This window comes from Stylophora pistillata, chromosome 7 (genome assembly GCF_964205215.1).
Source record: "Stylophora pistillata chromosome 7, jaStyPist1.2, whole genome shotgun sequence".
NCBI lineage: Eukaryota > Metazoa > Cnidaria > Anthozoa > Scleractinia > Pocilloporidae > Stylophora > Stylophora pistillata.
This window is the reverse complement of record NC_142525.1, coordinates 14,819,738-14,875,180: the sequence shown is the minus strand read 5'-3', so window position 1 is coordinate 14,875,180 and position 55,443 is coordinate 14,819,738. Positions and strand designations below refer to the sequence as shown.

At 39.0% G+C, this 55,443-nt stretch overlaps 2 protein-coding genes across 5 annotated transcripts in view; both read left to right on the top strand.

Annotated features, from left to right (window-relative positions):
• The first annotated feature begins 2,428 nt into the window (after window positions 1–2,428).
• LOC111338500 (fibroblast growth factor receptor 1-A) lies at window positions 2,429–31,012 on the top strand. Of its 4 annotated transcripts, none has more exons than XM_088727629.1 (20): window positions 2,439–2,511; window positions 7,608–7,991; window positions 12,776–13,054; window positions 17,312–17,581; window positions 17,829–18,065; window positions 19,305–19,411; window positions 19,983–20,041; window positions 20,160–20,386; window positions 21,616–21,732; window positions 22,138–22,156; window positions 24,974–25,016; window positions 25,142–25,421; window positions 26,033–26,143; window positions 27,018–27,208; window positions 27,387–27,509; window positions 27,717–27,787; window positions 28,455–28,495; window positions 28,954–29,050; window positions 29,419–29,518; window positions 30,100–31,012. In XM_088727629.1, exons 1-20 carry the CDS (start codon window positions 2,454–2,456, stop codon window positions 30,163–30,165), a joined length of 2,880 nt encoding a protein of 959 aa, XP_088583755.1. In that variant the 5' UTR covers window positions 2,439–2,453; the 3' UTR covers window positions 30,166–31,012. The 4 variants fall into 4 exon arrangements, 3 of the variants coding, with proteins under 3 accessions (XP_088583757.1, XP_088583755.1, XP_088583756.1); XM_088727630.1 differs by lacking the exon at window positions 2,439–2,511 and adding an exon at window positions 7,379–7,502; XR_015989573.1 differs by lacking the exons at window positions 27,717–27,787; window positions 30,100–31,012 and having other exon boundaries at window positions 2,429–2,511; window positions 29,419–29,461.
• A 22,564-nt stretch (window positions 31,013–53,576) lies between these two features.
• LOC148726778 (uncharacterized) overlaps window positions 53,577–55,443 on the top strand; it is a 6,918-nt gene continuing 5,051 nt past the window's right edge. The window contains exon 1 of the mRNA XM_088726376.1: window positions 53,577–53,744. Within this exon, the coding sequence (XP_088582502.1) occupies window positions 53,577–53,744 (168 nt within the window). The remainder of the gene's footprint in view (window positions 53,745–55,443) is intronic.

Genomic DNA, 55,443 nt, shown 5'->3' with positions numbered 1-55,443 from the left:
CTCTCCAGTTGCGCTTATATTTACGGCGTTCTCTCTTTATTGCCTTAACTTACTTACTTGCATGCCTTTAGTCACTCACTCATTTACTTACCTACTTACCTATCCTCTTACTTACTAACCCAGCCATTGACATGGAGCTTTACTGGCTATGGCCAGAAAACTCAAAAAATGCAAAGATAACCTGATAATTGTGTTCTTAGAATATTCTTAATTTATTCAAGCAGTCTCTCGTGAACCATTAAGACTTACTGCAATAACATACCAAAATAAGTAATTGCCCAATTTTCCGCCTTTCCAAAAACCCTTCTCAGGTTATAAAACGAAGTATACGGTGGAATTCTTGAACTAATGTGAATTCGCACGTAATCCCCGACCATTTTCCTATCGCCAGAACTCACTTCCACATTGAAACATTTTACAAGGCGAGATAATTGTTGCAGCCGTGGTATTGAACTTCAAATTTCTGAGATATTCACGAGCTTTGTAAAATTCATCAGATAACTTTCCCACGTGCAGGTTGTTCCTTTCTTTGTCCCTTCCGCGACTCGAAACCCTGCAGATCTAAAAATTAAATAATACGCTTCTTTGAACTGATGAAAATAATTATGACGTAATAAGTCTTAGCGTACAGAACAAAGAAATGAAAAGCATAGTTGCGATATGGATGATTTGCAACCAATCTCTAGAGACACAGGTAACAATGGTGAAAGGAACAAATGCTGGTGGACGAACAAAAGAAGGTAAAGAGATATCTGTTGTTTATGGCCACCAACATGGCGGCAATGACGTAACGTGCAAACCACCTATAGAAAGAAGAAAGTTGGCATGAAAATGTATGGGGATGTGAGGTTCCCGATACATTTTAATCCCAAGTTTTTCCTCCCAGCCTGGATAATTCTTTATGTACTTTCAATGACGAAAGGAATTTTATATGACGCCTAATGCAAAAAGTTGAACGAGAACAATTCTGTGTTACGAGGCTCAATATTCCATAAGACTCTAAATCTCGAATTCGCTGTTCTCTCTATAAAACGCTGTCCGTATTCAAGACTACCATCGAGGTTCTGGTCTGTAAAACTGTCAAGTGTCACTATATCCTATATCACTAATCCACACCCGGTGTGGCAAAATCAGATAATCACCAACTTAATCAAATTAAATGAGTCTGTGTGCGGTTTTACGAGTGTTCATTTTTCTAGGCTATTTCCGTTGACTGTTCTATTATTTCCGTTGAGTTTATTTCGGTTCAATGTAGGCTTGATTTCTTCTCACAATAGACCATGTCTTCATATACAGGTTAGTCTTTTTCTTTGTGTCTACTGTCCCGTATAATTTGATATTTAGCGGTTGTAATCTTTAAATCGTATAGCAAATTTTTAGTTCACTGAGGATGGTTGTAAATTGGCCCAATTGGTTTAGAAAACTAAACGAATAAATTGACCCTTCTTATATTATAAGATCGTGGCGCGCTCTCATTGGTCGATTGCTGTATAGATGGGGCCGATGTAGACACTTCCACACCTTCCATGTTTATACTTATATTTGAGAATTATTTTAGAAAAGCAGTAAGGGACTTCTTTTGAGTTGAGAGAGCCTTACCTACACACGCTTCGAGTTGGGAGAATTCTATAAACAATAGGGAATAGGGGAACAGATTCTTCACTGCTTAAAGAGTCAAGAAGCTGATAACTTAGTAATTGAACAATAATTATAAAGAGACCTCCACGTTATTTCCTCACTAAACGCTTGGTTATTTGCGATCTTGACGATGATCAACGCCAAAATAAACAGGAAGTCTGTAAGCAAATTTTGCTCAGACGCATTCAGATCTACATAAGCAAAACAGAGAGTAAATCTGACAGCAGCAGCAACACATGAAGTTTTCGAATACAGACTTAAGCCGGCAACACACTCAGCGATTTTAAATAATTTTTGTATGATTAGCAAAAATCACCAGGTGTACCGACATTAGCCGATGTGTAACACACGATCGCGGTGGTCAAATTTGCCGCGATTGGCGAATAAAATCGCCAAGAGTGTCGCCAGCTTTACTTCCGCTTTTCGCGTATTTTGATCTCTCAGCTGCCAAAGAATACTTGAAACTATAAGGAGAAGTAGGAGAAATCGAAATTAGAGGGAACCGAGAATATTTTATGGGCAACAATTTAGGGCTTGTCATGTCAATCCTAATCCTTCAGAAACGGAAAAATCTCCAGACATAATTTCTCATTTACATAAAGTAATTTTGTACTTTTAAATTGAAAGGCCTCAGTAGGTTCTGATTTTTAAAACAGAGTATCCTTCGAGCGTGTTAGTTCTTTCCATTCCAGATTTTACCCAAATATTGTTTAACCAATCAGAATCTCCATCTAAAACGCCATCATCGTCCCACCCTCGTAATGAAGACCATCGAGTTTAGTTTACTGATCGTTGGGCATCAAGGATATTCTAAAATGATTCGTCATTTGAAATTTATCTTTGTATGGATTTCGCTTATACCTCAACTCACAGGTATCTCAGTTAACCTGCATTTATTCTGATATTTTCAGTGTCTACTTTCTTCTTTCGTATCAGACCTCGGTCCACTATAATGCTTCATTTGGATTAATTTTATACCGACAGTGTTACAATGTGTATTACGTTACGCGTGACGCTTACGTCATGACCTCGCTTTGGTAAAAAAATAAAGTTATCTTCGTTAATCGGCTATCTTAAAAACCGCGTGTGACGTCACTAAAGCTCTCTTCTCATCAACAATATCCCTCCAATATTGTTACATGGTGGCAGCGGTACCGAGTTAACGTTCAACAGTGACTACTGCTGTCGTCGTTTTCTCATCGAATCCTCAAGAACCTCGCTCTCCTACGAACATTGTTTACTGCCTCACTCAAGCATTGTCTCGATTTCTCATCGTGTACTCTCTGGAAACTGCCGATACTATTCCCACCTGTGTGAAACTCCCTGCAGTTCGTACACCTGCGTCTCCTAGTCTAGAACGACATGCTTAACTCCGAAGCCGCTGCTGCTCCCGTCGCTCAAGCTCCAGAAAATCCCGGTTTTCGGCGACCGCAAATCGCCCCGCCAAAATCACTCGAAGTTGACGGCGATCGAGCCGATAACTGGAAGTTGTGGAAACAACGATGGTTAAACTACTGTCTCCTTGCCGGTCTAAATGACCAAAGTGAAGATTACAAGTGTGCCATGCTACTGCACTGCATTGGCATTGAAGCCATGCGACTTTTCAACGGAATGAAATTCGGTGAAGGTGAAGATCGCGACAAGATGGCGGACATTCTTATGAAATATGATCAGCACTTTCTCGGTCAAAAACAAGAATTCTTCGAGCGCTTCCAATTCAATCGTCGAAATCAAGAATCTGGTGAGTCTATTGACGAGTATATCTCTGTGTTACGCAACATGGCCAAAACCTGTGGCTTCTGCGATTGCATGCGTGAACTCTTGCTCATGGATCGTCTTCTCTTAGGTATCTCAGATGACAAGACTCGTGAGGAACTCCTCTCAACACACGATCTTACACTGAGCAAAACCATCGAAATTTGTCGTGCAAAAGAGGCCGCCTCTCTTCACATGAAAGCTCTCAAGAGTGAAGAGATTAATAAGGTGATCAATAAATTTAAGAAGAAAAAGCCTGGTGACGACAAACACAAACCTAAAGAAAAACCTGGAGATCATGGAAAAGGAAAGACAAAAGACAACTTCAGTAAAGGAAAATATAGAGAAACTAGTGACCCGCGCGCTACTAAAAGAAAGTGTCTTTTCTGCACCCAAGTTCACCTCATGAGGAAGGAACTGTGCCCCGCGTGGGGAAAGACCTGCATGGCCTGTGGTGGCAAAAACCACTTTCAAATGTCATCTAAGTGTAAGCACCACAGCGTCCACTCTGTTGGTGAAGACTACTCTACCGACTCCTCTGAAAGTAGCTGTGAAACCATTAGTGGAATTTCGACTGATCAGGATCAATTCGTCAATGCAGTCCAACCTGGCAACCAACTCATTTTCTGTGAAATGGAAGTTAACAAGAAGCTGGTGAAACTACAAATTGACTGTGGTTCTACTGTATGTATTCTGCCTAAGCGCTACGTAGAAAACGCCCAAATTCGCCCTGAAAAGATAAACCTCCAGATGTGGAATAAAACCTCTTTGCAAGCCCTCGGCAAATGCAAACTAAAAGTTGTGAATCCGACCACAAAGCAAAGCTTCAAAGTGGACTTTGTCATCGTTGACAAGGAACTCACCCCTTTACTAAGTGGAAAAGCGGCACAGAAAATGAATCTCATCACAGTGCACTACGACAAGTTCAAGGTCGTAAATGCAGTTTCGTCACCTGAACGTGACTACGTTCAGCTCTTTCCTGACGCCTTCCAGGAAACACCTGGCACACTCCCTGGCAAGAAGGTACACCTCACAATTGCTGAAGGTGCCTCCCCGGTGATTCGAAGTGCGCGCACCCTGCCTGAGTCACGTAAAGATGTAGTCAAAGCCGAACTCCAGCGCCTTGTGGACACCGCTATGATTGTGCCTGTGGACGAACCCACCGACTGGGTGAGTCAAATGTCTGTCGCTGAGAAAAAGTCTGGTGTCAGAATCTGCATAGACCCTCGCCCACTCAACAAAGCCCTCAAACGAGAACACTACAAGCTACCTGTCCTAGAGGACGTCCTTCCAGAACTATCTCAAGCGTGCAAGTTCTCTGTCTGCGACCTAAAAGCAGACTATCTGCACTGCGAACTTGACCACCCTTCGAGTCTGCTGGCGACATTTGCAACTCCATTTGGACGTTATCGCTGGTGCCGTCTCCCCTTTGGCCTCACGGTTAGCAGCGAGATCTTCCAGAAAAGGCTCCACCAGGCACTGGAGGGTCTCCAGGGTGTCCGCTGCATTGCCGATGATGTACTCATCTGGGGCCGCACAGATGATGAACATGATGAGCGGGTACATTTGTTCCTACAACGCTGCTGTGAGATCGGAATTACTCTCAACAAAGACAAGTGCCGTTTTGGTTTACAGGAAATTCCGTTCATGGGCCACGTCGTAAGCAGCAATGGTCTTAAGCCTGACCCCGCCAAAATTGAAGCAATAGTCAAGATGAAGCCGCCTACAGACAAGGCGGGTGTTGAACGACTGAGAGGGACTGTCAACTACCTCGCAAGATTCGTCCCTAAACTCTCTGATGTCATGCGTCCCATCAATGATCTGACCCACCCTGATGTTGAGTGGATCTGGGACTCTGTTCATGACAAAGCTTTTGAAGAAATCAAACGTCTCCTAACACAAGCTCCTGTTCTGGCCTACTTTGACTCAACTAAAGAACTGTCAATTCAGTGTGATGCCAGTGGGCAAGGCCTAGGTGCAGCACTCTTACAAGAAGGAAGACCTTTAGCGTATGCCAGCAGAGCTCTAAGTGATACCGAAACAAGGTACGCAACAATCGAGAAGGAGATGCTCGCCATTGTATTCGCTCTCGAGAAGTGGCACCAATACACCTATGGTCGTCACGTAACTGTCCACTCCGACCACAAACCATTAGAGAGCATCACGAAGAAACCCCTTGACAGAGCTCCCAAGCGCCTTCAAGGCATGTTGGTACGCGCTCTGGCCTACAACATCGATGTGCGGTATCTGAATGGCAAAGAAATGTTCCTGGCCGACACCCTGAGTCGGGCCCACCTTCCCCTGACCTGTGACGACACGCAAGAAGAATTTGAAATTATCAATGCTCTCACCTACCTTGTAATGTCCGATGAGAGAATACAGGCAACGCGTCAACACACCAACTGCGATCCTGCGCTACAACAGCTTAAACAGACCATCCTAAGAGGTTGGCCAAAAGACAAGACCCAACTATCACCCCTTGTTACACCATACTTCAGCATCCGTGACGAACTGGCAGTCACTGATGGCCTCATCTTCCGGGGCGAGAGATTGGTTATACCAGAGTACATGAGGCCTGAGATAAAAAAAGACATCCACGCTGGACACCAAGGCGTCGAGGCATGCCTGCGACGAGCTCGAGAATATGTATTCTGGCCTGGAATGAGTAAAGAGATAAAAGAGTCGATACAAGCGTGTGAGGCGTGTAGAGATTTTGAACAGACACCATGCAAGGAACCTCTTATGAGCCACGACATTCCTGAACGAGCCTGGGAAAAGATTGGCTGCGACCTGTTATCATGTAATGGTAAAGATTACCTCATCACTGCTTGTTACAAGTCAAACTTCTGGGAACTGGACCGCCTTACTGACACCAAGTCCACAACGGTCATCAAGAAGCTAAAAGCCCATCTTGCTCGATACGGGATTCCCAGACAGCTGGTCTCTGACAATGGACCTCAGTTTGTGTCAAGTGAATTTCATGCTTTCACCAAGAGCTGGGGTATTGAACACACCACCACCTCACCTCACAACAGTAAAGCCAACGGCAAAGTTGAATCCGCCGTGAAGGTAGCCAAGCGCATGCTGCGGAAAACCGCCAAATTGGGCGAAGACCAATACCTTGCCTTGCTCAACATCAGGAATTCCCCAACACAAGGCGTAGACAGCAGCCCAGCCCAGCGTCTCATGGGTAGGAGAACCAGGACCCTGCTGCCGACTACAAAAACCCTGCTGGAACCAAGAAATCCCCTGAACCCTCACGAGATGGAACAGCTTCAATTAAACCAGAAAAGACAAGCAAAGTACTATAATCGTACCGCACATGACCTGCCTACCTTGAAGGAAGGGGATACTGTCCGCTTGAAACCTTTTGTCCTTGGACAACACACCTGGAAGAAAGCTGAAGTGACCCGCAGGCTGGATGAAAGATCGTATGAAGTTCAGGCCTCCGGCACAACCTACAGACGCAACCGACAACACCTGGTGAAAATCTCACAGCCCTCCAAGCAACAAGACCTTGCCAAAGAACCTCATTCTATCCAAGTGCTGACTGTAAGGTGACCATCCCAGGACAAGACACACAGCACAACGCCAGCCCACAGAATCAGGCAGAGGAAACAAGTGACACAACCACCATGCCCAACCCTTGTGAATCTGGAGCAGTGAAGCGTTCCCGATCAGGCCGTGCCATTAAGCCACCAGATAGGCTAAGAGACTATGTGCTAGCTTGAACGCTGTTGCGAGAGACAAACCAATACGGAACAAAGAGACTGTGACATTTTGTTTTCATATACTTTCCTTTATTACCTACATTTGGTAATGTTTCTTTTTTCTTTCGCCACGTTGTTGCTCAATTTGCTAGTTCATATTGTTACCCTAATCCCACACACACAAAAAAAAAAAAAAAAAAAAAGGAAGGATGTTACAATGTGTATTACGTTACGCGTGACGCTTACGTCATGACCTCGCTTTGGTAAAAAAATAAAGTTATCTTCGTTAATCGGCCATCTTAAAAACCGCGTGTGAAGTCACTAAAGCTCTCTTCTCATCAACAATATCCCTCCAATATTGTTACAGACAGCAGCAGATCGTTGAACCTTTTAGAATGTGTACGGTGTTTTAATTTAATATCAGAGGAAAGCCATTCTTGTTTTAATGAAATCGAAAGCATGAATTGTTGTGATATAACAGCGATCTAATGTGTTCTCCTTCAGATGGCGGAAGTGTCACGTGGTATGAACCTATTCCGATTAAGACAACATCAAATCCAGCTGAAGTGCTCCCCCCTGTCATTGTATCAGCTAACGAAGGGGAACCAACCACACTGAACTGGAATTACAGTTTGACGTTAGGTCTAGTTTTTGGTAACATAAAATTCAACAATGATGGCATAGTCAACATACAATCAGATGGTTCAGTTGGTCCTATGAGTGTTAAGTTTCAGAGACGGTTCAGCGTAAGCTCAACTCCAGGAAGAATTTCTCTTTCCATCTCTCCAGTGACTGCCGCTGACGATAAAGCTAATGGAGAATTTAGCTGCAGTTTAATCGATGGTTATTCTCATACTTGGAAAAGAGCAATTCAAGTGCAAGTCCTAGGTAAGATTAAAAGTGTTGCTTAATTTTGACTTCTAGAGAGGCACAGTCCTCGACTGTGGAATCCACATTGTCATTTATGGCTTAAGTTAAAGTGTTAGAGTTTGACTCAGCGCATAGAAATTCAACAATAATAATAATTATTGTTATTATTAATCCTTTCAACGAACTCATTTAATTAATTGCATCATGGACTCTATGTTACTAATGCTGTGCATGACAAATCTAATCCTAAGGTAGTTTTCAATGGCACAATTTATATAGTGTTGTAGTAGTTGCCATGTGTCCGATACTGTTTGGGGTCTTCAAAAGAGCAAAACAACCTATGTGGAAGAAACAAAGAAAAGTCAGTAATGAAGATGGCTCAAAAATTAGGATAATGAAAATAAATAGATAACTCATTGGAGGGTTAATTAAAGGGATAAAAAATTCTCTCATTGCAAACGCATGCCGTATTCGTGACAACATTAGGGACTTGAAGCAGTCCCGAAGGCAACGCCACGGAAGGCGTCGATTAAGAAATGAGTTTCTACTTTTAGTTAGAATTTCGAAAATGGCTGCATGTGTTTACCGTCTCATAAGGCGCCAGACCTCAAACTCAACGTAATGCATAAAAGTAGCGTTGAGTTCCAAATGTACATTAAAATAATTTGCCGCCGCGGTTTCGTTTCGCAGACGACGCAAATTTTGGTGATTTCACATTGTTGTTTTGCAAAGGACGGCTACGAAATGTACAAAATTTCAAAACGGACGTGCTGTGCTATTGTTCTGGCAATTAGATCTTTTGTTTTTGCCCGTTCTCGTTGCTGTCATGAGCCGTTGTGGTTTGCTTAAAGTCCCTATTGTGATAAAACAAATTATCATATAAATAATTTGGATCTATCAACAAAGTTGAAATGGTAAATTGGCCACCGTAACGATTACAAAAGCTGACGTTTTGAGCGTTAGCCCTTCGTTGGAGCTCAGGGATGAACGAAGGGCTAACGCTCGAAACGTCAGCTTTTAAAATCGTTACAGGGGCCAATTTACCATTTCAACTTAAATTTGTTGATATATCCAAATTATTTCGTAACCCCCACGAACGCAGCCCCAAACAGTTTCTTTAGAAACTATCGGACTTTTTTATCATATTAATATACTGTGGTGTTATATATTAAGGATTTTTAGCCCTGAGAAAATGTGCAACAACATGCAAAAGTATTTTTTCCTTATTCATATGTGTTTGATGTTGCCAACAGCTGCTAACAGGTCACCTGCGTTTTGTGCCACTCTGTCATGTTGATGAACGAATACATTTGATCAAGCAGAAACCAAAGAACTTGTTTAATGCCAAGATCATCAACCTATATACAGAGTTATAATTATTCTATCACATAGGTGATAGGGGTATTTGATAATGCATGAGAATATGCAGGATCATTTGTCACAGGCAAAGCCTTCACCATTCTCAATTCAAGATTGTTTGACAAAATGTTTCATATTATAATGGCAGATAAAACACTGAAAGATTTGTAGTGATTCCAGACAATGACATTAAAAATCTCCTTGAGGGAAAGTAAACAAAAGTTGAAAATTACATACTCATTTGCTTTGGTTGGGGCATTTCTCGCAGTTGAGAACAAAAATTGACATTACCGGAAATTTGCCATATGCTGATTTTGGCAGTTTTCCTGAAAAGGTTTCTATTAGATCTGTTGTTAAGGAACAAGTCAATAACAGAGAATTTTGTGAATTGCGCATTGTCTTTAATTGTAATTATTCAATGCAGTTTTTCATCTTGATAACTGGCTACTCACACTTTGATATGATAGTTGATAGTTTCGAAAGGAACTGTTTGGGGCTGCGTGGTTGGGAGTAATGAAATAATTTGGATATATCAACAAAGTTGAAATGAAACAACAAGAAACATATGAAACATATGTATGAACTGCGGTTATGAAACGTATATGTGCACGATCCTTTGCAGTAAAGCACTATTTGAGCAATAGTGAAAATCAGACCCGAAAAAAATTTCAGGCCTGTACGGGATTCGAACCACTGACCTCTGCAATACTAGTGCAGCGCTCTACCAATTGAGCTAACAAGCCAACTGGGAGCAGGCCATCAAATTAATTCGACATAAACCCGTAGATGATAAATCAAACAACAACAAACATATGAAACATATGTATGAACTGCGGTTATGAAACGTATATGTGCACGATCCTTCGCAGTAAAGCACTATTTGAGCAATAGTGAAAATCAGACCTGAAAAAAATTTCAGGCCTGTACGGGATTCGAACCACTGACCTCTGCGATACTAGTGCAGCGCTCTACCAATTGAGCTAACAAGCCAACTGGGAGCAGGCCATCAAATTAATTCGACATAAACCCGCAGATGATAAATCAAACAACAACAAACATATGAAACATATGTATGAACTGCGGTTATGAATTAATTTGATGGCCTGCTCCCAGTTGGCTTGTTAGCTCAATTGGTAGAGCGCTGCACTAGTATCGCAGAGGTCAGTGGTTCGAATCCCGTACAGGCCTGAAATTTTTTTCAGGTCTGATTTTCACTATTGCTCAAATAGTGCTTTACTGCGAAGGATCGTGCACATATACGTAAAGTTGAAATGGTAAATTGGCCACCGTAATGATTACAAAAGCTGACGTTTCGAGCGTTAGCCCTTCGTCGGACGCTCCGACGAAGGGCTAACGCTTGAAATGTCAGCTTTTGTAATCGTTACGGTGGCCAATTTACCATTTCAACTTTGTTGATATATCAAAATTATTCACAATTTAGCAGACTAAGGAAGTCACTTTGAAATACGTTTTTGGGAATCTAATTCCCAAAAACGTTGAAATTTGTGTGCATTTCAACATTAAGCCAAAATGTTTCTCATAAAGTGTAGTTAACATGATAATGCTTAGTTTGACTTGAAAAATAGAAAACAAAAAAAATTGGCCTTCGAAGGTCTATCATATCCTCAAGAAGACACTTGCATAAAAACTGCAGTCTGTGATCAAGTGGCAAAAGTCTTGGCATGCTTTACTCCTTTTGGAATTTTATCCATAAGCTTTCACTTATTTCTCCCTCTCTCCCACTTTAATCTTGCTTGGTGTTACAAAATGTTCACTTGTTCATTCAACATTGTTTAGGGAGATGATGTTTCAGGGTGATTGTTTTGTCTGTCCTCGTGGAATTTGTTTTATTTGTTGCTTCATTTTATCTTTCCCCAATCACATTCTACTTTTTTATGGAGATGTTTGGCATTATTAAGATCAACATTATATGCAACTGAAAGTAGGAGATGTTTTTTGCAATGAATCAAGAACCAGGATAATATTTCACTGCAAAAAATATTTCAGGAGTCCCCTAATAAAATAATTTAATTGGCTATTCACACAGTCCCCACATTAGTATGGGATATCTCCTAAACTAGAAGGTTCATTGACATGTTAATAAAGTTTCTATCTATAATCTACTTTAGTGGGCTATACAAGGTTCCTAAAAAAATTGTTTCAAAAAATGTTTTTGTACTGAGATGTCAAAGTTGGCTTACAAACTTTTCCTTTCAAATTGATAAATGAAATCTGTTTCCCTCCTATTTTTTAGTGCTACACGTAAATTTGAAGTCTGAAGTAGTCATCAGAGACGACAATGTTTTCATTTGCCTTAAGATACTACTCAAGAGATGAAGGGTTAAAGGTCAATGCTTTAAATAACATGCCAAAATATAACTATGCTTGCAACTTACACAAAATTGGGTAGAGGATAGATATTTGCATATGTAGTTCATGGCCATGTGACAAACCCTCACTATATTTTTGTTCTATTTTCTTTTGTTTGCAACCTTCAGTTCCTCTCATATGTAACTTGTTGGAAATATGAAGTTCTGTTACAATGAAAATCACTAATACAGCAGGCATATCCCTATGAAAGGTCAAAATGTTTGTTCGACATGAATGTTCGAGTCACAAATATCCGTGCAGAAAAATTTGGAGCCTGACAGAGCCTGAATATGGCCTGGTTCCAGCCTGGTTACCAATCATGGTCAAATTTGCCGCGATTGGCGAATAAAATCGCTAAGAGTGTCGCCAGCTTTACTTCCGCTTTTCACATATTTTGATCTCTCAGGTTCTGCCTAAGAATGATTAAAACTATAAGGAGAAGTAGGAGAAATCGAAATTAGAGGGAACCGAGAATATTTTATGGGCAACAATTTAGGGCTTGTCATGTCGATCCCAATCCTTCAGAATGGAAAAATCTCCAGACATAATTTCTCATTTACATAAAGTAATTTTGTACTTTTAAATTGAAAGGCCTCAGTAGGTTCTGACTTTTAAAACAGAGTATCCTTCGAGCGTGTTAGTTCTTTCCATTCCAGATTTTACCCAAATATTCTTTAACCAATCAGAATCTCCATCAAAAACGCCATCATCGTTACACCCTTGTAATGAAGACCATCGAGTTTAGTTTACTTATCGTTGGGCATCAATGACACTCTAAAATGATTCGTCATTTGAAATTTATCTTTGTATGAATTTCGCTTATACCTCAACTCACAGGTATTTCAGTTAACCTGAATTTGTTCTGATATTTTCAGTGTCTCCTTTCTTCTTTCGTATCAGACCTCAGTCCAATACAATGCTTTATTTGGATTAATTTTATACTGATAGCAGCAGATTGTTGAACCTTTTAGAATGTGTACGGTGTTTTATCAGAGGAAAGCCATTCTTGTTTTAATGAAATCGAAAGCATGAATTGTTGTGATATAACAGCGATCTGATGCGTTCTCCTTCAGATGGCGGAAGTGTCAGGTGGTATGAACCTATTCCGGTTAAAACATTATCGGATTCAGCTGAAGTGCTCCCCCCTGTCATTGTATCGGCTAATGAAGGGGAACCAACCACACTGAACTGGAATTACAGTTTGACGTTAGGTCTAGCTTTTGGTAACCTAAAATTCAACAATGATGGCATTGTGACTGCTGCTGACGATAAAGCTAATGGAGAATTTAGCTGCAGTTTAATCGATGGTTATTCTCATACTTGGAAAAGAGCAATTCAAGTGCAAGTCCTAGGTAAGATTAAAAGTGTTGCTTAATTTTGACTTCTAGAGAGGCACAGTCCTCGACTGTGGAATCCACATTGTCATTTATGGCTTAAGTTAAAGTGTTAGAGTTTGACTCAGCGCATAGAAATTCAACAATAATAATAATTATTGTTATTATTAATCCTTTCAACGAACTCATTTAATTAATTGCATCATGGACTCTATGTTACTTAAATGCTGTGCATGACAAATCTAATCCTAAGGTAGTTTTCAATGGCACAATTTACTGTTGTAGTAGTTGCCATGTGTCCGATACTGTTTGGGGTCTGCAAAAGAGCAAAAGATCCTATGTGGAAGAAACAAAGAAAAGTCAGTAATGAAGATGGCTCAAAAATTAGGATAATGAAAATAAATAGATAACTCATTGGAGGGTTAATTAAAGGGATAAAAAATTCTCTCATTGCAAACGCATGCCGTATTCGTGACAACATTAGGGACTTTAAGCAGTCACGAAGGCAACACCACGGAAGGCGTCGATTAAGAAATGAGTTTCTACTTTTAGTTAGAATTTCGAAAATGGCTGCATGTGTTTACCGTCTCATTGGGCGCCAGACCTCAAACTCAACGTAATGCATAAAAGTAGCGTTGAGTTCCAAATGTAAATTAAAACAATTTGCCGCCGCGGTTTCACTTCGCAGACGATGCAAATTTTGGTGATTTCACATTGTTGTTTTGCAAAGGATGGCTACGAAATGTACAAAATTTCAAAACGGACGTGCTGTGCTATTGTTCTGGCAATTAGATCTTTTGTTTTTGCACGTTCTCGTTGCTGTCATGAACCATTGTGGTTTGCTTAAAGTCCCTATTGTGATAAAACAAATTATCATATAAATAATTTGGATATATCAACAAAGTTGAAATGGTAAATTGGCCACCCTAACGATTACAAAAGCTGATGTTTTGAGCGTTAGCCCTTCGTTGGAGCTAACGAAGAGCTATTTAAATAACATGCCAAAATATAACAATGCTTGCAACTTGCACAAAATTAGGTAGAGGATAGATATTTGCATATGTAGTTCATGGCCATGTGACAAACCCTCACTATATTTTTGTTCTATTTTCTTTTGTTTGCAACCTTCAGTTCCTCTCATATGTAACTTGTTGGAAATATCAAGTTCTGTTACAATGAAAATCACTAATACAGCAAGCATATCCCTATGAAAGGTCAAAATGTTTGTTTGACATGAATGTTCGAGTCACAAATATCCGTGCAGAAAAATTTGGAGCCTGACAGAGCCTGAATATGGCCTGGTTCCAGCCTGGTTACCAATCATGAGCAAGACATTGACATGACAATTAAGAGCCAGACAAAAAAATTCTCTGTCTCTCAACTGATGAGCTGGACAAATGTTACACTCTTTTACGGCCTATAACCAGCCAAACAAGGCTGACAAGAGCAGGACAAGAGCCTGACAATGACCTTTACACATTTTTGTGTGGAAATGCACTACTTACCAATTGATGTACCTGATTTCAGAGCCCGATGAGAAACTGCCATAAGTCAGACAAGCAATGTTTCTAAAAGACAGTTATTATCTTGTCGATACTGCTCGAAACTTCGCCGTCACATGCAATCTTTAGTCTACCTCTGTCGGTTTTCTTGACACAGACAAGTTATTATGTGTTTATATGTATTGGACATCTAATAGTTGGTCCTAATCTAGGAGGCCTGTAGCTATCAAATGACTTAAAAAAGAACATTAATTTTAACTCAGTGTTTAGGGTAGAGCTTTGAGTGTTTACAATTCGCAGGAAGGGGGTCAGGGAGAACAACGCCACATGATCCTTTTAAAAAATGCAGTAGCCTAGAAAACAAGTCCTGTCCTAATTAAGGAGCACATAAAAAAAGCCGTGGCAAAGTGTTAGACTGATCCAACCAGTCAACATTAAATAAATGAATAAACACTAGCTACCACTATTGCTTAGCTGTACCTGCAAGTCTGAACAAATAGTAAGTTGAGTATTAACTATCAACAGGTCAAATTTCAAATGACCTTTTAGCAAACTTTAGTTTTATTAGTTAGGTTTATAATCCACAGTAAGTCCAATGGCAGTATGTAAAAATTGAAACATTGGCGCGCAAATGGAAATACAAAGCTGTCAATTTGCACGCTTCTTCGTCATGCAGTGTTTACCATGAAAAGTCCCTTTTGGGGATTCAAAGTCTTAAAAGAGTGTTAACATGCCTAATTACTTTGAATGGATAAAGTTGAAGTCAAAAGAAGGTTTACATTATTGTGCCAAGTGGTGCTGATGTAGAGAAGAAGCCCAATGTTAGCAACCATCCTAAAGGTCAAAGGAAAGGTAACTAAAGGTAATTTTTCTCACATTTGTTCCTATGTAGTTATGAGGAGTTCAACTGAAATGGTTGAGAGTAATGATCAGCTTTTCCATGAATGGAATAAATCAATTGAATGGATAGAGTTTGGACCAGGTTGCAGTCTCACGGAGCGGTAGTAAATCAGCTCGCCAAAATGTAACCTTTAGCTCTTTCTATCTGCAGGCTGCATGACTGCTTTGTTTCAAAATAGAAGATTGAGCAAATTCCAAAAGCAGCAGATGAAGCCATATCGACACAAGATAAGTCTCGTATAATTTTGATTGGTGGAGGAAACTTCTCTGGTGTGAAGATGACCTTGATGCAGCTAAGTGGAATCTCTCCACACCTACATGTTATTTTCAGATGAAATGTGCATTTGTTGAATTTTTGTGTACAAGTGTATTAGGATTTGCTTACCAATAAACTATTTTGTGATTATTTATGTGTATTATAAGTTGTACAGCCAAAGTAAGGTGGGATTTTTAGAAAGTACAACATCATTATAAATTATTTTTGTGCTGTCAGGCTAATGCCCAGCTAATTTCAGGCTCGTTTTCCTGTTCTGAACGATTGTTCTTGACTGGCTCTTGTCAGGCTCAATTACTGCTCCTGTCTGGCTGAGTGTCAGGCTAATGTCTGGCTCTTGTCAGGCTCCTTTCATGTTGTATATGCTGCCAAGTAACATCAAGAGAATATGCATGTAGTTAGTACTTGTGGGAATGAAGTGCTAACAATAAGCATGTTTGCAAACTTGGTGGAAATTTTTTAGTAGTTTTCCACATTTTGAAGACTTAATTACAGATTTTTAAGTCCAGTTTCAGTCAATTGAATTAAATCTTGTCAAATAATACTTTTATAGTTAGGATAAGATATAAGGTTGAATCCTAATTATTAAGTTATAATTTCCAGAGATGTTTGAATTTGATAGAAGCTCTTGGTCCTGGGTGGAATAATAGACCACAGCCTTACAAATTGTGCCTGAAATCTGTGCGAGAGTAAGTTACAAAAATCACCTTATTTGATTGCCTAAATTTCTACATAATTCTGAGTTCAGAATTATGCTTGATCGCAATCAGGATATGTAAATCTTGCCAAATATATATGCCGGGCAGGATACATGAATCCTGCCAACAACTAAGATTCCAAGTGAGATGCAAATCCTTGCTCGGATCTTAGGTGGGGATGAATGAGCACATCCCAGGTGGGTTAATATTCAGCGTAAGATCCTGGGTGGGATGTAGACATTCTGCCAAGGATTTCAGTTGGGCGTGAAATTGCAATCGAAATCCGGGTTGGGACGTGTAAATCCTACCTGGGATCCTGAGTGGGATGTGCATTAATCCTGTCAAGAATCTTGGGTGGTATGTGTAAATCCTGCATTTAAGCTAGGATCCTAGGAGGATTATCTTTGATTGGCAGGTGTAAATGGTGGGATCACACCAATCCCGCCAGGGATCCTAGGTGGGATGTGAAAATTCTGCATTTTAGGCGAGATCCCAGGGGGGGTTATCTTTGATTCTCATGTGGGAAATGCAGTTGGGAGTCCACACTGTGTGGTGGGATCTCACCATTCCCACCTGGATCCTAGTTCAACTTTTTACCTAGGTGTCAGCTTTATTTCAAAAGTGAGATCATTGCCATCTCAGCCTAGGATGAAATAGAGGCAGGTACAATCGAAATAAAAGTTAATCAGGCCTGATTGTTACAAACTTCCAGCACAGCAACTAAAAGGTGAATATTTCTGTTTCTAATTACTGTAATTGGGCTTGTTAATTTTCTTATTTGAAGGCCCAGGTTCTAGTACTAACAGTGTTATTGCTTTAATTTCACACTATGCTTATTTAACATGATCTTCAATTATTAGGTGTTGAAGCTATTTGTGCATGTTTGTTTGATCACTGTTAGTTTCAGCAAAAATCACAGGAATTAAAGGTGTACAGACTGTTCATGAAGGCAGCAACTTGCAGTTAACTTGTGAAGCCTCGGGGAGACCAGAACCAAACATCAGCTGGGTGAAACAGATGGCAGGGAACCAAGGAAATACTGGTGTGCAGCAAGAAGGAAAGGTGCTGACCATAACAAAAATCAGCAGGACTGATTCAGGAACATTCAACTGTACAGCTTACAATGGTTTTGGTGAACCAGACAGCCAAGCAGTTCATGTGAATGTTACTTGTGAGTATATAGTGTGCTTTGAAATAATTTTTAACCTTAACCCTTCTACTCCCAGAAGTGATTAACATGTAAGCTAGATCTCCTTATAATATTCACACATTTTCCAGCAGCTGGTAAGTCAGTGTAACTGCAGATTTCGAACAACAGACTATAGATGATGACTGGTGACAATTTTTTCAATCAGATTTTTATAGAATGATCTATGCTGTTCTTTTAATGTGATTATTATTTCTATTTTGATATGCAGATCCAGCCACAATTGCTAATAAATTTCAAACTGAGTATCTCGTTGGTGTACAGCAAAGTGTAACTCTTACCTGTGAAGCAGAAGGAAACCCTAAACCTGTACACTCCTGGATTCCATGTAATACAGAACAAGTTTGTGACAAGAATACTCTTGCTATTTCACAAGTGCTTAACGATGCCAGCTATACTTGCAGGGCAGTCAATGTACATGGACCTGATATGAAAACAGCCATTGTTTGTGAGTTACTTTGCAGTTCTGCATATAATTATTAAAGCTAGTAAAAGGTTAGAAAAGACAAAATGGTTATTAATACGCATTTGCCTAAAAGCTGTCTTATGCCTTATGATGAATAAGTCATGCACAAAAGAATTTTTGCATAAGGCTTAGGGTGAGCTGAAAGAGGAACTCAGACCAGCACTGCAGAAGGGAACAAGTGTGGGAAAATTTGGAGATGTCTTTGAGTCAGTCAACTAATGAGGAGAGAGATTTTGCATGCAGCATATATTAATGGTCTTGAGAATTTTCCTTGGGGCTTCTATAGCCAATTGAATGGCTGCCATGGGAGTTTGCCCATCGACTGATTTCTAAGATTTGCGGCAGCTTTTATGCAAATGAGAATAATCTTTGTTTTTAGTCTCACTATCTGCTAATTCCTTTGAATAATGAGATGTACATTATATGAATAATTATGTACATGTAAAAACACAAAGAAAGCAGTGCAGCAATTCAAACTTCAGGTGCCTTGCCAATGTGAGTGAACAAGAGTAGGTAAAACATCAGTGCTATGTAGTGACAGGGCCTCTAACAGAAACTGAGGTAAAAGTGACAAAACTGATTGTGGGGAATTTTAGGTGATAATGTTGTGGTTGTTTTCATTCTTCCATCTTCTATAGTCATTGCAAGCTGAGATTTGGAACCTACATGTATTTTACATCAATTTTAGAATGCTTTCAAATGTAAGAGAAGGAAATTGACTTCTTATTAGCTCTCTGTATCAATCCCTTATTTACCATAAGTTCGAGCCAAAGGTCGACTGTTTGATATACTTCATGAGTGACTGTGGCTCCCTAAATTGTTTTTCGTCATGATTAATTGGAAAAGAGGGTTCACAACTTCAACCAGAATGTTGGTGTTAAAAAAGGACATTATTTTAATTCATTTTGTAGTGCATGCAAGGTCAATGTTGCAGACAGAGTGTTCAATATGCTATTTTCCTTTCCCAAAGAATCACTTCAATCTATTTAGTGCCCGCGAGGATCATATGGGCAATGGCAAAAAGATTTGTTTTAACTAGCCATTTCTGGAGAGCAAGGGACTCCTGGATTGTCTCTGAGGTTGCAATTAACCTACGAGTAATTCTAAAGTTTTCCACAAGTTGAGCTACAGATTTTTGGCAAATGTGAATAATTGGCATGTTAATAGCATTGTACATGAGTAAAGGCAGATTGATTTTAGAGCCATTATCCCACTTCACAGATATTGCAGGAAATGTGATTAACATAACCATTGTCATCACAAGTGAAAACTGCACGGACGAAAAATACAACACTGAATCCTTGCTACTAAGGAAATTGGAAGAAGAGGTATTGTTCGAAATTTTGCGTACTTAATGAAGCATTCAATATCTTTAAATTTATTATTTAGTTCAGGGTCAGAGACTGATGTGCTGACTGTATGATTAAGGATTAAAAAGAAACTCGGCCTCTGGAAAATGTGTAGAGAATATTAATTTTTGTTTAATTCTACAGTGTTCCTTAAATTTATTGATTGCACCCAGTCTCTTAGAGTTGTGTCAAATTTTAAGCTTAAAAAGCTTTTCCTATTCTTCTTATTATTCAGTGTTTACTCGTGCTTTGTATTTAGGGGGATAATTGGTCTGGTGTTTTTTAGCCACAAATAAAATACGAAGCAAGTGACGAGAAGAAGAACGATTTTTTATTGAAGTCGCACTTTTAAAGAAATGAACTGATTAATACTATCATAGACTTATTCTCACTTTTATTCTTAGCAAAACAACCATATTCAATTTTATTTGAGGTAGAACATAATATTTGATGTCATCATCATTTGTACTTATGTACATCTACATGCATAATACATATGCCACATGTACACTACCAAATTTAAACAAACAACTAAAATGTTCACTTGCAGCTCAAAAGGGCATTTGCTGGTAAACTTGATTATGAAAGAGTGCAGTCAATGAGTGTAAGGTATGTAACTTATTAGGTTCAAGATGATTTCAAATTGCTCCCTTTTTTATCGTTTATTTCGTTGTTGTTTGTTTTCCACTTCATGTCAATATAACTCTCAGTTGTTGTCGGTTCCAAGGTGTGGAAGTATAATAGTTGACCTTGCACTGAAATTCAACTCCACTACAAAGGAACAAGATGTTATCATAACACTTAATGACGCGGTCAAAAATGGCAAGTTGGGAGACTTCGGTGTTGGTGCTTTAAAAGGAAAGAGGCCTGATGTGGAACCATCCAGTGGAGGTGCCTCTGATGTGGAATCATCAGGTGGAGTTGCCACATCACCACCTGAGGGGCCCTCTGGTGGTAAGTCTTCATAATACTTCATTTAAAAGTTTTGCAAGTTGATGAATGAATGCCCTTGCCCTGTGCTTGGTTGGAAGCATTTTTTTGGCGAGAAAAATGTTTTTGAAAGTTACTATTGCAGTGTGGCATGAGATGGTAAACTATCGATTTGAGGTTTGTACTTTCATTTGGACCCAGTTGTCCACTGCAACCTTTACCAAGGCTGCAAATAACTAACGGGCAGTCGCCGGTCACGTTGTCCGGTCAAACTTTCTTTTGCTCGGACACTACCCGTTTTTGGCCGGTCAAATTTTAACAGTCCGAACTCTTGCGATAGTGAACCTAGATTGCACAGTAATCCCTTTACAACTAAAAAACAACTGAGTCCTTGTCGGTCTGGCAATGAAAATTACAAGTCAATAATTTTACTATTCTGTACTGCAGAAGCAGCCTCGCATTGAGTACGTGGAACGGTTACGCAAGATACAACCGCAATTGTCCGTTTTACTTTACATCTGGCAAAATCACTTATAATTAAATATTATACTCGGAGCACTTTTTTTAAAGTTACAGTTGTGAATTTTTGTTAGAGTGAAAGAGTGGTCAGATTCTCCAGGTTTTGGGCCTTTTGCTCGCTTTTTGCACTTTACAACAAAATTAATGCTACTTGGAGTATTCTCGATGCAACAAGATTATTCTTCGTGAGGGTGCTTTCCGATCATTCAATCGATCAAACAATCAATCACTTTATTTAGGAGTAAATGATGGTATCTAGCCAAATTTAAAACCCTCTACTAACTCAGAACACTTAAAAAAAGTAAATAAAATAAAGGAAGACACGATGATTTGCGGTCGCGACAGGATTTGATGACATCGCGGACTGCCGGGAATCTCTCGACCACTAATTTGTCTACTTTTATATTTTTTTTTTTTTTTCTTGGAAACATGACTGGGTCCCTTGTGATTATCAAACAGTTAAAAATTAAAATTTCTTTGAACGAGTCGGTAAAGGACCGGACAAGATGCCCGGCAAACCAAGGATTTTTCCGGTCAGTACCCAGTTTTGACCGGACATTGTCCGTTGACCGGCCGTTATTTGCAGCCCTACTTTACTGACCATTTCTGTAGAAAAAAAACATTCCCTTGTGAAAAATGAAACTCAACCCTTGTGAGGCTCGACCACGTTGTTTGATTTGTAAATATACGCTTGTACTCAGGAAAGTGTATCTTAACCTTATCACGCTTTGTAGGTTTCGTATGCATTATTGTTGGTGCAGTGTTAGGATCAGTTGTTGCACTGGCTGTTGCTGGATTATTAGTGTGGTGGGCGAGCAGGAAAAGGAGGCTCAATAGAAAAGGCACTGAAGGTAAGTGTTGCATTCATGTGATGCGTTTAACTAGTATTGGCATCCCCAAAATATATTTTCAACATTTTCCTTTTTTTTTTTCGAGACTTAGTACTAGCTTCAGTTCGCTATCTACTGCCTTGTGATCTTTGTTTAAACATCTTTTTTTTAATAGATAACCTCTAAAAAAAAAACGATAGCTATTTAGCTATGAACTACAAGACCGCCATTATTTTATGTTGCACACTTAAAGACTCAACTTGATGTGCATAAAACCGACTTTAATTTACTTTGGTTGTATAAGATAAATTTTGCTTTTTGATGTCGATTATTCATGACTATTTCTTGTTTTGTGTCGCTTTGTTCTGTTCGTTTTTTTCTTAAGTGTTTCGCTTTGTTTTTTTTTTTTTTTTTTTTCCACTACAGAGATGGCAATGAGCAGAAGGTGAGATTTTTGTATCGAAATGTTGCTGTTTACTTGCGTTATTTCTTTAGGGCTCGATCTTTTTAACAATTTAAACACCCATTTTGTTTTCATATAATTTTTTCTGATCGCTCCAAAAATGATAGATCGTGTAGAACACTTGAGGGGCACGCTTGAGACATGGGATGTAATGGTTGTCACTTTTGAAATAATCATTATCCTAATGATCTGTAGAAAAAATAACGATAAAGCTGCGATATAACGCGCGCTGTCATTGGTTGAAAGAGCGTGTTATATCAGAGTACAAAAAACGGAGCTGAGCTGAAGCCGTCACACCATCTGCCAAATTGTACAATATCCGGCCAATTTGTAAGATGTCCGACCACTTCCCGGACTTTTCTCTAGCTTTTTTTTTCCTCAATTGAAAGTGGAATTTTGGAACAAGTAGCAATAGAAGAACGAAACAAAGGTTTGTAAACATGCTAAGCACTCTATTGACGTAATACAACGTGAGCCGGCAAAGACGCAAATTACCAAAGAGAAAAAGAAATTGACTGTCCGAGGTTTGTTTGTAAGTTTACGTACGGTAATAAAACTCAAACGCAACTAGCACTCGTATAGTATTTATAGTTTCGTGTTCAAAAACAAATCAGGACAAAACAGGTATGATGAAAACTATAACCAAACTGGCATAACGGTCAAAATTTAACCAAATCCCAATGGCATCAGAGCGACTGCGATTATCCTGAGGTTAATCGCAACTAGCTCATCATGACGATCTCCGGTCATCGCAGTGAAGAGAGCCTCTGAAATTATATTGTCCTGTCTTCGAGTGAACAACTAAGAGCTTGCTCTAAAATCCTTTCCGATGTTTTGATTTGAAAGCCACATCAGTCAAAGCAGCTGATTATGATTCACCCCGAGCAATCTTCATGTTCCTGTAAATTCGGCTGTCGTTCATTCATTAAACATGCGCTTTCAACAGTTTGTTTCCCGATTGTCATTTGAAAAAACTTCTGTATTATGAGGCACATCTTAGCAGCATTTCACTGAAAATTTCGCTTTCAGATTCTGTTTTAAGCCTCAAAAAATACTAGCGAAAGTTTTGAATTCGACCTGCCGGACCATTGAAGGTAGTGATTTATTGATGGTTTGTGAGTTTTGATGGTTTGAAGTTTTCGACAGCATTGGTCTATTTAACCAATCAGATTATTTGAACTATTTTAAAAAAAGATACTGATCAGCTTATTTTGGCATGTTTCATGAGTATAAAACATGCTGACAACACTTCTGTTCGCCTCGAAAATTATTATTCGATTTGAGAATTGAAAGTAATAAGTAGAGAATTGGACGGATTCTTTATAATACAACAAACAAAGAAGCCTGGACTGCGTTCCGTTTTGTTGTAAAGCACTAAGGAAGCTGCAAGTCTACTCTACTCATTTACAGTAAATGGTTTGAACCCGGGGTTACATGCTTTAGTGTAGTTTGATTGTCCGAGTGAGTGTAGGTCTGACAACGACTGTTGTCGGTATTGGTGACTGACGTCTCGAAGTCATTATCAGAGTCAGTAAAATAATTGTTGTAGTCAGTCGAATGTTCTAAGTCCAGTCCGAACCTCACTGATGACTGGGACTCTGTGCAATACCTAACCTACCGTACTAACCACTTTCAACGACTGACTCTGGAAAGCTGGTATAGTAACTTAAAACAGACTCCCTTCAACAGGTGCCATCTTCTGCCGGCACCATGCAAACGACTCATTTCGAGTGGTTCTTTAAGCATATATATTCCCTGTTTTCGGTATTCTAGCCGTTCTCAATTCATGCGAGTTTCTTTCATTACGATGTTTTAGAAAAGATAAAAAGCCGCAGTAGTTTTTGAGTAGTAAACTAAGAGATTTTTGCTTTGTTGCATGCTTTTATTGTATACCTCTATGGTTGGTACCTTGTTGTTCATTTGTAGTGAAATTTTTTGGTAACGATAAGTGTTAATGGTCTTTCTGGAAAATTTGTTTCCCATGGTAGTTGGTAGCTGAGTCTGTGCTCGTAATTTTAATTTCCTTTCATTCGATAGTTTCCACACCAACCTTGCATAGATAAGCAGAACTATTAATTACTTGTCCACTTTTATTTCCTAAGCTACGCTACTACAAGTAAGGCATGTATATTTTCTCTACCAGAACTATGAATTCTCAGCTAAGTTTCTAAGCAGCCTTCGTTTATATTCAAAGAGACCTTTTCCGCTTCTTTTGTTATACTTTTCAAACATGGTCAATTTAGACAGCAATAGCATCTCACACCAGCTCAATACTTAAGTAAGCACTTTGTAAAGGTTTTCCAATAACTAAACTGAAGAGCCTAGAGGTCATGTCAGTTATTAGCCTGAATTAGAATAAAGTCTACTGTGGAACCAAAACGTTGTTTCATCCTTGACGTCCGTATAAGCTCGCTAGAAGTAGATCTCCGTGTGCCAGGAAAACATGACGAGTTTCCGTTCTCGCAAGCCGAGTGGTCTCTACCGAGTTATTTTCCCCCGTTTTGTACCTTTCACGCGAAGTCCAGTTTCCCACGCCAAAAACTATCGTCTCACATTACATACGAACCGAACGGAACAGGTTCTCGTCAGTCACCACCACCGACAACAGTCCTTCTAAGGACTGCACTCACCTGGACGATCAGACCACACTATCATCTGCTTACAGATGTCTGACAGTAGCCGTGCCTACATCCGGTTTCAAGTCGCTTTTTCAAACCTGGAAAGGTTTTCTGTTAGTTTGGAATTTTCAGGCAGAGGGGATTGGTTTTGTTTTTTATTATATTTCTGTTTTTGTTTCAGAACAGTTGGAAATTCAAGTAATGAAAGGAGAGAAACCACAGCAGTGGGTCAAATCGATTATTTCTTTATAATTTCATATAAGTCTAGTATATTCTAGTGTAGTTTTCGTTTGAAGATTCAAAACAGTTTTCAAGCTGTTGTTGAGTTGAAAACAATTTTGTCTCCAAGAGTGCCGTCGAAATGCCAAAACCTTCTCAAAGCCTTTACATGGCACTGGATGACAGAACTCGTTTACAATTGACGGCAGATGCCAGCCCAATCAGCAGTGAAGAAATCAGCAAGTATGCTTCTCCTAATCTATGCACACGCTCCTGGGAGATTGCTAGAGAACATGTGACCATAATGCAGATCGTTGGAAAAGGTGCTTTTGGTCAGGTTGCCAAGGCAACAGCCGATAACTTACAAGGAAGAGCCGAGAAGACACTCGTAGCTGTTAAACTGTTGAAAGGTACCAAGTAATAATGAAATCATGTTGTACAGTCTCAAATTCTGTCCAAATGTTTCTGTTTTCTTTCAATTTTGTTTTGTTTTGTGTTATAGCGTATGTTTCTGCCTATTCTCCAAGTTCCTGTTTAGAGTAATCATTATGTATGACTAGTTCACAGATACCTCCATAGAATGACGCAGTCAACAATTAATCTTTGATTTTGTTGTAGTTCATGTAGCGATGCAGTTTTAAGATGCAGTGTAAACATTCACCTTCAAAAGATTGTCACAATTTTAAACCTAGGCATTTTACGTTTACGAAGAAAAGCACCTCAAATATGATGTATGATAGAGCTGAATGATATCTATTATCTATCAATCTATCCACCTACTTACCTATCTATCGATCTATTTGTCTCTATCTGTTTATAAATACACCGATCTTTCTCTCTCTATCTCCTGTATCTCTTTGTCCATACATTTATTACACTATTTACCTGTCTACTTGTCTATCCGGTCATCTTGCTATTGATCTATCTCTTTATGTTTACTTATATTAATGGTACAGTTAATTTAATTGTGATTCTATGTGAAATGTTGTTTGACGATAATTAATCGGAAATCATATTGCAGAAAACGCCTCTGAATCAGAAAGAAAAGATTTGCTATCTGAACTTGAAATGATGAAACAACTTCAACCTCATCCTTACGTCATCAAACTTCTTGGATGCGTTACCAAATCTGGTAAATCCTAAAGTGTGCATCATCAGCTATGATTAATGTCAGCAACTGAAATAAGGTTTTAAAAGTATCGCTATGAAGAGCCACAGATATCTTTCTTTTTAATTTAGTTAGTACTCACTTGTCCTTAACTTGTTTAAGGCAGGTACTATTGCTCTTTAAAATAAGAGACCGACAATACTCTTAACATACTTAACATGGAAAACATATTTATCACTATGACTACGAATTGACTCAACTGAATGGGTACGAATTGACCTGGCAGAGTACGAAACGACCAGTAACCTTAAAACGCTATATTAAAATTGATATAAGCACACCATGCAGACCTCTGGGATTGAGGTGCATGAAGAGCAGGGACCCTACCTTTCGGCACCTCACACTCAGAGTTCCACACAGTGCTCTTGGTTAAACTAGCTTAACCATTGGGAGAATCTGCTAAACCAATATGCTAAAATCTGGTAAGCTTGACCTTATTCTATTCTCGTGAGTAAGTGTGAGATCTGGGTATGGCTCATCCGATAGTAGAGAAATAGACACAGTTTTATAATGTCTGCTGAATAACAGCGTGTCTTTAATCAATAGCTGAGATCTAAGATCAGCAAAACTTAACGAAATGGGCTGACATTAAAACTGCATTCATAAGAATTGCGCACATATGGCGGATTTGAGCCGCCAAGAGATAAACATTTTTCGAGGCGGAAGGCTCTCCGGTGGTAGACCATGAAGATAACACATGTGCAGCTCTTACTAAAAGTTTAATATGATGTCAGGTCAGTGACATCGACATCTTACCCCTTCTTAATTCATTTTCCTAATTCATTTTCTGAGTACAGCATATAATCAAGTATTGGCGGTACCTTCTTTGTCTTACCAGAGCCACTGTTGGTGTTGATCGAATATGTTCCCTTTGGGGATCTGCTGGGTTACCTGAGAAAAAGCCGTGGATTAAATGATACTTACTACAGAGACCCGGATATCAAACCACAAACGAATCTGACGTCACAGCAGCTGATGACGTTTGCTTGGCAAATCGCTGATGGAATGTCCTATTTGTCATCGATACCAGTGAGTGATGTAATTATTCTTTGTGTGACGTCGTTACAGAATAAGGCCCCGTACTTCACTTTTTTTTTTTACTCGTGGACTCATTGCCGAGGATGGCATCTCGTGTCAGCTGAGGCGTCGCCATCTCTCGTTTCGTTAGAGGGCGTTTTCAAAAGTAACTTTTTTTTCTTTGCTGAAGGTTATTCATCGAGACCTTGCAGCTCGTAATGTGTTGGTGGGAGAACAGGAAACGTGCAAAGTGACAGACTTTGGAATGGCCAGAGATGTGCAAGAGGACAACATCTACGAAAGGAAAACCAGGGTATGAATGATTCACTTAAAGAAAAAGATTAAATGTTCTTGTGGATTATGTGGCTGAAGATGCCTCGCTAGCGTGAATGCTCAAAGAAAACAAGCTCCGGAAATCGTCTTCAGTTTACTGGAACTTTTTTGCTTTGTTCTCGCCATTTGAAGCATTGGTATTTTTTATAGACTAAGCCGAATCCTAGTGTTTTTGCTCCTTTTCTAGGGGCGTCTCCCTGTGAAATGGACTGCAATTGAGGCGTTGCTTTACGGAAAATATTCTACAAAGAGTGACGTGTGAGTGCAGGGACGGCATGAATACTGTATTTAGGCTCAACGAGAATGGTTTTGTATGAACTGTTTTCAGGTCTGAAAAAAGTTATTGTGTTCCTTCTGTATTTTGGTGTTTGTATTTTGTGGAAGAGAAGACAGCTATTTCTGGCGCGGTTGGTGTATTTTAAAAGATTTCAGTTCTAAGGGCTGTTTGTAACGAAACGAAAACATTGTAACTTTCCCAAAACATATCTTTGACTTTCTGCCCTTCTTCTTGAAATTGCTCCATCTCTGAAAGTCGCGTAAACTTCCTTCAAAACCTCGGCGAAGATTGCTGTTGTCCCTAAACTTGACCATGAAGACACTGTAAACCATCTTTTAGGTTAAAATAAACAAAAACCACCAACTGTAGCTAAACAGAATTCACCAAACAATGAACCAAACGGTGAACCACTAAAAGTTGAGAGTTATTATTATATTTTCATTCAAGAGAGTGACGTTTTGTCCCTTCCGTTTCTCATTGGGGTAGAGAGTACGGCTTCTTTTTTTATACCTACGCTAATCAGGGATCAAGAAGGATGACTTTTCTACTGTGTTCCTCGCTACCTCCCCCTCCCCTCCTAGGATGTTTAATTTTTTTTTGCAGGAAAGTAATTTCATATCCTTAAATTCATCGCGTTTTGTTTTTTAGTTGGAGCTATGGAGTTCTCCTCTATGAGATTTTCACGATTGGTAAGTTACAAGGCTGATTATTTGAGCCTCAATAGTTAAGGCGACACGAAGTCATTTAAGTAAGCAGTGTGTACCAGTCTCTGCAGAATTTGACGAGATAAATTACGTGATATGAAGTGAGTTAATGATGTAAGTTGGCCACCGTAATAACTTTTACAGCTGACGTTTCAAGCGTCGGCCCCTCGTCGTTTGTTCTGATAAAGGGCTAACGCTCGAAACTTCAGCTTTGAAACTCTTTACGGTGGCCAATTTACATTATCAACTCAGTTCATAAACCCCCTTTTTCATCTGTAGAATTTGGTATTGGTCCTACCAAGCCAGTTAAGATTGCTACAGTCGCTTGTCTTGGCTGGAAAAAACTTTAAATGGTTCGAGAATGGTAGCGTTGTGTGGAAATAGAAAAAAATATGTAGAGCCTTTCATTGCAGAATGTGTTAACATTAGCTTCTCTTATTTAGGTGGTTCACCGTATCCACGAATGGATGGAAGAAAAATTGCAAACTTACTTCAAGAGGGATACAGAATGCCTAAACCAAAACATGTGGATGATAAATTGTAGGTTGATATCGTGTTGTTGTTTTTTTTTCTAATGGCTTTTATCTTACAGTAGTATTTGTCCTGCTTTTGTTTGAGTTGTTGTGCGCCTCATTATTTCCCTGTTTTTCCTCGTTAATGCAGCCTAACTAAGAGAAGTGTAAGGGGAGGTTCATTATCAGGTGGTATATGTATGGATCTTTTGTCCTTTATCAAAAAAATATGGAATCTTTAAACTAAAAAGCTTGTTCATCAAGGATAGGCCAAGCTGTTTCTATTTAAACTGTTCCTTCGTCGCACCATTTTTTCACGTTAAAGACACTAGTCTTTAGCCAAGGCCAGGCCACCAATGACATACTAGGAAACTTGGTGATTTCCTTGTGATTTAGGTATGGCATAATGACAAAATGTTGGAAAGCCGACCCTAACCTCAGACCATGTTTTGAAACTTTAAGGAAAAAACTCAAAGAAATGGAAAACCAGCACAAGGTAGAATTGTAGAGTTTACAAAGAGACTTTCTCTGGTTTTGTTCTTTTCAAAGTTTGATTGCTAGAATCTACCACCATCAAATTAACTTCATTGATAACTGCGGTCACTCTGAAGACCTCGAAGCGTAGTTTATTGCGTCAACTTATTTCGCCTTTGAAGCAGTTTTCAATTGAGTATGGAGTGTGATTCGGAGTTGCTTTGGTTTTAGTTACTTTACTGTCATTAGTCTAGAAAATTCATGCCACCATTCCAACCAATCAAATGCAAAACTACAACCAACCCAAAGTTGATCACACACGTTTTCCCCCTATAAGCGGCTGGGTCACCTGATTTTACTTTGAGTTCTTTGGTTAATAATGATGTTAACCTTTTTTCTGATGGATAGTTGTGAGTACATTGGGTTCAGTTTTTCGACACTCACTTTAAAACTGCTCTATCTTATATGAATTGTGTAAATAAGCTGCTCTCTTTCTTGGTTAAAAAAAATGAAGGAGCCATCGAAAAATTAACAGTACAGAATAACTTACACCCGTTTCTTTTCATAATATTGTTTTCTCACATTTCCTTTTTTTTCCTACAGGGTTTGATTAACTTAAAAAGTTACGACGATCGACTCTACGTTAATGTTGACGATCTAACCGAGTAAGCGAGTGTAAACAGGAAAGGATTAAGTACTGAATATTGCATCCCTATGAGATCTTATAGATTTCAAGTTAACCCATATTTTTTGGTGATAAAGCAACTCTTCAAAACAAGCTGTTTAACAGCAAAGCGAGGCGAAGTGCAGCTTTTTGTATCATTATTTTGATAGATATTTTTAAGCTTTCATTCTTGAAAAAACGAAAGATTTTATACAAACGAGTTTAAAAAGCTGCTACCCAAATTTTTCCCCACGTGTTATAGCTTTTTAGTATAATTGCTGCGGTGATTGTAGAGATGCGCGCGCTCTGATTGGTCAAGGATTGCGTCATATCTCGCTATAACCACCTCGCGCGAGGTAAATTTCAAAATGGCTACATCGCGTTTTGTCAATGTTACGCAGGAAGGGATGAACGCGATAAAAGAAAATACAACTCTGAAGAGCACAAAGTATACTGAAAAGTTTGACGTGACGGTTTTCAAAAGAGTGCTATGAAGTTTTTGTTGTGCTAATAAAATGAGCCTGTTAAAATCTAGGAGAAACTTGCTACTCATCTCGATACGAGTAATGCGGCGAGTATGACAGAATTTATAATTTTTTAATTTACCAAACGAATTTACAACAGACTTCGAAAGCACCTGAGCAGCAATTGTACGAAAACGTTATTCCCCTTGAGCTCAGTAGAGAGTGTTGAGTAATCCCCTCGATTTGGTCTCAGGTATTATTCAACAATTCTCTCTTCACCTTCCGCAAATAATTGTTAAATGAAGGGTTTTTTTTAGACAAAACATGTATTTTCATTTAAACTGTGCTTTCAAATCTACGCAATAAATATTCCAATGCTTTCTCACAAGGCGTGGTAACTGTTGCAGAAATTCAAATTTCTGAGATATTCATGAACTTGGTAAAATTCATCATGTGAGATACGCGTGGGATTCGATAGTCAGAAGTAAGAAGCACTTATTTGGGGGGAGGGGGTGGGGCGGTGCACGGTTTTTTCTCCCCACATTTAAGTATCGACTTTCTTCGGTCCGCATAGTTCTCGTGTAAAGATTAATTTGTCAGCTATCCATCCCCACGCTTTACTTACACACCCAGACACTAATTTGACATGACAAGTAAAGACAAACGGGACTTTCTGAAACTCCACGACTGTTTACTGGCCCTCCAAATACGCAAATCTGTCTGAGCCTCAGAAGTTTTTATCCTATGACAATCGCCCATGCATAGTACCACAGCATTTGTGGATATCAGTTTCGGTCTCTACTCTAAATTTTTGGGTCTCAAATTCATTAATTCCCGTGAGCCTTTATTTCTCGACTTTAAAAGTTGTGGATCTCGAAACTAATACGCTTCTTTGAATTGATGTGGATCGTCTAGTGCATTCACGAGTTGTGCGATTCGTACTATCCTTACTGAACAGAAGGGGAATTAATATAACCAAACTAGTGCAACTTAAAATTCATACAAATCATAATTGTGTCTGAGCAACTGCGGTCATGCTGAGGTCCATCACGACTAGCTCATCAAGGCCATCTCCAATCATCGCAAAGAAGCAAGCCACGGACATTATAACGTACACCCTTTGAGTGGACAACTAAGAGCTTGCTCTGATGTCCTGTAATGCGTTGAGTGGAAGGCCACATCAGTCACTTTTACGGCGCTGTCATCGCGAGCAATCTTCAGTGTTTCTGTGAATCCAGCTAGCTGTTATTTATTTGTAAAAGACACGTCTTGAGCACTTTGTTTTCGAATTTTCATGTGCAAAATTAAAAAACTTACGTGTTTTATAAGCCACGATCTGGCCGTGCTTCACCGAAAAATTCACCGAACACTGAGACTAAAACACTTCAGAAAAGTGTTAACTTTCACTTGCCAAACTACAAATGTACTTCTGTTCTGGAGAAAGGGAGGGAAACACGAGAACTACGAGACGAAGTCAGATGTTTCTCCCGACATTTCTTTCGTTCTCTACAACAGAACAGAACGCAGTCAAGGCCTCTCTATTTATTAATTCAGTGATAGTGAGCGTATTCAGAGTTAACGTTATTTTATCAAAGCTTCTGTTTTTGTTTCAAGGGACTCCATCAGTCGTTTGATGTACGGAGCACCCATGGACTCGATATTGATAACTAAAAGAGAGAAATGTATGTTGTGCCAGAAGATATTGGTTTTGAAAGGAAAGTTGTTCGTCGCTCTCGTCTGATTACAGCGAATTTGCTATTGGAACCTATCTTGGTAGTCGAATGTCGAAGCGTTGTAAGAATTATAAAATGTTGCAGATTTTACACGTTTAAAGGAAGGCGACACATGGACGGCAACGTTTTGAAGAACAAGGTTTTACTTAACACACCATATCATCGCTCAAGCAGTGTTCAAATTTGCTGATTGTGGGCGTTTGTAGGAAAATGTGTATCGAACTACGAAAATGATAAGGAGGGGTCAGGCGGTGCTTTCATTAGAACTCACTCGAAATATGAATCCGGCTGGGGATCGGTCTCTTATGTTCATTACCCTTTTTAAATTACCCTAAGGCAGAATTTTAATCAGTTTTTTTCAAAAGAAGAAGAAAAATACGACGAATCTGATCGATTATCATTTCCATTGGTGCTCAAGCAACTGAATAATTGTATTATCCTTGTCAAATGACAGGCTACTTGTTGCATTCTGTACAAGGACAATAATCGTCCACATCATCACTTGAATCTTGCTTTAGTCTTATGAAGAGGTAGATGAAATGAAGACGAAGATCTTTAAAAACTCGCCCTGTCAACCGCGTAAGTACTTGTAACGGAGCTCGCAGCTCGCGCAGCGAAGCACCATTATTGCCAAAATTAGTAACCCATCACGCCCAAAAACTTATCGAAAACTCGGAAAAATCTTGTGATCGTACGACCGGTCGTATCTACGAGGTGCTACTTTTAGCATGAGCGAACACTTGAATTGGTGGCACAAATCTTAGCAGTAAATACGCAAGAGGTCAACCCCTGGGGGAAAGAAGAGGAGAATACACATGCGTGCATACGTATAACTAAGAACTGAATTTGGGTGCGCTTGCGTTAATAAACATCGGAGCAACCCGATAAAGTGCGCATACATACTCGAATGCGGTGACACAGTGCAGTATACGGCAAGGCGCAGGCAGAACATGAGGGTATAACACGAGGGTATAACACAAGGGCATAACATTAGGGCAGAACACGAGGGCTTCCTTTGGCCAGCTGATGCGAAGCCCGCGCGTAAGCAGTGGTTTTGAGGGTAAATTTTGGTGATTGAGTAGGCGTTCAAAACATTAATTTCAGTAATACCGCACGGTTTATTTGTTATCTAGTCTTACCCTTAAATTTGAATCAATGGTCTTTCCGTGAATTGAAATGTTAGCTAGGTTGAGTCAGCGATATTCATATTCACAAGGAAGTTGAACGCAGTAATTTGATATTCACAATATTGACATGTAAGAACCCGTCTAGGGTATTTATTGCGAACCTTTCCTCTTTCCCATGCTTCTGCTCATTTGGTCGAGTCCTTTCTCACCCTCCTTCGTGTCGTTCACGACTCGCTCTACGCTTTGACTTCTTTTTCCTATTTCCCTACAAATTTGATGTGAGGTAATTTATTCCAGATGACATAGCCTACCAATATAATAACTTCGCAAATTACTGAAAAATGATTTTACGCTCAAAACCATTGCTTACGCGGGTTGTCAGCTGGCTGACAGGGACAAAAAACGTCTGCGCGTGCGCCAGAGACCCGCAGCACGCAACCATAAACGTGGTAATGTCACTTTTTGGTTCTTTCTGAGCACTGTTTCACAGTCAGCAATTCTTGGCAGAACTGGAAGCAACTCACGAACACTCATTACCTTAATGCTTAGAAAATTGTTTTTTTCATCCGATGTGGATATTTCTGTAATAACCATTCTACTCAGTCAGACATGGGTGTACCAGATAATTGTTTAAGGAATCTTACTAGGCAACAGGATCTATGATTTAATAAAAAAAAAAACTCTCCTTATACCTTTGGTGTCCTACAAGCTCTGCAAATCCCTACAGCAATAAACCATATCATCGGTCATACCACTATGGGTCCCGAACTCCCTGTCAGCATTAATCCTGAAGCGATTCCAGCTGCTGTTTTCATATTGAGTTCCAACACCGTTCTATTTATTCCAAATTCCCAAGGAATTTTACTCTTGGATAGCACTTTCGCGAGAACAGTGGATCTCATGTGGCTTTTGCTGAGTGGCAACATTCATGAGAGCTTCTCTCATGCTATGGGAAATCAATAATTTCCAATACACCGTTGGGACTGTAACGAATGCTAAGTTCCTCCGATGTGATATGTAAAGTAATTTTGTAACCTGTGCTGGAGCTAAGCATGGGGTAAGGCGATATTTTGCATCGATTTAAATTTGTACACGTAGAGCCGTGTAGGTTGGGTGTGCTTTCGCCTCGCCTAGATAAAAAGTACCAATTTCTAAGAGATTCATATTTATTACTAAAGCATGGTATTATTTACCTTTTATTAATTTCAATGTCAGTTTATTATCTAAAATAGAGATCAATTATACTCAAAGAAATTAAGCTCACAGTGGGCTTCCTTATCGAGTATTGAATTCCGGAACTTGTTGGCTCTATAACAAGCAACAACATTTCCCAAAATAACACGTTCAACATATCGAAGATTTCAGTTAACAGAAGTTGTTTTCAAATAGTGTTCTTACATTCCAGTTTGAAAGGAAAAATACCACGAATACACAGTTAATCAAACGATCGAAAAGCGCGCCAACGACAACTTCAACATGCTCACGCCACGCATGCGCAGATGTTTTCCATCCCTGTCCAGCTATCCCACGTGAAGGCCTCGTGTTATGCCCACGGGTTATGTTCGCGTTACACTGCACTGGGTCACCACATTCGAGTATGCTCACTATATCAGGTTGCTCGTATGTTTACTACTGCAAACACACCCGAATTCTTAGTCACCCACATATACACGTTAGCCTGTTCTCTTTTCTCCGTACAAACGCTCTCGTGAAAACTAATTTTTTTTTCGGCTTGAGGGTTCCCAATTTTGATAATAATGGTGCTTCGCTACGCGCACTGCGAGCTCCGCTATGAATTTGTAATCACTGCCACAGACGAACTTGGTAAAAGTTTGGCAGTCAAAACGAACATCAAAAGAGTGGAAACTCAGAAAGGTAATCAATAAATCAATCAAAACAGAAGTTAATTTAATAGCATTAATCCCGGAAGTCTTTGAAAAAGTCGGCGATACACTCAGCGATTTTAAACGCCAATCGCAGCGATTGGCGAAAGTCGCCGGGTGTACCCGGTGCGGTGAGCGGTGATCGATTTCGTCCATCGCTGCGATCGACGAATCTGTCATGCGCCGATCGCGGTGACTAAAATCGCTAGGCGAGTCGCCGGCTTTACCTCCGTTTCGCGCATATTTTGATCCCTCAGGTTCAGCTCTAAGAATAGCTATAACTATTAATAACTTTATGATCCGAAAGGAGCCGGAGAAACTGAAATGAGCGCGAATCGCAAATATTTCTGCTCGAGTAGGCTACAACTAAGGCCTTGTCTGAAATGGTGTTTTTGTGAAACTTTTATAATGCGGTATTGACACTAGAAGCGTCGCTAAAGGTTTACGACGTCTTATCAATTGGAGAGTCTTTTTTGTCATAAAATGCCACTTTTTGACCCTGAATTGGACATTTTTGCCGTTTGAACCCCTATTTCCAGCTACACTCTATAAATTACAATATCTTAGACATTTCTTACTCACAGCAATTCTACAGCATCAGTCACTTCTTTCATTATTTTTTCCTGGGGCATCAACTAATTAACCCATCTTTCAACAAATTTGCGAACAGGGCAGATATAAAGGAGCAATTTTGTGAACTTCCAGAGTAAAGCTAAAATCCCCTCCAAGAGATTATTATAACTTTTACCTCCCTTCTTACCTGTGAGAGGGTTAATATTAGCAGACCCTTCCCCACAACATTCTTTGTGTTGGTCCTTTCCATTCCAGATTTTACTCATACATTCTTGAACCAATCAGAACCTCCGTCTAAAATATCGTTATTATTCGATAACCAATCAGTTCTCGTTTTAGTTCCACCCTTGCTATACTATTATCTTGATACTTCTTCGCCGTTTTTTCGTAGCGATAATGTGCTTTTGGAATTAGGTGAATCGTTTTTGGGCTGTCAGAACAATTCTAAGGAATAAGGGGTTAAGCTTTAACTCAGCCAAGGTGAAAATCAAATTTTTTCATCATCATCACAAGTCTCGCCTTGTGTAGGGTTTCCATTTCCTTAAGCTTGTTTCTTTATTTGGGACTAACGACAAATTAATGTAGGAAAGGCAAAAATAATATGACGAGTTTACAATTTACCATCCACATACTGTGGTTTAGGCATTCTGTAGTCCTGTTGAAGTAGGTTTGCGATTTTCCTGCCATCCATTTGTGGATATGGTGAACCACCAGAAAATGATGTAAACATTCTTCTGTTTGTTATTAACGGAAGGGAACTTTATGCGGGAAGATTTTAAATGAATCCGATACATTATCTGCAAAAACTGCGTGAGACAATATACGAGAGTATACGTTTAAGTCCTCAACGTGCATTTTCATGTTGATCAGCCTCTGTGGAGGAAAAAAAACAACAATACTATGAGATTATAAAAACTGTGTGTGAAGCTTTAAGTATTACCTAGGCTAACGCTCGAAACGTCAGCTTTTGAAACTACTTAAATTAAATTAAATTAAGTTAAATGAAATGAATAAATTAGTTGATAAAAACAAACTATTATGTGACCTTATCACAGAGAGTGGTCTGATGATAAACTTATGTAACCTCGTTGTTTTAGCTTAATTACTCCGTTTTAATCAGTTTACCTTCAGCATTTAACAGTGATCTTCAAGATAAATAATTTTAACCTAAATGATTTTAACCATTCGACTCGCCTTGTACTTTATAGGCGTTATGTTGACGACACCTTTTGTGTCTTCCACAATGAACAGGATGCGATGTCATTTTTTGATTACATTAATTCACGGCACCCCAACATAAAATTCACTTTCGAAAAAGAGCATGATGGTAAACTCTCCTTTCTTGATACATTTATCGACAACTCTTCGAATGATTGTGTTTTTTTCAGTTTTTCATAAAAAAAACCTACACTGGTCTCCTAACAAATTTCTTCAGTTTTATTCCATCATGCTTCAAAATTGGCCTTATCCGAACTCTTATTGACCTATCTACAAAATCAACAACACCTCTTCCCGTCTTCAAAACGATCATAAGAAACTTTCCGACACTTTAAAACGTAATTTTTTTCCTTCCATATTATTGAAAGAACTTTCAAGCGGTATCTTGACGGGTCCTCCTCTCAAAATAGCCGGAACATTGATGACAATAATACACGTTACTTTAAACTCCCTTTTGTCGGCTATTATTCTAGAATAGTAAACCTTAAACTCAGACAACTCACTAAGCGCTTTTGTAAATCGGACCTAGATATCAAACTAGTTTTCACTTCTTTCAAAATTAAAAACATCTTCAGTGTTAAAGATCGTACTCCTGATGCTCTAAAATCCATGGTAGTTTATCAATTTTCTTGTGCGGGATGAAATTCCCGTTATATTGGCGAAACTAGTCGCCACTTCTCTACTAGTATAAAGGAGCACACGGAAAGCGATAAAAACTCGCATATTTTTAAGCATTTTAACACATCTCCTTCTTGTAAGAACAAATACTCCCTTTCTTGCTTTAGTATTCTGGATTCTGCCAACAACTCAAACTCAAACAAGCTTTTTATATAAATAAGATCAAACCTGAACTTAACAAACAATTACAGCATTATAACACTTTTCTAGCATTTTAGTTCACACCTTTAATTTCATGTTTGTTGTCTCGCTGTAATTAGTACCCGCTTTTTTATTACATCATACTGTAAATATTTTATTAATCTACTTGTCTGTTATATACAGTTGGCTTGTTAGCTCAATTGGTAGAGCGCTGAACAGAGGTCAGTGGTTCGAATCCCGTACAGGCCTGATTTTTTTTCAGGTCTGATTTTCGCTATTACATAAATAGCGCTCTCTACTGCGAGGATCGTGCATCATACGTTGTCTGTTATATAATTACTCACGTTCAGTTACTCATTGATTGAAAATGGCATAAGCATGCCGAAACATGTCTCTAAAAAAAGTTGTATATTTCTTACAATATTTATCCTACTTGCTACTATTATGACCTTATAAATAAGTATATTTTATTAGACATTTTGTTGTATAGTATCGCTGAGTATTTTTACGAGTTGTGCCGTATTTTGACGAGCCCTTAAGGCGAGTCAGAATACAAACGGCTGGGCTGTTCACCAATGTATCATTCAACAGCTTTCCAGTGAATATTTCCATCAACTTTCAGTCGAATGTTCATCTCAACGATTCAGCTAATGGCAGTTGCCTGTAGTGAATTTCTGCAAATAAAAATATCAAAGTTCTTGGACTTTTCATGAAACACTTCTTTGTTTTTTAAGGAATAAAATATCGATCAATACACGTATTTACACTTCAAGGTACTTTCCTTATATTAATCGCGATGTAAAACTTTCAGTGCTTTCATGAGAAGACACGCGGGGCTTGCTTTGTAAGTATCTCGGAGAGCTCCATACAATTTCTTATAATAAAACTATAAGCACGAGGTTCCAATAAAAGATGTAGAAGGTTTAAACGTGTACGACTGACCTTGCTTCCTATTCGCTAACGCAACGACAGTTTTGACAGTTGACTTCGAAATGGCTTTCAAAAGCGCGCGCTCAGGAGTCAGGATGAAAACAAACGATATTATCATTCGATGGATTTTCCCCCCATTTTCATTGGCTGGGAACCCACCACGTGACCTGCAAATAACTGCCTACAAATAATGCTGCTCATGTGTACTACCGTCTAACTCCGTTTTTGCTGCAAATAATATTATGCTCATGCGCAGCAGTAACTACGCTCTTGTGTTCGCTCTTGTGTGTATTATCATCAGAATCGTTGAACAACAAGAAGACCGTAACAACCATTACGGCAACGTCTTCGATTCCTGTAGCTGAGAGTGCACCGAAACCACTTCTCACAGCCTCTCAGGAAGAGCATATTCTAAATGAGTTAAGTATCGAGCAATCTAACACGCAGCAGACAGTTAATAGTTTTTACAACTGCACTTTCAACTTTTAAAGTGAACTTTCAGATATTGTTTTAAAGCTGATTCATCAAGGAATACATTTTCCCCTTTTTCTCGGATTTCAAATCCTTCAAGACTGTGAACTTGTTCCTAGAGGTTTCAGCCATTTGAAGGCATACATTTTGTTAATTAACAGTTGACTGTGCGTACAATTTAAAGTCGACAAAATAAATTATTTAACTGAGAAGGAAACCATTTGATTTCTGGTAGCAGTGCGTGCTTGTCGCTTCCCCCGAAAAATTGAAAACAATTTCGCTTGCCGCTTCCCCCAAAAAACTGAAAACAGACTCGGTGATCGAATGATAAAACAATTATTGAAATCGGTTATCGCAAAATATCACGATTTGTCAGTGTCTCGGAGATCACGATATTTTGCTCAACCTCGTCCAATAATTGTTAATTGTTTTCCTATTTTTCATTCAATGATGCGATTCAGGGAAAATTCAATACCTGACCCGTGAATTCCGCACGCGAAAACCGCGAAGCGATTCGTGCGAAATCGGTTTTCGCGGGCAACGCGGAATTCACGAGTCAGATTTTGAATTTTCCATTAGAACTAACACTTCGCTCAACGTTGCACAAACGAACAAATTGTGTTGAAGAATTCAGATATTAACGATTAAGAGACACGTAATCGTTAACCGCGACTACCTCTCGTTTTAACTTTTAGAGTTTTTAGGCCGCGTTTCAATCTTTTTATAAACAAATTAAGTACCACAAAATTTATTTCGAGATCAATTCTTGCCGAAAAACCAAAGTGATTTGAGAGCGAGAGAGAAGAAAGAATTAATATTATTTATCGCCAAAAGGTCGTGATCGAAGTCTTTGCTGAAAAATTCTGCCCAGCTGGCAAAGTGAGATGTATTTGTGAAAAATTGCAACGAAGCTTGAGATGTTCTGCAAAATAACCCAAGCGAAACGGATACCGCCCGCCGTGAGCGGGCCGGATGGGGAGAATACTGCCCGCTCTCGGAACCAATCAGATAGCAGGATTCGTAAAATACTGCCCGCTCACGAACTGAGAAAAACATAAATGGAAGATATCTGCAAACCTTATCAGCTTAGTAGTCTGCGAGTGAGAGATCGATGGCGAAACTCAACGCGGTTGTACGCAATCATGAGCCCAGTTTAGTTTCTCATAAATCACACAATAAGCTGTCTCTTGTGCGTTTGTGGAGAGATGTGTTTCTGCTTTTGGTATGTTTATATACTTCTTAGCAAACACAGTGTGGCATTCTTCGGAATTAGAATTTATTTCACTTTGAAAGAGAGCTGGTGTTTCCAGGCTTTCTTTAGCATCCTGTGTAGACATTCACATTGCTTGGCTCGAAATACCACGAAAGGTATAACATGTCTCATGTCTACTTGTCTGATATAGTTTCTAGCCATCAGTAATTTACTTATTGTGTGTTGCACTACATTTGCATGTACCAATGATCATATTAAAGTCATGGCTAAACACGGAATGAGCTATCAAATACCAAAATCTTCAAAAGAAAATGTTTGGCAAAAATTTACCGTCGCGAAAGACTCACGCGTTTCTCATCAACATTTGGAACCGCATTGTTACGAACGGGACCTCAAGTCAGAAATACCTGGAACACCCACGAAGTACGAGCTGAAGGAGGATGCCGTCCCAAATATATCCGCCGAAAGGCCTGCCAAACTCTACCGCTATCATCGGAATACCGCCACTGTCAAAGAGCGAAAACAGAGGTTTCATTATGCAAATTACACTCGATTAACCAAAATATAATTTATTAGGAGACTCTCAAACTATAAGTTTTAATGTGAAAGTGGGTGCTGGCGTCAGAGCTTGAAGGAAATACTGATAATATGATTTTAAAATTGCGAGGATGGACAACTTCTGACGTAATAAATATAAAAAATTATGATAAAAAACGTTTTGGTCAGAGACCTTCTTCAGTTATTTACAACTTTTGAAATAAAAAAAGAGCTTTAAATAGGATCGAAGTGCTAATGATTACGAAATTACAGATAACGACTAATGAACTGGTGCTAATAAACAAAAAACCTGATTACAAAGAAAGCAATGGAACAAACCCTAAATACTAAGAGATAAGAATACTAAATATGTTAATATGAGTGGCGTAATCAATTGCAAAGAAGCAATGCGGCGAGCATTAAAAAAGGGAAGGCCCACTTTTTACTACAACTGTAAACCGTAACAAAATCCCAAAACAAGGCCTTTGGAGCCCGAAAGGGAAAATTAGCAACAAAATCCCTGGAGGGGCCCTTAACTGATACTAATCATAATAAGATCCCTTGGCAGGGCCTCTGAGTCCAATCCACACCTAAAGCGCCGACAAAATCCAAGACAACGGCCTTTGAACGATCAATTAGTAGCGCCTAATATAAGATGGAAAATTAATTATAGCAAATTCTATTTTTCGAATGAAATTCCTTTCTTTTATTCAAACTATGGGGTGCCAAAGAGAACAACTGAGCACTCCAATAAGCCTCTTTTGTGATTAAAAGCCTATCGATCTCTGCAGAGCCACAAGGGGATCTGGAGGAGATGCTTTAGCTGGCTGTATAGTGCTCAATACATAAAGTAGAGCGTAGATAGAAATAGTAAAATCAATTATTGATTTTACTATTTCTATATAATAATAATATCTTTAATAATAATATATATAATAATATATATAATATATATAATAATATATATAGTAATATATATAATAATATATATAATAATATATATAATAATATGTAATGATATATATAATAATATACATAATAATATATATAATAATATCAATTCAAATGTACAACCGTTAAACTCATTTGCAACTGAGGATGACATGAGAATGTCGAAACATTTCTTGTAAATCTAAACTCAAAGTTGTCGTTTCTTTTTTGAGAGTTATTGTCAATCTGCTGTCTTTACGTCCTTTTGAATAAAAACTCTTGCGAGAGAGAGCGAAAGCAAATTCAAGGCTGTCTGTGGTTTTGATTTTTAGCATCAGTAAAGCCCGTTAATAAATTTACAACAAAGAGAGGATAGCAGTTCAGTAAAATCGCTTCTTCGCTTATTTTTCCCCGCTTTCTTCTTTTTGTCTGGCTCTTTCGCCATGTACATGTAGTAGTTCTTATTAACCGAGCGGGAAGTCTTTACGGGAGAATCTTGACCGAGGTCGCCAGTACAGACCGAACGCAGTGAGGTCTGTACCAGCGACCGAGGTCAAGACTCTCCCATACAGACCGACCTAGTTCGCTTAATAAGATGTTTATTATATGCTGTGTCTTATATGCCAATTTTTTATATTCTTTGTACCTTTATTTTCTAGACTGGTCTAGATGCCGGTCTAGATGAGAAAATTTAGACCACTTTCAATATTGATTTCAGCCAATCAAATTCGTGAATTCGGTAGTTCCCAGTCCTTGTGAGACACAGCCATGTAACAAATATATCTTAGTAGACGTTTTGCTGTATAGTATCGCTGAGTATTTTTACGAGTTGTGCCGTATTTTGACGAGCCCGTAGGGCGAGTCAAAATACAAACAACGAGTAAAAATACTCAGCGATACTACACAACAAAACGTCTAATAAGTTATTTATTATCCAAGACGCCAAATTGTTATTTCAGTGCGGGCGAATTTCGCAGATATTTATTTACGGGGAGTGCGAGACAGAAGTATGCGAACGGAATTGGCGCGTTGTCGTGTTGATGTTTCTATTTTCTTCAATAAATGAAGAAATTTCCTGGTCGTATAGCTGTTTTTCTTCGCTCGATTGATCAAGTAAACTTGGATCTATGTTTGCCAGCCATTCCGACTCTTCGTCCTCAGAAATATGATTCAAATTGTCCGCCATTTTTTCTTTTTGTAACTTCAATTCAATTCTTCGCTTGCGCGATACGAGAAAACCTGTTTAACCGGTACTCTGGAGTACAAATAGCGCGTGATATTTGTACTCGTCTACGTGTAGTTGGATAACAATAGTGGATATTAAGTCATGTTTTTTTTTTTATTCCTTTTTGAATGCGAATAAAGAGCTTGTCAAATGATCAGTTAAACCTTATTGTAGCGTTCAGTTGACAGAGGTTCAGAGAGTCATTATACCGCACAGGGAACCGGATTGTGCCTCAGTGGAACTTCCAGAACTTCTATTAAGAAATTTCCATGGAAATATAAACTTTTAATCACTCATAAGTGCATTAATAATATCACCTGTGCGGGAATAGTTATAGAAAGCGGACCTTCTTTATTGCTAATTACCTTTACTTGGTAGAATGTAAAATGTGATAAATCATGATACTGTACCTGAAACATTGACGATTTGTGTCTTGTAGGGATCGCTGGGTGGATCACTGCTGTCATTGTGGTAGTGCCTGTGTTGATTATCTTTCTGGTATTATTAGCCATACTTCTTGAAAAAAAGGGCGTATGTTCTCCTCATCCTGTTAACAATGGAAAGAAACCAAGGTGTGAGTGTTGTATAATTTATTCTATCTTAGGATGTGGATCAATTTTAATGGATTTTGTAGTTTGGGTGTAAGGGATATTGAAATAATTTTTTGATACAGTGAAGATAATTTTCTTCCAATTTTGGGACCATGTAGCCTTTATTTACACTGTACATCTCTACTTGTCAGAAATGTGGTCATATGGAACATCTTTCTTTGGGTATCATTACATTCTCGAGCTTAAAATTCATCATTTTTCTTATTCTGGTACCTCACTTGACGTTTTCAACCTTGCTGATCCTTGCGGGTGGACACCAAGGTGTGAGTGTTGTATAATTTATTCTATCTTAGGATGTGGATCAATTTTAATGGATTTTGTAGTTTGGGTGTAAGGGATATTGAAATAATTTTTTGATACAGTGAAGATAATTTTCTTCCAATTTTGGGACCATGTAGCCTTTATTTACACTGTACATCTCTACTTGTCAGAAATGTGGTCATATGGAACATCTTTCTTTGGGTATCATTACATTCTCGAGCTTAAAATTCATCATTTTTCTTATTCTGGTACCTCACTTGACGTTTTCAACGTCAAGTGAGGTACCAGAATGTGGTTGGTCGCGCGAAGGACTAAGCTGAAACGGAGGGACTGCTCGTAGTCTAGTATACGGGAAGCTTGGAATCCGAAGGACTAAGGTACAGTTCCTCGTAGGGACTCGGAATTTTTCTTTGTCCCACGCTCGCTTTATGGCTAAAAACCATCATCTCTAATTAATTTTTTATGCGAAGAAATCGAGCTTACAATTTTTTGCTAGCTTTCCTTATTTTTATTTCGATTCTAATTACTTCATATAGTCTTAGATGTTCAAAAAGCTTGATTATGAAAAGCTCAGTTCATCCGTGAATCTCCCAGAAGACGAAGATATGTTATCGGAAGCGAAGGCGAAGATTGAAATTTTCTTGACAGTGAATTCTGAAGCATTTGCATTTTCTTTCACTAAGGGTTGAACGTCTTTGAACTATTTTGAAGCACTCTTCTGTCTTTTCGGTATGCACTCCAGTTGACGTTTTGCCTTAAAAAAAAAAATGGGACAAAGTCTTCTCCTCAATTTGTGTCACCACTATCCTCACTATCCTAAAATACTTTCGTAAGGCTCTCAGAATCATTTTCCCCGAAAATAAAGGTGTTTTTTGACTGAATACGTGATACACTGGTTGCGTAGTTTTACCGCAGGTTTGAGTCGATAAACGAACAGGTAACTCGGCGTGCATGGCCGGATGGGAATTGACCTGAATTGTGAATTGTGAATTGCCGGTGAATTGACGACGTATGGATAATTTTTTCGTTTCTTCAGTTTGTAAGCCATATACTTAAAAACTTAATGACCTTGACCGTTCGGTCGTTACGTTACCTTGGCCTAGCAAGGCCTCAGTTTGAGATATTCTCATAACGACCTCACTCTTGGTTATTAAGTAGTCATAATTAATGTTGAGTTATTGTGCTGTTATTTCCACAAATGTCGCAAAAGATATCTTCATTCTGTTGTGGACCTTAAGTGGTTTGCTACCATGTTGGCCCAGGAAAGTATCTTGTACATGTACCACGTGAGGCGCGAGTAGTCCATTAGTGGTCAGTGCGCTGGACTCTGGGTCAGACGGCCCGGGTTCAAGTCCTGCCTGGGTCTCGACGTTGTGTCCATAAGCAAGACGCTTCACTCGCATTGCTTCGTCTTCTCGGATAGGACGTAAAGCCGGAGGTCCCGTCTCCTGCATCTGTCAGTTAATTTGGTTAGGCAGGAGACGTTAAAGATCCCACTTCACGAGATTACTGTGAGGTGGTCTGGCCTGTTTATTAGGAATTTGGGGGAGGGGGCATCTGTAAAATTTATTTGTTATTAATTGTAAACTGCCGCTGGCAGTCTGGAAAAAGTCTCCCGCACAGTGTTGTAAAGCACATTAAAACATTGCATGGAAATGCGCTATAGAAATTGAAATTATTATAATTATTATTATTAAAAATACTCAGCTCTGATTAGCTAGAAAAGAGTGTAACGCAGGTGCAAATCTGTAACACGGATACAATTTGTGCAACTACAATTGGCTCTTATGAGTGACTTTTGAAAGATAGTCGTCAAAATTTTTAAAGTTGATTAACGTTTTAATTTGTCTGAACTAACCAGTTGAATGGACTTTCACAAGTTCTTATTTTCTGTCCTTTGTGTGTTTTTTCTTATCATTATGAGAGATGCTAACAAATAACATTTAGAGATGTCAATGTTGCTCGTGAATATTGTGAAGTATAGTTGATGGACTCTTAATAAACAAATTGTTTTCCTTGAAATGCAAGTTCTTCTTTTTTCACTTTCTTTTAGCATTGAAAAATTATTTGGTAAAATTTTATCCAACATGGAACATGTTGAAGGGGTAGAATAAGGGAGATGAGTGATCTTTCATTTTGATAGTAAGATCTCTGTAAAGTTTGTAATCAAATACATGTATCACTTTTCTCTGTATCATTATCTATGCACGTGACGGCATTCTGCTGTTAAAGAAATTAAATTATATTTCAAAAATTGATTTCCACAGACTGTACAGAGTTGTGCAGATTTCTGTTAGAGCGTTTCTGCTGTTGTGTACAAGAAAAAAGACACACTAGAAAAAACTTCCATCAAGCTTTTTACTGATGAAAGAAAGGATAAAGAGATTAGAGGTTAAAAATTTGCAACTGTTTATGTTTGAGTTAGTTGCCATGGAAAAGCAAGCCCTGGTGACATTTTTATGGTTAGTTATGGCCAAGCTTGATAACAAGCATTGCTTTCTTCTATCACTAGTACTTAGACAGCGTTCGTTTCCATACCTACTCAAATCATTTTCTGCCACACAAAGATAAACACCAGTCCACGGTCCTCTGCTTTACTCATACGGAGGGTAAACGGTCGAAACGTCAGCTTTTCAAAATTCACTACAGCGGTTTTTTAATCTTTGTTAACCACTAGTTGATAACCAGCCGAGTGGCCTCTGCTCATTCGCGAAAAAGCACCCACTGACCGAAAAAACAAATACCAAACCACGTAAGCTTTCCACCAAGCCTCTTCCTTGCGGACGCCAGCATGATTTCAAAGGTTACATTCTATTATGATAAGTTACAAGGTTGTTTATTTATTTATTTCTTTTTTGGGTGAGGTGTTGTCAGGAGAAAGCACAATTTTCTGTTTCGTTCAACGACAACTTATATTAAGTATGTTTTTCTTTGTACCAGCAACTTACATTAAGTATGTCTTTCTTTGTACCAGTGGCAGACACCTAAACCCGGAGATCTTCAGTATGCTGAGCTTAGTGAACAGACCGATCACTGCCAGCTGCTGGTGTAACAGATACTAAGTATGCAGACAGGTCGAAGAAGATGTCTGCAGATACATAATTGTGAGACTAATACTGTTTCGGACGGCTCGGAACTAGTACCGTGAAACCGAGGCTTGTCATTCCTAATTAATAATAACAACAACAATAATAATAATAATAATAATAATAATAATAATAATAAACCGCATTCATATAGCGCCTATCCAGTCGTTCTCTAGGCGTCTCACAGTATATAAAACGTATAGGTAATATGCATACACAAAGATACATACATATCTATACATTTACACATGTGTGAATCAATAGCAGTAATAAAAAATAAATACAGTCCTTGGAATTAAAGGCTTCCTTGAATAAATATGTTTTAAGTTTAGATTTAAAAAAATTCAAATTATCACAAAAACGTATATGGGCAGGCAAATTGTTTCACAGTTGAGGTGCAGAAACCGCAAAGGCTCTAGAGCCATAGGACTTTAAGTTATGGCTAACAACGTTTAGACGCACTGAAGTGGATGATCGCAGATTTCGTGACGGAAAATAGCGGGTTATCAGATCTTGAATGTACGTGGGGGACTGTTTGTGTATAGCCTTGAAAGTGAGAAGCAAAATCTTGAATTTTATGCGCTCAGCGATTGGTAGCCAGTGTAGTTCAAACAAGATGGAGTTATGTGATTGTACTTGGAAGAACGTGTAATTAGACGAGCGGCAGTGCAGCGTTCTGTACATACTGAAGTTTCTTCACGGCATACCACAGGCCAGCCAAGCATACTGTGTGACTTTGGGGTGTAAAATACATTAACGGTAATAACTAACATATTAAGATCGAATTTCAAGCGTAGGTGTAGGCCGTTAAAAAAAGGACAAATTAAAAAAAGAAATGAAAAAGTTTAGAAGGATAATAAAAGCGAGGAATGAAACATGCGAAGTCTCCTTACCTTTTTGCCGTAGCTGCTTTGTTGCCAACGGTAGTTTTAACGCTGTTTTGGCGACTTGCTTTGTAACGCGTGCGGTGTCAACAGTCAACTGTAAAATAGGAAAATTTATAAAAAAAATTAAGAAAAAATTAAAAAGGAAAATAAAAGCGAGGAATATATCGTATGAAGTCTCCTTTCCTTTTTTCCGTAGCTTCTTTGTCGTTTACGATCCATTTAATGCTGTTTTGGCGACCTTCTTTGCAACGCGTGTGGTGCTACCGGTTAACTGTGTATAAAAAACTCAAGGCTGGAAACCTCAACCGGTCCCGAACACCAACCGTCGCCACTCGAACGCCGATAAATTCCACATAGGTGGACCTCTCTCCCTCAAATTACCCCCGCGATCGCGAGAGCGCTTAGCTATAGCCTACCCGTCCCAGCGGCAAAACTTTCCAAATTCCGCTGCATCGATCTGAGAGCCGCTCCGTTTTACCACCCATTCTGGAAACATCGCATTGTAGGTACGCATAACCTTTTTGCACAACGGGATTCAAATATAAAAGGTTGGCGACCGCGTCTGTCAAATAAATGACAATCTCCCAGGTGAGGGTCGTCAACTTTGTCCTCTCCCAAAACAACACCATTCCGGTGTCGGTGCGTCTAATTGAAATTTTCAAATGCACCGCCGATAAATGATCGACAAGTTTATCATGGTTTTGTTTATTTAGTAGATTTTGCCAAGGTTTTACCCGGACAAATGTTGTCAGCGGTGCGCTTGAAAAATTGTCCGCTCCGACCAAAATTTGTCGAGTCGCAACAAACCATCCACATTTGCCGTGTGAAAAGTTTCCCAAGTTTTCATGAACCAGGTAGGTATTTGTACAGCAATCGGAAGAAATACTACTTTTGAACTACATATGCCACAGAATTAAACACGCAAACTAGAGGAAGTCTTTTACAACCAAACTCACAAGAACGGAACTTGGTGTTCAACTGCTAAAAAAAAAGTCCTTTTTTTTAGCAGTTGAACACCAAAATAGCGCTAACTCGCCTAAAACGCTTCAAAATGACCCGAGACGCTTGTAATCAACAAAGAAAACAACAAGGCCATAAGGTAAGTCATTTTATTTCAAAACAAGACATTTTTTTCTCTCTTTTAAGGGAAACCGATAACATCCCATACAAACCGTTATAAATCTAAAACGTTGCGGAACACTATAAGAGTCAGTCCGTAGTGAGCTTGGGCTGCCTGTGTCGCGACTCGACAAAATTGGCATATGGTTTTTCGAGGACTGGACTGGACTGGACTGGACTAGTAAAACGCGGACTAGTAAAACGGGGACTAGTACAACACGGAATAGTAAAACGCGGACTAGTAAAACGAAGACTAGTAAAACGCGGACTAGTAAAACGAAGACTAGTAAAACACGGACTAGTAAAGCGCGGACTAGTAAAGCGCGGACTAGTAAAGCACGGACTAGTAAAGCACGGACTACTAAAACACGGACTAGTAAAATGCGGACTAGTAAAACGCGGACTAGTAGAACGTGGACTAGAAAAACGCGGACTAATAAAACGAGGACTAGTACAACGCGGACTAGTAAAACGTGGACTAGTAAAACGCGGACTAGTACAACGCGGACTAGTAAAACGTGGACTAGTAAAACGCGTACCGAATTTTTTTCATGTTTTTCCGTGTTTGTAAATCGAATAAAACTTAACGGTAACGGACTTAACAACAACAACAACAAAAAACAATTTCATACGAAGGCGATCACATGACTTACTGGTGAGCAAATTTTAAAAATTTTGTCCATTTGATGTCATGCCAATTCATTTCGACGGTTTAGTGAGTGTGACAAACCCTGTTTGACCTTTAAGCTACAAATGGGTTTGACATGCGCCAGATACAAACGATTTTTATAAGTTTAGGCTAAGAAAGAATTTTATTCAGCACCAGTTCAAAATCCTAATTTTGTTTAATCGAATCATTCAGCAGCCAGTTGAATAACTTTTTTCATGTTTTTTCATGTTTGTAAATCGAATAAAACTAAACGGTAACGGACAGACATAACAAAAAAAAGAATTCATCACCCAAAGGCACAAGACTTAATGGCGAGTAAATAGTTGTATCCAGAAATGAACGTGATTGTATTGTTAAGAGAATTTTTTTTAAATAACAATCCGAAATGCAACAAAAATCTCTGAACAGTTCAACGACTTCAATAACAATTAACGGTCTACCTCGAAATAAGAGTCCATAAGAGGTATCATAACTGCTAACAGTAACGGACAGTACAAATCTACAAATGAGATTTATATTGTAATTTAGCGTAATTGTAATCTGTAGTAACAATCCCAGATGCTACAGCTCAACGGCGTCAATAAGAATAAATATATGTTATTCAACAGCATAGGTTGGTCCGTATTGGGAAAAATCTGTGCCTGAGGTCTTGGATACCGCCCGAGACCTACTGCCTTGGGCGGTACTCAAGACCGAGGGCACAGTTTTTCCCAATACGGACCGACCTATGCTGGTGAACAACATTTTTATTTTTTTCTAACACATTGAAAAATGATTGCCAAAAGAACCCGAGTGATTTAGAGCTACAATTACGAGTTTAATAACGGGAAAATCCTCCTTGAACTTAACAATTTGATAGCGAGTGAGTTATAAAGAAAACAAACGTTATTGAAATTAAAGAGAAAGCTTTCGCCGAAACATGTTTTTTATTAGGAACTGTCACGGTATGACACCTGTCTAAAACAGAGTTTTTAATTTGGGTCTGCGTTTTCTAAAACCCCCCTAGGTTTTCTCGAAAACACAGACCCAAAAACGCAGACCTCTACAAACCGCAAACTTTACTAGATGCCGCATATTTTGTAACACCGTCGTCTCATAAGCATTTTCGAGGCCTCAACATTGCAGTTCTCGAAAAATTGTTTTCGACATTTGGTGATGTTAAAAAAAGGATTTTCTAGATGACGTCTGATTATAAAGCGGAATCCGTCGGAAGTTCGGGCAACGTGTGTACAAAAACGTGGAACCAAGACGAGTTACACCACAGGCAGCCCAAGCTCACTAGTAGTGAGCTTGGGGTGCCTGTGGTTACACTGGTTTGCTAAAGTCTGTGCAGCAGTTTCTCCCGTAAAAAAAATTCCTTTTTTTAACATCACCAAATGTCGAAAAAAATTTTTCGAGAACTGCAATGTCAAGGCCTCGAAAATGCTTATAAGACGAAGGTGTTACAAAAAAATGCGGCATCTAGTAAAGTTTGCGGTTTGTCGAGGTCTGGGTATTTGGGTGCATTTTCGAGAAAACCCAGGGGATTTCTCGAAAACGCAGACCCCGAAAATTTGTTTACGACATTTCAAAGAGAACCTTGGTTGTGAAGCGATTTTGTCTTTTGGCGGCGCCGGGAGACTCAAATCTTAAGATTGTAGCAAAGGAGACGAAAATGTTACAAAATCTGCGGCATCTAAAGGTCGCTGTTTGTCCTAAACTGATTGCTGTAATCGTCTGTAATGCGTAATGGTGGCGTACGAGTCAGTGTTTTCATTTCCTGCTAGCCATTCGGTATTGATGTTTAGGTTTCAGATATCCTCGTATTTTTTAATTGCCTCGATAGCACACAAGCAGGCAAAGCCTTTCAACATGTTATGCTGTAGTGGTTTTTCCCAAGGCAGCAATTGCTATCGCCGAACTGACGAGGAACGTGAATTTTTGCCTTCAAGGAATGTGTAAATCGCGACCTGAAACCAGGGATTGTCTATTAAGGAGCCATATATGAGTTTGTACCGCGCGCAAAGTTGGACGTTTGCGCGTAATATCGACGAAAGCTTTATTGAAGTAACTGAGAGCGACTTTTACAAAAATTTGTTTGTTTGTAGACCACTGACTTTAACACGAAGCAAATATTTTAATTAATCTTTGTCGACTTCAGTTCGCACGTAATATTTTTTTTGACCAAATCTATCTCATCGAAAAAAAAACTGCTTTAAAACCACGGTTCTCTTCGAAATGTCGAGAAAAGATTTTTCAAGGTTTGCGTTTTCGAGGTCTGCGTTTTTGAGGTCTGCGGTCTGTGTTTTCGAGGAGTTTGGGTTTTGGTCGAGAGTCGAGGGTCGAGGGTAAAATGTCGAGGGTCGAGGGTCCAAGAAAAATGTCGAGGGTCCATAAAAAGCTGAGAATCGTAAGTTTTAAAAAAATGCAATGTCGTGAAATGTCAGAGGAAAGCCAGAAATTACATATGGATAAATTCCAGACATGTTGTGATTTATTGTTTTTGAATACTTTCACGCTTCGTTTACGCAGCTTCCACAAATGCACCCGCAACAGCAAATAAAAAGATGCCGGCTGATAGAGGTCAAGCTTAACTTTGTGGAAAGGATGACTAAGCAATTCGTCCATCGAAATATCGTTTTCTCTTAAGCGCCTAAATCTCGCAGTTTCTGGGTTTCTATCCACTTTGAAGTCATAAGCAAAAAAACTCGAACTGAGGAACAGCAAATAAAAAATTATTTCGCAACCAGAGATGCACTAATGGAAGGGCTTTTAGCAACGTCTGAAAAAAGATTGACAAGAAAAACGTACAAATTTTTGCTGTTTGAGTACACTTTTTTGTCATTTATATCGATAGTGTGTCTTAACATTTGTTCCCTCTGATCCTGCAAAACGTTTTGCACATAACCGAAACTGAAGTTTTCACTGCCTCTGTTACTGTAGTTTTAGTCGAATTTGTCATGATCTCACCTCATACTCGAAGTGTTAAGAATCTTCTTTCTCCTGACATCATAATGAACTCGGGGATTTCAATCTGATTTAAAACTCTCAGAACTGACCTTCTAAGAAATGAATGCTAGTGAGTAAGGAGATTTAGCATATTGATCTTGGAACTAAGAAGAAGATTCTTGTTTTTACACCACTTTGATTGACAAGAGCTTATTTTCTTTAAGTCTGCACACGCCTTGTCAAGGATATTTCCGTTTACAGATTGTCTTCCTCCATTCCTGATTTGATATCAGTGTCGACGAGAAAACACGTGCTCTTGCCACTTGTGCTTTTTTTTTACCAATTTTGGTGGATTAACTTTGCTCCTTATTTCCAAGTTTGTTTGTAATTGTTGTAACTTGCACTTGCCATTAGTTTTAGGGCATTATTCACTACCTGTATCTTCGATCTTTGAATTTCGTCAGTGCGCGATCTGTCGGCAGCATGGCTTGCAATTTACATTTATTTCAAAATTTCGTTGGACTTGTTCTATCTTGTTTAACACCTATGGTTTGGCATTTTTTGTCTTATATACGTACTGAATAGTTTGAAACAAGAAAGACAACGAGCCAACCCACTGGTTTCGGCAATTTAGGTTTAAGACACAAAACGACCTTTGTAAGATTATTTCTTCATTTTACATTTTCAACATTTTCTTTACAATCTTTGTCTTTTGGTTTATATAGATAAATATGAATAAACAACTGAGGTTCAGAATTCAAGAAGCTGAATTTAAAGTGTGCTACGATCCTCCCAGGGATGGGGACTGTTTTTATCATGCAGCTGCTGGTAAGTTGGGTTCTAGCTGCGAGGCTGCCAAGAACAAAGTGTTTGAATACTTGAAAAGTAATCGTTTGAATGTGAGTCGTGATTAATTTATTGATCCCAATACTGAACATGTATTTAAATCTTTGTGTATGTATATTAGATATTTCTCAGGCCCTGTTTACAAGCAAGGAGGTTAACCCTTGTGCTAGGGTTACCCTTGCAGGCGGATCAAAGATAGCCCGGGTTTACAAACAAAATTTCACAGGTAGGGTTATCCTACCACCCGGGACAACTTACCTATGCTTGGTAACCGCACGCATTGTTATCAATGTTCAAAGGGTCTGGAAACAAGTAAAAAGTTGTTCCGGGTAGGCGAGTTATCCCCAGCAGAGCGTTTACAAGGTAGCTAGGGTTACCCTGGCGCTAGGGTAACCCTAGCACTCAGCTAAGGTTACCCTGGTGCTAGGGTAACCCTAGCTGCCTTGTAAACACGTCGATGACAAAAAGGAGAAATGTGGGAGCATTAGGGTAACCCTCCTGCCAGGGTAACCCTAGCACTGGGGTTACCCTACCTGCTTGTAAACAGGGCCTTAGATTGACATACAGCTGCGATTATTGATTGCTTTTATGCAGGCGCGAGGAGACGACCGCGAAGACCGATTTTTTATTTGCTGTTCCTCAGTTCGAGTTTTTTCGCTTATGACTTCACGGCGGATGGAAAACCAGAAACTGCGAGATTTAGGCGTTTAAGAGAAAACCATATTTCGATGGACGAATGGCTCAGTCACGCTTTCCACAAAGTTAACCTTGACCTCGCTCAGCCGGCATCTATTTATTTGCTGCTGCGGGTGCATTTGTAGAAGCTGTGTAAATGAAGTGTGAAAGTATACAAAAACAATAAGTCACAACATGTCTGGAATTTATCCATATGTAATTTCTGAGTTTTCTCTAACATTTCACGACATTTAATTTTTTTTTAAACTTACAATTTTTAGTTTTTTATGGACCCTCGACATTTTACCCTCGACACTCGACATTTTACCCTTGACCCTCGATCCTCGACTCTCGACCAAAACCCAAACTCGTTTTCGCGACACCCATATATTTTCTTTCTCACGCCTCTAGTTCTGGCAGAGGGAGCCCACACAAGCGGCGTGTCTGATCGTTTGTTCGAAGTATAAAGAAATGTATGGGGGAATATTGAAGAGTCGCAATATCGTAAACTTATATGAAAGAATGTCTATGTTAAGGCTCAAACTAAATATAAACCTACCTCACTTGCTGTGTATTCTCGTTTCTGTGGTTCTAAATGGCGAATTTGAGCGATTTGGTAGATTTTGCGTTGACTGTTACTTTACTGTATAAGAAGGAGACCTTCTTATACATTAGAGTAACAGCCTCCTTTGTCGTTCAGAACGAGGTTCTTACTCATTAATTACATTCGAGATATTGTGGCCTATTAGCTGCTTAATTTTTTTCATATCTACTGGAGCCGTTTTTTTTAATAAACTCATTTACATTTGTTGAAAACACTTATAATAATTGCCCTCATATTAACTGCAAAAATTTAGTGCGATCCATCTATGGAGAGACGAGTTCGTTCCACTTGTAACCTCGTGACACTCTGCAACTTCTTGTAGGATTAGATTTTTGTAACGCTGTCACTAAAGCACTATCAATCATTGCATTTATGCTGTGTGGAAATTACGCCTAATAAATTTTGCTTGACGTTTTAAAATAATCATTTGAAGGCGAAGGATACAATTGCAGTGTGAAAAATTGCGTCTGCGA

Coding starts and splice junctions, on each gene's coding strand:
- LOC111338500 (XM_088727629.1), top strand. CDS start 2,454: ATGATTCGTCATTTGAAATTTATCTTTGTATGGATTTCGCTTATACCT. Junction 27,209..27,386: donor CCTATTTGTCATCGATACCA/GTGAGTGATGTA, acceptor TCTTTGCTGAAG/GTTATTCATCGAGACCTTGC. Junction 27,510..27,716: donor TCTACGAAAGGAAAACCAGG/GTATGAATGATT, acceptor CTCCTTTTCTAG/GGGCGTCTCCCTGTGAAATG.